The 71,094-nt window shown below is 43.6% G+C and overlaps 5 protein-coding genes and 2 pseudogenes across 8 annotated transcripts in view; 2 read left to right on the top strand and 5 right to left on the bottom strand.

Moving 5' to 3' along the window:
* kiaa1522 (KIAA1522 ortholog) overlaps positions 1-6,361 on the bottom strand; it is a 37,447-nt gene extending 31,086 nt beyond the window's left edge. The window contains 2 exon segments of the mRNA XM_056583480.1: positions 4,518-4,924; positions 6,241-6,361. Of these exon segments, the coding sequence (XP_056439455.1) occupies positions 4,518-4,758 (241 nt within the window). The 5' untranslated portion in view covers positions 4,759-4,924; positions 6,241-6,361.
* A 9,326-nt stretch (positions 6,362-15,687) lies between these two features.
* On the top strand, positions 15,688-20,614 carry sync (syncoilin, intermediate filament protein). Its single transcript, XM_056582551.1, has 6 exons — positions 15,688-15,901; positions 17,108-18,668; positions 18,871-19,085; positions 19,381-19,588; positions 19,822-19,946; positions 20,033-20,614. Exons 2-6 carry the CDS (start codon positions 17,118-17,120, stop codon positions 20,061-20,063), a joined length of 2,130 nt encoding a protein of 709 aa, XP_056438526.1. The 5' UTR covers positions 15,688-15,901; positions 17,108-17,117; the 3' UTR covers positions 20,064-20,614.
* Positions 20,615-21,305: 691 nt separating this feature from the next.
* Positions 21,306-26,328, bottom strand: rbbp4 (retinoblastoma binding protein 4). 2 transcript variants are annotated; one of them, XM_056582552.1, is made up of 12 exons: positions 26,060-26,328; positions 25,210-25,357; positions 24,832-24,977; positions 24,268-24,441; positions 23,852-23,967; positions 23,316-23,476; positions 23,067-23,193; positions 22,804-22,881; positions 22,342-22,439; positions 22,193-22,250; positions 21,965-22,075; positions 21,306-21,459 (listed from the first exon to the last, which is right to left on the bottom strand). In XM_056582552.1, exons 1-12 carry the CDS (start codon positions 26,073-26,075, stop codon positions 21,397-21,399), a joined length of 1,296 nt encoding a protein of 431 aa, XP_056438527.1. In that variant the 5' UTR covers positions 26,076-26,328; the 3' UTR covers positions 21,306-21,396. The 2 variants fall into 2 exon arrangements, with proteins under 2 accessions (XP_056438527.1, XP_056438528.1); XM_056582553.1 differs by having other exon boundaries at positions 22,342-22,418; positions 26,060-26,240.
* tert (telomerase reverse transcriptase) lies at positions 25,844-38,475 on the top strand. Of its 3 annotated transcripts, none has more exons than XM_056582547.1 (16): positions 25,846-26,835; positions 26,922-28,419; positions 28,521-28,710; positions 29,274-29,427; positions 29,764-29,931; positions 30,170-30,331; positions 30,418-30,519; positions 30,922-31,007; positions 31,234-31,350; positions 31,861-31,932; positions 32,787-32,975; positions 33,460-33,586; positions 35,227-35,288; positions 35,977-36,101; positions 36,534-36,671; positions 37,437-38,475. In XM_056582547.1, exons 1-16 carry the CDS (start codon positions 26,620-26,622, stop codon positions 37,538-37,540), a joined length of 3,510 nt encoding a protein of 1,169 aa, XP_056438522.1. In that variant the 5' UTR covers positions 25,846-26,619; the 3' UTR covers positions 37,541-38,475. The 3 variants fall into 3 exon arrangements, with proteins under 3 accessions (XP_056438525.1, XP_056438522.1, XP_056438523.1); XM_056582548.1 differs by having other exon boundaries at positions 25,849-26,835; positions 27,126-28,419; XM_056582550.1 differs by lacking the exon at positions 37,437-38,475 and having other exon boundaries at positions 25,844-26,835; positions 35,977-36,140; positions 36,534-36,594.
* A 3,441-nt stretch (positions 38,476-41,916) lies between these two features.
* LOC130376259 (sodium-dependent neutral amino acid transporter B(0)AT3-like) lies at positions 41,917-50,159 on the bottom strand (annotated as a pseudogene).
* A 6,474-nt stretch (positions 50,160-56,633) lies between these two features.
* LOC130376258 (sodium-dependent neutral amino acid transporter B(0)AT3-like) lies at positions 56,634-64,183 on the bottom strand (annotated as a pseudogene).
* Positions 64,184-70,327: 6,144 nt separating this feature from the next.
* Positions 70,328-71,094, bottom strand: part of LOC130375762 (sodium-dependent neutral amino acid transporter B(0)AT3-like) — a 7,931-nt gene continuing 7,164 nt past the window's right edge. The window contains exon 12 of the mRNA XM_056582834.1: positions 70,328-71,094. This exon is cut by the window's right edge and continues 548 nt beyond it. The gene's annotated coding sequence lies outside the window, so the exon portion shown is untranslated.

Genomic DNA, 71,094 nt, shown 5'->3' with positions numbered 1-71,094 from the left:
TTTTTCATGTACCGATAATCCAGAGAATTTTAGGTCTTATATGTTTGTGTGTGTGTGTGTGTGTGTGTGTGTGTGTGTGTGTGTGTGTGTGTGTGTGTGTGTGTGTGTGTGTGTGTGTGTGTGTGTTTGTGTGCGTGCACTCCATTGTTTTGCACTGGACAGTCAACAGGGTTTATAGGATGGCGAGCGTAATATTACCGTAATAACCAAACTAGTAGGGGGTCACGACCTCCATCCCCCCATTATCCCACTGAGCCCATTCATCTCTGCAACCCAACCCCTCTGCACTCACCCCTTCGTCTTCCATGACATCACGCTCGCACCCCATTGTCACAAAGGCAGCCATCGGCGAGGAAATCGTCGCCCCGGCAACGGGTACCTCTCAAAGGCGGGTTGCCCGGGGAGACCTTCCCAACACAGTGCCTCCGTCGCGGCTCCACGTCCCCATAAACCACGGGCTGTAGCACCTCGATGCTATCCGCTTACCCCCCGGATGAGGTTACCTGGTTCCCCGGGGGAGCGTGCCATCGCCCCAGCGATGCCGCTGTGCGGCCGCATTAAACATTAACAGCCCTCCATCGCTGTTTCCACTGCCCACTGGGCCCCTGGGCCGCTGGTGGTTTGATGTGATGCACTCTGTGTGATTGTTTCGATGGCTGTTGTTGGGCGGAGACGCCCCAGCCCGGGGTGTCTAGTAGCGCGGTGTGTTAAACAGGAGGAAAGCGTTCCGATGGCAGGGATTTTCACAGCCCCTGGTGTCTGTACCGGGTCTGTAATCTGTGCGAGGCGTCAACCCCTCAGACAGCCTTGTGGTGTACAGTCGAGTGGCGTAGAGACGCATGCATGCACGCATGCATGCACGCACACACACATTTACGCACACAAGCCACATGCACGCACACATGCCACATGCACGCACACATGTAGGCAAAGAAAGAAAAGGCTGTTAGACTCAAACACAGAGTTTTACTTCATTGCCTCAGTACAGCACACACACACACACACACACACACACACACACACACACACACACACACACACACACACACACACACACACACACACACACACACACACACACACAAACACACACACACACACACACAATATCTCCACATGGAATCTAAGGGATTGTGTTAAAATTACCTCACTGATGAAACAGCCAGCAGCAAAAGATGGGCTGTTCAAAGCAGGTAGTTCAGGGGTCATTCTGGTGTGTTTGTGCGAGTGTGTGTGTCTGTGTGTGTGTGTGTGTGTGTGTGTGTGTGTGTGTGTGTGTGTGTGTGTGTGTGTGTGTGTGTGTGTGTGTGTGTGTGTGTGTGTGTGTGTGCGTATGTGTGTGCGTGTGTATCGGAGGGTATTTCTGTGTTTGTGTGTTAGCAGCACTTTACTTGGCTTATGGTGGCGCCGACCCACCGCCAGAACTCATTACATCAGCTTCATGCATGCTCGCACACAAACACACACACACACACACACACACACACACACACACACACACACACACACACACACACACACACACACACACACACACACACCAACCACACAAATATGCATGCACATAAGCACACACAAAACAGACACACACATGCATGAACACTATAGACGCCTCAAATCAATCTTATTCTCTTTAACGCCTTGTGGACAAACACATGGTGAAGAGAGAAGATCAAGATAAAGTGTACTGTGACAATGAATAGAAAATAAACAAGAGGGGTGAACTAGAACGAAAGTCGAGTCAGGAAACACACTGGAAGGAGTTAACCTTGAACATGTTACTGTATCTGTGTGTGTGTGTGTGTGTGTGTGTGTGTGTGTGTGTGTGTGTGTGTGTGTGTGTGTGTGTGTGTGTGTGTGTGTGTGTGTGTGTGTGTGTGTGTGTGTGTGTGTGTTTTTCGGGGGGGGGGGGGGTTCTCTAATTAAAGACAGCTTTAAGAAAGAGCTCCCTAAGAGTCATTCAACAGGATGAATGCGGCTTTGTGTTTCACGGAAAGCTTTGGTTTCTATCACATAACTCTATCCCCAATCATACCACATCCACACACACACACACACACACACACACACACACACACACAAACACACACATTCTTAGAGCTTGCACACTGCTCTCAGGAATCCAGTACATCAAACTATTTTTTCATTGCAGAGGAATCTGTGTAAAAGATGGCGGCGTCCTGGTGGGCCAAGCTCTGAATAAACTGCAGCAGGCAGAGCTTAGAGAGCGAAAGGAACGCCCGGACCCATGTAAGCCAACCACGACAATATTAATATTAGCATCCCATAATATCCATGGCTATTTGCTGCAGGCATGGGAATCATTCAATGTTAAGCTCATCTCATCTTCTTCCAGAAAGACACAAGAGAAAATAAATGCCAGAATAAAGGCTGAATCAGAGCAGTGTTTCATTTCATAAATCAGGCCACTATGAAAGACATTTCTAAATTCGTGAAAATGCCAGTTCATTGAATGACACATCAACTCCAGGTTTAGGTTATATTCACAGTCCAGAAGTTGGGCTTGTACAGGCTCTGAAATGAACTGCTATTCACTTTGATCCAACCTGTCCAGCCCTCTGGATAAAGGCAACGGTGTGAATTGTAATTACTCATGTTTGGACAAGTTAACAGTATATTATAATGAACAACACAGACAAGGATACTCTCATAAACAGCCATCACAAACCACCACCCCCACATCACCCTTCACGTGAGCCGTAGTGGCACAGGTTTTGTACCGTCCGGTATAAATAGCTAAAGGGAGAGTTAGATGCTGCTGTAGTGTTTGTGTGTGTGTGTGTGTGTGTGTGTGTGTGTGTGTGTGTGTGTGTGTGTGTGTGTGTGTGTGTGTGTGTGTGTGTGTGTGTGTGTGTGTGTGTGTGTGTGTGTGTGTGTGTGTGTGTGTGTGTATCACAGCTTCCTTTGTTACTTTTTCTCGTCTGGCTTGGTCGACACGAAGGCGCAAAGTCACCCAGCAGGTTTCCAGACTAATTACCACAATTGGAAAGGTAGAGAAGACGACGAACTGTCCCCTATCGGGTGGGAACATGCTCACGCACGCACTCTCTCTCTCCCCCCTCTCTCTCTCTCTCTCTCTCTCTCTCTCTCTCTCTCTCTCTCTCTCTTTCTCTCTCTCTGTCTCTCTCTCTTTCTTTCTCACTCTCTCTCTCTCTCTCGTTCTCTCATTCATTATCTATCTTCTGTTTTATTATCGACTCACAAAGCACAGAGGGAACAGAGAACAGGTAATGTTGGGTAATTGATGATGAATCCGTCTCACTGAAGAAACGACAGCTTTTGTCAGAATCAACGCTGGGGCAGCTGGGAGTCCCACCTTTCAGCTGGTATCCAAAAGGTCAAAGTTTGCCAGAGGTCACCTTATGTAACTTGTTAACACAAACGTGTTGCACGGCTGTAAGGATGACTTCACTGATTACAAAAACGTGAAATAAAAATGTTACTGTTTAAGAAAACTCTTGGGCTTGGTCTCCTCCTATACCTGTGTCTTACTAGAACTAGAACTGTACTAGTTAATCTATAGTGTGGCTGTCAAGGCCTGTTAACCACTATTCATGGTACTCAATAGACCTCCCAGAACCACATGGCCTTAACATGGATCTGTGGAAATCTTTTTTAGGAAGCCGAATGCAAAAAAAAAAAAAAAAAAAAAACGGCATGCCAGAAGTTGCATGGAAAAGGGCATGAGAAAGTGAACTGATGGTTTCTACAATTATTAATGTGGAACAATGTCACACACTCACAAACATACACACATCCAGCCCAACCCCCCCCCCCCCCCATACACACACACACAAACGCAAACATTAGCAGATAGAATGTACCAAGAAAACAATATTTAGGAGATGAAGAAAAAACGAAAATCTGGAATGTTGATAATCCCCAACAAGCAACTGTATCAAAAACAGAACAGGGGATTAGAGCCTTTTTGGTGTTTGTGTGTGTGTCTGTGTGCTTTGTGTCTGTGGCTTACTTTATCAAGATCTAAATGTGAGTCATACGGACACCCTGATAACAGAATCCTCATGGCTTTGAACCTATAAATCACCCTGTGAACTGTCCGTCTCTCTTATCCCTCCTCCAGAAGGTAGGGACAAAAAGACAAGCAGAGGAATGTAAACACGGCCCAGGTGACTGGTTAAGTCCACGTTAACCTTTTGACTCCTTTATACTCATGAAGAACAACAAGTACCTTCTCCCTTGACCACGATGACAGAGCGAGAGAGAAAGAGAATTACTCCCCTCCATGTCCTGACCAATTAATCCAATATAAAAGGGCTAATCTGAACCGAAGCTCATTACCTTCACACACAATGATGCCATGCATTGATCACATCATGGGCTTTGTTCCGTTCTCTCTGAATGACACTGGGGATTGCAGTCCTCCAGTCCGTGAGAGCTGACAGGACCGTCCAGACAGGGTGACAGAACCATCACCAGCAGTGGCCCTGACAAACAGACTCGAGGGGTGGGTGTGATGTGACCGCTCCACTCACCTTTGACCGGTGAGTGGTTCTGACCCTCCACCTTAGCGTCCGCAGTCGTCGCCGTCGTTCCCGCTCCATTCAACCCGTTGCCGTGGCCGGTCTTCTTCTTCCGGCTGCCCTTCAACCAGCAGAAGGCCTGGCCCAGGGAGCCGGCCTGCTTCCGCTGCCCACGGTGGGCCTTCGCCTCCCGGGCTAGAATCTCAGAGATGTCCTTGGGGACCAGCTCGCCCGTGGAGCTTCTTCGGGGCATCCTATACAGATGTGATGTATATATGTACAGGTCCTGGGATCCGATCCTTATGTGGATGATGAGGGACAGTCGTGAGGGGCTGGGGGGCGTTCTTGAACCCCGTGTCGCCACAGGGTCACAACCCCCTACTGTCCAAGTCCGTGCTCCTGGTAGGGCCGTCCAGCAGCTGGGACAGAGAAGAACATCCATAAGATCAGAGACACAGTGGCTAGTGGACATTACTGATGATAGAGTGAGAGGGGAAGTGTGAGATAGATGGAGAGGGCGATAGAGAGAAGGGAAGCAAACATATAGGAGTTATCTGGAACTCAAACACTACGAAAGTTCTACCAGGGAGGGGTTGAGGTACCCACACCAACTTTGTGATCCCTATTTTGAAGCAACTAGCCTACTCGTCGTTGAGTCATGAGCAATACAATGAGGGATGTTGTTTATAAAATGCGGCGTACACCATGGTTTTAAATTTGTGTGTCCGAGAGGCATAACCCTCTCTGTGGTGGAGGTGGCGTTGGTGTCACTTTGTTGTGAAAGGCACTTCAACGTCACGAAAAGAACAGGGATTGAGCTTGGTAGAATTTACAAAAACTTGGAGACACCATTTTTTTCTGAATGATGCTATTCATTTAGCAACAGTGACCAAATGACATGGATTACAATGTTGACAATCATAGAAGACATACTAAGATGTGTAAAACAGAACAAACCAGATTTTGGGTTCACTGGCACTTAAACACTCACTTGAGGGCAAGTGAGTGTGAAGCAGAGATAAATCGAAGAAAAGAGGCAAAGATTGAGGGAGAGATATACAGTGGAGCAATTAAAAGGAGACAAATTAGAATGGAGAGATTAATTAGCAAAGCCAGAATTTATTGAGGATTAGTATGAAAACAAAGATCAAAATCACCAAACTGTCCGGCAGTGCTGAGTCCGCCATGACATGCAGTGTATCAAAACCCACATTCCCACAAAGTCTTCCAAAAAGATTTAGCACTGAAGGACTGATCCTCCCTTTTCTTCTCATTGTGATATGTGTGTGTGTGCATGTGTGTGTGTGTGGGGTGTGTGCGTACGTGGTTGTGTGCAGAGTCCATACCCTGCAGAGAAAAGAGGAAAATCACTCACTGTGTGTGAACGTGCAAATAACTGTGTGCGCGTGTGTGTACATTACACATGGTTGACATAAGCAGAAACATGTGTGTGTGTCTGTGTGTGTACGAGTCTGGTTGGAAAGCTTGAGCACGAAAAAATGTGAATGAATCAAATATTTAAATACAGTAGAAGTTCAAATAATGGCAACATAATGGCAATAAAAAAATCATAACATGCGTTAGTATCCACATGTGGAGAACAGACATGAGGATGCTATCAACTTAGTTTAACAACGGACCGCTGCAAGTTAGGAGTTAAACACATACGCATCCACTCACTACCCAAAGTCCTCAAAGTCCTCTTATTATTATTAAGCGCTCTACAACAACTTACTCAAGAGTGTTTGCTTAGTCCTCTTCTGCGCTCTTCTCCCTTCTCTCCCAGTGTCTGAGCGCAGGCTGCTGTGAGCATGTCTGTATGTCTGTATGTCTGGGTGTGTGTGTGTGTGTGTCTGTGTCTGTGTGCGATCAGCGGTGTGAACGGGGCTCCATGCATCTGTGAACACTCAGTCCCTCCCTCTGTGGGCCAGCCAGCCTCTCCTCCCTTTCCCTCTCTCTGTCTCTCTCTCTCTCCTCTCCCACAGAGCTGACCCAGGAGTTAGTAAGCTAGCAAGCTAGCCTCGCTCATTGAAAAGCCCTGAGAACACCTGAGCGGTTGGCATTAGCCTACACAATCATTTATCAAACAGAAGCAAAGAACAACAAGCAAACATAACATAACAACCACAAAAAAACAAACCTTAGATAAGGTATATTATGAACAAAGTACACCTACTCTATCGGGTCTTTCTCTTTTGCCTTTGTTTTGTCTTTAGTCTTATCCTCCCTTTCGGGGATCAGGTGTGTGCGCCCCAGCCTCCCTGAGGAGGGCAACCCCAGGGTCTGGATACATCTCAGCAGCAGACCTGTAGCAAACACCGACCACGCCTCACGAACACAGTGTATACAGAGCCCGGCCCGCACCGAGCGATCAAACAAACAACAACCCCAAATGGTTTAGCGTGAAAGAGTGTATCGTCTGCATACAGAGCAAGTCTCTGAGGCGAGGACATGCAGACTTCTAATTCTGCAGAGCAAAGGAGTGGCCCCTGCAGCCGAGCGGTAACTTGACACCTGGTCCAACCTGACAGCACACGCACACACGCACACGCACGCACACACACACACACACACACACACACACACACACACACACACACACACACGCACATGTAAACACACACACTGAGATTCAGACAGGTAGGGCTGGTCACAAGAGGCCCCATAACCTGCAGGGCTTACCCAGCATTTCTCTGGGAGAGGAGGCCCTTTCCCCAGGACGCTGGAGCATTTTAGAAAATGGGCTGTTGTGTTTTACGTTCCACAATGGTGCTTCGCGTTTTACGAACAGGAGGAGCTCACATCATAGCCTGTGTGTGCGTGCATATGGGGTTTAATTGGAGAGTTTGGGTGTGATTATACGAATGTGTGTGTGTGTGTGTGTGTGTGGGTGTGTGGGTGTGTGCGCGCGAGTGTGTTGCTGTCTATCTTGGGACTGGCTCATCTGGTTTGGATATGGAAGTGGACTCTCAGGGGTTAGGGCTGGAGAGGAAAAAGGACGGGGGGAGAGGGAGGAGGTCGGGTGAGGAGTCAGACATCAGAGAGGGAGGGGTGGGGATCCTGGGGGAGAGGACTTGGGGCACACCTGCACATCCACAGCTCCTCAATACAATTCAAATCAGTTCTGGCTAGCAGGCAGTCCTGGTTTCCCATTTTAATTGGAAGAATCACTTTGCATATCACAGTTGTTTATTTTCGACAGGGTTGCCTTGGGCAGCATTGTTGGCAAGGCAACAACTTCAAGTCCTACCTGACTGAGGTAGAGGTTCCAACGTCCAACACACACTGGATGAAAAAACGCCACTGTACCATACACTTCTGTTAAAAAGGTTAGATAAACACCAGTATAGGTTAAGTATAGTAGCGGCTTCCAGTTTCAGAAAAGTGGAGTGGTCAGTGGTTGGCTGAAGAAATCTAGCTGGCTACCTGTCTTTTGGGATTATTTGAATAACTGTGTTTACGGTGCCAATGACCGACGCTTCCTCCTTTAATGGGAAACTCCAGGAGGCACACAGATAAACCTTAACTAGTCTACTTCCCCTTCAAAGTATGGGTTACTACAACAATAACAAATACTGCTACAGTACTGTAACAATGCATTCTACAAGAAATACGATAATGCAATATGTTGTGTATAATTGGGAACATTTGGATATTGCAGCTGCTGAACTACAGAGAACGTAATTTACTAGTGAAAAAATAATTAATAATAATAACATTACAAACATTACAAAACTGTAATACTAGGCACAAGACAAGGAATAACTTTCACAGAGATGTTTTCTTTGGTTACAGTTTAACGTTTTCTCAGGACTTTCCTCAGAACTGTATGACAGAGTTTGTTGGGTTATTGTGTATTCTTGAAAGAGTGAGTGTGTGTGTGTGCATGTGTGTGTCTGTGTTTGTGTGTGAGTGTTTGTTTGTGTGTGTGTGTGTGTGTGTGTGTGTGTGTGTGTGTGTGTGTGTGTGTGTGTGTGTGTGTGTGTGTGTGTGTGTGTGTGTGTGTGTGTGTGTGTGTGTGTGTGTGTGTGTGTGTGCACGTGTGCTAGTGTGTGCATCCAGGGAGAGGATGAAATGAGTCATAGTTTAGTTCTCTCAAGCCAAACAGATTGAAATGTTTTAGGGTTTCCATGACGATGGAGAACGGCCACCGTGAGGGAATGAGAAGGGAATGAGAGAGTCCGTCAGGGCAGTTTTGTGTGTGTATGTGTGTGTGTGTAGGAGTGGGTGCCTAAAGCCATGTTGTATGTGTATGTGTACGTGCCATAAATGGTACCAAACATTTTGAATACCAGAACACTGAGGTTTTTTTTGGTTCTTCGAACTCTCCCTCTTTCTATAATGAATCTCTAAAAATCTCAATTCATTACCCTTCCCATTGTTAACAAATCATCTATAATAAAATAACCTACACACACACACACACACACACACACACACACACACACACACACACACACACACACACACACACACACACACACACACACACACACACACACACACACATATATATACATATTACAAACGCATACTAGGCAAGCCTCTACCAGCAGTAACCGTAATGTGTATCCTTTGTTTAGGGGGCGATGGCATTGTAAACTCTGAAGGACACATGTGATTACTTCGTACCTGAACTGTAGTAACACAGGTGAGGGACGCCAAGCACTCACCTGACAGCCTCTCCTGGCATTCCATTCTAGTCTAGCCATTAGTCACCATGGATACCAGCAAAAGCTCCTGGAGTGAACCTCAGCAGGTGCGGGTCAGATATGTTGTAAAAATCAAGAATTGGAAATCGGATTGACTATTTCCCGATTCTAATGCCATCTCCCTGTCTATCACAAACAATCATAATTATGTTTTCGTCTTTCCGTAATGTTCATCGCTACGTCATCCTCCAGCATCTCTCCTGTTGTCCAGCCTGTTCGGAAACAAAACCAGGTCGGGGGCTCAGGCGGTGTTTTGACATCGCTACCAGCCAGCCGGCTCCTTCTGTACTTCACTAAGGTTGTAAAAACCTGTTCCAAATGGCACACACCTATTACAGCTGACGAGCTGTTGTAAGAGATGTTTTGGATGCGGGTGGGTGTTTGTGAGTGTGTTTGTGTGCCTGTGGTTTTCAAGTGTGTATTTATGATTGTGTGTCTCACATATGACTGAAAGGAATGAGGTAACGGCCAGGAAATCCAAACTGGCGGAGGGATAAGCCCCCCTGCTCCCGAACCAGCTTTATCACTCCCACTCTGCTTTTGTCCCCAGATGAACACATTCTTTCTGCACCAATGGCTGCCTCTCGCTCTCTCTGTCTCTCTGTCTCTCTCTGTCTCTCTCTAAAGAAATGTTCTCTTTTTTATTTCCATCTCCAAACATCTGAATCTATCAACTATTTGATTAAGTGAACACTCTTAAACATACATCTTCACATTAACTTTGCACTCTTGCTTCTTACTTCAATTTTCAGTGTTCATTTCTGTGTGTGTGTGTGTGTCTCTGTCTGTTAACAGACTGTGTGCAGAATAACCTCATGTGTACGTATTGTCTATTCTGTGCATGTATGACTCAAGTACTGCAACATGTTGTTTCGAGGATGTAGGGCATCAAAAGCAACTGAAAATATTTGTGCCCTTGCAATGTATTTTATAAATGCGGACACAAATAAAGACATTGAAATGTGTGTGTGTGTGTGTGTGTGTGTGTGTGTGTGTGTGTGTGTGTGTGTGTGTGTGTGTGTGTGTGTGTGTGTGTGTGTGTGTGTGTGTGTGTGTGTGTGTGTGTGTGTGTGTGTGTGTGTGTGTGTGTGTGTGTTCATATATTTGTCCAGTATGAAGCAGTTTACGAGAAAGTCTATAGGTCTAGAGGGCAAAGTTACATTCCATGATCCATTACATTCTGGCTATTAATAACTGCTCCCAACTCGTAGAGGAAGAGAGGGATGGAAAGAGAGAGAGGGATGGGGAGGGAGAGGAAGAGAGGGATGGAAAGAGAGAGAGGGATGGGGAGGGCGGGATAGGGAAGAGTGAGGGAGAGGAAGAGAGGGATGGAAAGAGAGAGAGGGATGGGGAGGGCGGGATAGGGAAGAGTGAGGGAGAGGAAGAGAGGGATGGAAAGAGAGAGAGGGATGGGGAGGGCGGGATAGGGAAGAGTGAGGGAGAGGAAGAGAGGGATGGAAAGAGAGAGAGGGATGGGGAGGGCAGGATAGGGAAGAGTGAGGGAGAGGAAGAGAGGGATGGAAAGAGTAGGGAGGCCCAGGAGAGGACAAATTAAAGAGGGACAGAATGTAAATAAAGGTGTAGATAAAGTAGTCAAGGGTTCAGCTGTTAAATCCATAGGCAGGAGAACACTGCCTCTGATGTCATCATCAACATGATGCAAAAGTGCGCAAATGTCCAAAATGCAAGGACAAATGGTGGTATCCCCCCCTTACATCACACCCCCATACATTGAGGGCTCCACATTGAACATCCCAAAGAGAAGCGGAAATTGAAACCCGGGAGAGTCCATTCGAGAAACGGAGAGGGGTGATGCTGGCCAGAGGGAGGACATGCTGCTGCAAACATACATGGACGTAAAAGCGTGCTTTTTAAGGGTGCCCTTAAGGTAGACTATGGCAAGTATAGGAGAAGTAAATGTCTCATTGATATGTGATCACTGAGGGAACAGCCGAGTCGTCTTTGAAATTATCCTGTGTATTTCGGCAAACCTTGTTGTTTAATTTAAACGGGACCGGTACGTCCTTCATTTCTATTTGCTGGGAATTTGGTTCACACAGATACATGGGATGCCCACATGCACTCACATTCACAGTATTGCACTGTGCATTCTTTTACTCTGCCTTTTAATTTAATTTACAGGAAACCTCCACCTGACCTTCCCTCTTGTCAGGCAGATAATACGTGCTTTCATAACCACAGCTCTTTGTCTACTTCAGTACAGTACTTTGGCAAGAAACCCTAGTGAGGTAAATGAAAAGTAAACATGGAATAAAGAAAGGATCTGTGTTTAGGGAAGGATTTTCATTGAGCTGATGCTATCTGGATATAGACCAAGATACGGGGAAAGGAGGATTTCCCCCTGGCTGTATAAATCCTGCTTGTGATAGGACAGCTGGATGACCTATACGACCTCCCTTCAACCAATCAGAGTACCATGTCGGGGCAAGTTAGGGATATTCCTGCTAATCATGCTACAGCAATTTTGTTGACCCTTGAAGTGAAGAATCGAACCAACTATAAAAAAACACAGGAGAAATAGACAGATAGACAGTAAGTGAGAAATTGATTGATTGAGCTAAAAAGAGAAGGAGAGAGCCAGAAGTCTGTTAAATATAATTTGAAATCATGTTGTGTGTGGCTCATGACCAGCTACAGTGCTCATTGTCCCCCTCAAAAACAACTACATCGAAGACTTCTGTGTATAAGGCTCTCGATCCAACCATTTTTCAACAAAAATACTTCTGAAGTTCTGGTGAAGCGAATCTGGTGAAGGACCATAAACCCAAGTGGACTGCACTCCATGACATTGTTGCATACACACACGCTCAACAACCTAGAACGTTCTCAAATTAAAACCCTTTTAGGAGGAAAGCAATAACAAAGATTCCACTAGTTTTCGAATCCTTGAAATTACTTGCAGAACTGTTGCACAATTGGATCTATAGAGGCTTTGTATGGGGTAGTGTGTTTCTATTATGTACTTCTGAAGGGGAACGGAGGGGGAGGGAGGCATTTAAGGCAAACCGTGAACCTATCACGATGGGGCTCAACTGCTTCTTTCCCAAAAAACATTTGTTATTCCTCTTTTGCAGGAACTTCTGGGTGGGTGTGGCTGCAGCTGGGTTTAGAACAGCACAAAAAACAGAACATTAGCTTTTTTCCAATGCAGCCCTCTTCTATGCTGAACCCCCCGCCAAGCGGCCCCTTCCCCTGCACCCCCTGTGTTTTGGTTCCCTCTGCCTTTTCGCCGCCTCAGTCCAATTAAAAAATAACTGTCGGCCTGTTTTTGGTGCTGCTGTGTTTCATTTGATAATGCCACGTTTACGTCACTGAAAACAAGAGGACAGATAACGGGAACGTTGTCACGTCAATGTTGTTAATAAAACGATGGGATAGGCCATTGGATGGAAAACATGTGACCAAGATAATATATTATGATGAACAGGGTACTTTGGTTTTGTTCCCAGAAAACGGCTGCGGCAGTTTTGAAAAGCTAATGGGATGTAAGAGGCAGGGTAAGAGAACATTATTTTGCTTGTGTTGGGACTAAACCATTTACCAACTCAGTGTTGTTAGAAAGTCAGTTCCTTAAAAGGATGGAATCAGGAATCCTCACATACACATACACACACCCAATGACTCACCGGACACTGTGTTTACCAATTGGGGATTCAGCTGCAGATTCCAAGCTCATCACTAGGGATCGATGTTGTAGCAGAGCATGAATAGGGATGTATAGTGAGGATAGGCCACAGGGATTGGCAGTCCTGTGACTTCTCAATTGTTTGGAAGTACTTGTTTAGTTCTCTCAAGGGAGACCAAGGAAGGAAGACCAAACGGGCAGCTACCAAATATACTCTCTCACAACTTTACTCACATGCTCCGGGTCACAGCTTCCAAAAGCACACATACGCATGTATGTACGCACGCACAACGCAGGTACGCAAGCACACACGCACACACACAGCAGTTCTACAGAACCATTTTAAAACACAAAAGCAGCTCCAATAGGAATCCTATTAAGTAATGACCTAAGATATCTAGCTCAACAGACCTGTTGAGCATGGGCCCAACAATGGGCCCAACGCTTTACATAGTTTCCCATAGAGCGGTATCGGTAATCATGTCAACTCTTCAGATTCTCATCTCCACCAGAATCCTAACACCGCACCACTCCTCCAACACCTGTGGGAGGCTCTCTGAGACCTCTCAATGGTAGCTCAGGAAAGCTTACATAGCAGGGAGGATCACCCAAACAATGTAGCACTATTTACAGTTAGGTCATCCCTATCCCTAAAGACACTTAAAAGCTCTTGTGTAACAAACATACAGTTGGTTGATGACAATAAAAGAAAGATTGAGTGTGTCAATGGCCGGAGAAAGGCACTCACTCTATGAAGCATAAACACACATCAGTGCCACCGCCATTAAAATGCACTTAAATCAGAGTGATTCGGCGATGTACCACTTACAACGTGACAGACATAAGACAACCGTGACTTACACAATACACATGCATGAAGGACATGGGCACATTGGTTTCGGAGTAGGCATAAGCGGTTCTACAGTCAACGAGACATACCGGCAGACAGGTGGTCAGGCTCTGAAACCAGATGTGGTTGCCTAGAGGTTAGGCCTGTGACCGGTGGGTCGCCACATCATCTGCTGGGAAAACGATGCTCAAGGAGCATGCTCACCTCACTTAATAACTACACTTAATATAACATGTAATACTGAACCTCCTACAAGTGCAGCTACACAGTCTAGTTGAACGTAATAGAGGAAAAACAATTATAAGTGTTGGTAGTGCATTGACATTTCTAAGGAACATAATTTTACTGGAGTTAGTTCCAAAGCGATAAATATTCGGCCCCATTGTAGAATATTCACTCTCTTCTCCTCTTCATGGGATATAAGCTGTATCTGAAATGTCACCAACCAAGAACAGGGAATCTTTCACTATGGATACTGGAGCACTACAAAACCTTGTGCGGGGGTGCTTGGGTCATGGCCAGGCCACCTCAAAGCATGGACGTCAACGTGGTGCTAAATCAGGAGACCCCTTGACTTGTGATTATTGCCTCCCTCATAAGGCTTGGCTCGGTCAGAAACGGACACACTGCAAGAGATAAGGATGGACTCCAATTAATAAATAATTCCCTCTGTCGCTGGACAAAGAGAATCCCTAAAATCCCTTTTGTGGTAACATCCAAATGACCGAATCAATGAGCTCACTTTTTTATAGAGGGTGTGAACTATAACACAAAGCATGGGCTATTACTAAGATTGGGTGAAGTTGGGTTTTATGTAGTGTAGGAGGAGCTGTGGTTGAACTTTGTAATTCCCCTTCTTCCCATCGCCGTCCCTCTACCTTTCTTCACAAATGTACGAGCACGCACAGCACACAATGTGGAGAGGCCAGGAGAGTGACACATAGAGAAAAGCGTTCACTGTGTATCTAATTGGCCACAGAGCAGCAGAAATAAAACAGCAAGGAAGAAAAGAGGTTCACAGACTCTTAAACTAAAATAGAGCCAGTCCTATTTTGAGATTCTGCATCAGTGCCATTCTGGAAGATGATATGTATTTCTACCGGTTTATGCATAATGACTAGTTTTGTCATCTGAATCACTGTTTGGACAGAGAAGCAGACAGAAAGTCTGGGCAAAGACTGGTGTGCACACTGATAGTCAACATTAGTTTGTTTCTACTCTCTGAGTCTGAGGGCCTTTACTAAGTCTGTGACGCCATCTAGTGGAAGCTGTTTATACAAGAAGGAGGTAGCCGGGATTCTGAATTGCTATGTTAACTTTTCAATTTCACTCACCATTTTCACCTGTTCTCCACAGTCTTATACTGCAAAGATGTCTTTGTTTTTCTCCATGAGCTATCCTTCCCTACCCACCCACCCACCCACCCCCACACACACACACGCACGCACGCACGCCCGGACGCACGCACGCACGCACGCACGCACGCACACACGCACACACACACACACACACACACACACACACACAGAGAAGTAGACCACATGTGATGTTATGTTGGGGTCAGAAGTCCAAGAGGAAAACCAATCCTCCAGTGTGGTGGCTTTATGATTCTATTTAAAGAGGGCTTGATAATGAGGAGACACGGGCACAATCCAACAGCCGTGTTCTGCCTCAACTTGAACAAACGAGACACGACAGCCCCTACAGGAGCCGTAAAGGCCACTTCAAATGAAGAATGATTGGTGGCATGTTTCCTTAAAGCCACCAAAATGTACCCATCTTGGCATTGGGAACAAGTGGCTATCGTCCTAATTCTCACGCATACGAGCGCTACACACAAAGGAAACATGGTTTATGAGGACCAAGGGCCAGGTGGCTTGGTGGTCCTCCAGGCCACTTGGTAGGCCCCCGTCCCCTGGGTATACAACACCAGGCAGGCTCCTCTTTCCTTCTGCTCCCAGTATTTATTAATAAACCCAAACAGATTCTGTGTAGCCATGGCCACACTTAGCTACACACTGGCTGTTTAGAGTGAGAGTGAGACGACATCTAAGCTCGCTCTGTGTACCCCACTTCTCTCAACTACTCGTCGATTCTTTGTGACCGTCTTTGAGGTTCGGACACTGGCCTATGATTTACCCCTATTTTGGGCATCAAATGACAGAAGAGGAGGAAAACTAGAAAAAGGGTAAGTTCACTTTGTTTAATGTTCACCCAAAATAACAAAAGGGTTAGGCCACTTAAAGTTAGTGAGACAAATAATAAATCATTTCTGATGCAAATTATCCAATATCCTGTCTGCTTAAATTTGAACAGGAAAAATGCAATATCTGCATTTACGGATATCTTTGCGTATACAATTTGGAAACAAGCCCATTGAAGTTCTAATCAAAAGAATGCCAGTGAAGCTCTTTTGAATAGTCCATGTCGTAGGTTTCTGTCTCGTTCCCATGCCAGAATTTCATTCAGACAGCTGGTGTGTCTGCTCTACTCTGAGGGGTCTGCTTTGTCTTGCATAGCTCAAGAAAGTTCAAAGCTATGTGTCTGTAAAAATTATTTCGAAGTTTTCAGGTAAGCTTGCGGGCAAATATATATTTTTGTCTCGATTTTGCTTGGAGACAGCAACACCAACAGTTGCTATTTCTGCATTACATAATTATGTGCTTTGACACTTTTGGGCTAACATGATCAATTAACTGTGTGATAAATTGAGTCAAGTCTTGGTAGAAGCCCAAAGGGAGGAGACGATGCTTCCCAAAGAGATCAAATTAAAACATTGGGACATGTAATGATCCGTTTTGCAATAATGTTAAAATTACAATTCAACTCATCTAAGTTTACAAGAGGCAAGGCCACCGTGCATGTTGATACTTGTTGCATTACCATTGCTAGTGCAGGCATGTTTAAATTAGCAGCGTGAAAGTACTTGAATGCCATAGATTATTGGATGTTCTGTATGGGCACATATGGGAAGGTGTCGTGAGTGTGTTTGTGGGAGTTTGCCAGAGACCACATCCCAGCTGTCCCTCTGTTCCAGGCCAGTGCAGCTGTCAACGGGTAGCATTCTTGCTATTGCCCTGCTCCACATACCCCCATTTGCTAACAACATCTCAATAGCTTACATAAAGGGCCCTTGTGGAGCCGAAACCTAACCCCTGCATTCGCTTCATAACAACGGCTCATCTATTTTGTTAAATGTATGCCAGGTCAATGGTCAAACTCAATACTACTCTTTAGGGGGGAAGAGCTTTTTTCACTGAAAAAGCTTTCATGAAAAATGAAAAAGATTCGTATTTTCAAGAATTCTACAGAAAGTAGTTCATTGCCTGCAGTATTTATGACTCTAGATATTATTCGCCTAACTCTTTGATTATTTGATTACTATATTTTCCAGAGTAAACAACATGGAGAACAATGGGCATAGTTCAACAAGCACAGGGTTTGAGTCTCTCTTCATCCAGGAGGAGGACGAACAACAGGAGAGAGCAAGGGTGGATGAAAGAAGGGGGTTTGACCATCTGGCCCAATCTACAATGGGACACATGGAAACACATTTATCACAGGCAGTTCAAATACATCCATACCTATGGGAGATGGATGAATTGCTGAAGAGTTGCGAGGATCTTGCTGGTGTACCACTGAGCTCCCAATTCTCACCCAGTTACACGGACACATGTCTTAAAGACGTACAATTGAAGGAGTTGAGCGATTGCTCCTCAGACAGATACAGAGACACAAGCACATCTCAACAGACGAGCTCATGCACTACCTACATTGACACGCGAGTAGAGGTAGCTGACACAGGTCAGCTGACACAAGCCTGTCATGAGGCCTCCTCCATCATGAACGCCAGCTGTGAAACAGCGACAGACCTCTCACCAGCAGATGGATCCCTGACCGCGGTGGGCAATGCACTCAGTGACACTATGACAGAGTACCAGGGTCAACTGATGGGGATGCTGGCCATGCTGGATAACTGTATGGAAGACTCGGGAATCGACCAGGGGTCTGGCATGGACTTTGCATCACAGGAGTGTTTCTCTTCGAATACAAACCATGAATACATACAAATAAGTTCTCCGAGGTGTGACGAGTACGCGGCCGTGGAAAAAAGAATGGCCGCTGCATCAGAGATGGCTACACTAAAGTCATGGGGTGGCCATAGTGCCGACCCAGGAATCACAGAAGTTCAATACAGTTCTGTTACACCAGGCAAACCCGTAGTCAGGCATGTTGAGATGGAGAGTACCACAGTGCAAAGACAGGAACATTCGGGTACTGTAATGTCTGAGACTTCAGTTCAGGAAAATCGATTATGTTGCTCGGGTCCAAAGATTCCAACGGCGATGGAAGCACAAAATGGATCCCCCAACTCCGATGAGTCTTGCATACAAAACAACCGTGATGACAAATGGAGTCCCACAGGAGGGGATGATGTCGGGCTTTTGGGTGATGGAGAAGGACTAGAGGTAGGGATCGACTTGACTTGCCAGAGGTCTTCCACAGAGGAACTGGCCACCCTAGGGTGTCAGATGGAGAAGTTAATAGAGGAGGTAGAAGGCCATGAGAGGCTGAGGGGGGCACTGCTGGATGAGGTGCTGGCACTGAGGAGGAAGAGCGAGGAGCAGGGAGACGTAGAGGGTACCACAACGGAGCGCCAGGAGAGAGACGAATCAGAGGAGACCATTGAGAGGAAAGCAGCGGCGCTACTGGAGGAGCTGAAGAATGAAGAGCAGAAGAGAAGGGCAGAGAGCCAGAGGGATACGCTGGCCCTGAGAGAGCAGCGGGCGGAAGTAGAGAGGAGCGTGTGGAAGATGAACCTGGAGAGACAGGGGCTGCAGGAGGAGACCTGGAGGTTGAAGAGGAAGCTGTTCACGGAGGCTAGGAACCGTGCACACAGTGTGGCTGCCCTGACCAACCAGCAACGCGGGGTAGAGCGGTTTAAGATCGAGGAGGTATGAGGGCTTAAAATACTCTGTTAATTGTGTACTTCTAAATTTGTGTTCAGCAGCTGCTTTTTAGGTCATAAGACTGCGAAAAAATGCATAGTTCTAAATTAACTTCAACACCAAAATAATGAACCCGTTGAATGCACAAGAGAAAAAAACATAAAAGCAACGAGGCAGCCACATTTCTTTTCATGCCTCTTGGTTCCAGGAAACGTTGCAGTCCCTTGTGGTTCAGCTGACTGAGGAGTGCAGCCGGCTCCGCCCTGCTCAGCAAGAGAAGCTCTCCACACTACAGGCCACACTGCAAGCACAAAACTGCAGACAGACCTCCAGTACCGTGGAGGAGCTGACTGAGTGCAAGAGGCACTCATGTGGGGACATCCAGCAGTATCTGCAGGGAGGCCAGAAGGCCCTGGAGGAGAGGTGCAAACATGCTACTATCTACTATCTCATTTTCTCTAAACTTGCACCATGTAACATTTTCAATGCAGTTACCACTTTCTTTCAAGATTTGATTTATTCTGTTACCCAACATACTTCATTTGATTTAAACTGAATAAACAAGTTAGATTGAGTCATTGTTAAATTCTTTAGACACTACTTATTGTCTATAGTTCTAGTGCCAGTACTAGTTCAAAAAAGATTGAAAGAAACTGATGTCAGCAGAAGTGAAGTGTATCACTTAGAAAAAGGGTTCTTCCTGCTCTCCAATTGTCAGGTATGAGCCTATGCTGAAGGCACTGTTGAAGAGAAGGGAGACAACAGCCAGTGCCCTCAGTAAAGCCAGAGAGCAGGTCCAGGAGCTCAGGGGCCAGCTGAGGCCCTTGGTGGAAGAGGGCCACAGACTGGGGTTGCAGAAGGTCTGTCTGGAGGAGAGGTTGGAACTGATGCAGAAGCAGAGGCAAGAGGACATCAAGCAGTACAAGGTGATGGAGATGTTGAAGTTGGGGATAGGTAATAAACAAACGAGGAAAGCAAGACCTTTCGCTAGGAGATGATGCCCACCCAAAAGACTTTTGGTACTATCTGGGACCTACGTAGCATTGTGACAACCCTGACAGAGTAGACAAGTAAATCTGTTCCAGATGAAGGTACATTTGCCGCAATCTTTCATGTCTTTTTCATTATGTGATCCTTATAACATCCTTTATTTGCACAGGACATTGTATTGAGCCTTGAGGACAGCAGCTGGAAGATACAGACAGAGCTTAAAATTCAGAAGAGAAAAACCAAAGAAACAGCGGAGATGAAAGAGAACCTTGCCAATAAACTTGTGCTTTACAGGTAAGAACCTGATTGATCATGCAAGATTCAACAGTTGCCTAAAGAGCGGTTTTGTGTAATCCCTGATTAAACATTTTCTGTTACAGAGCTGCTGTGGAGGATCGGAAGAAAACATGAACATTTGTATTCAAGATTTGCAAAAAGATATCTTCGACCATAATATCCTTCTTTCACCAGGGTTGCCAGTTAAGATGATTTTGTGATAAAACTGAATCCATCAACAACCTTACAGATCCCTTTCTAGATGCGACACATCTGGTATGTAGATCACTGGTTTATCAAGCCATAAAGAGTGGATATAGTTAACAGAGCAGTCACTTGAAAGGGTGTTTTTATGAATAGAGTTGTATGCTTTCATTGTAACTAGTGTGGATGAGTTGGGTCCTGAGGAGTAGACTGGAGAGGATGGGGTGCTTAAAGGGCAATGGGCCTGTAATCGACTGTAAACACTTGTATTGACAAATAGATTGTGACTTAATAGGACAGCATCACAAGGCTCAAATTAATACAAAAGGTCAGATGCCCCCAATTGTCTGCCAGAACCTATTTATAGAGCCTTTTGAAGGTTAAAGAGAATTAAAACGTGAAAACATGGAAGAATGATGCAATCAGGCTTAACGTGTTCTGATTAGGAAACTTTACTCTGCAGCCCAAGGATTGATGGAAAAACATTTTATTGAGAATTCACTCACTGTACATTTGCAAAATGTTAAGACATAAAAAAGTTTAACTACAATTAAGATACAACAAAGACTCAAAGACACGACAATGCAAGACAGTATGTACTAAAATGGACACTTCAGGGGCCAATCTGTTCAAAAGGGAGTATATAACAGGGAGCAAGGCTGCCACACTGCTGGGAATGCTGGTACGGAAACCTGAACAACCAGTGCAGACCAAGGCTCTTACCCCTTACAATCTGCGATTTGCAGATTGCTTTTCTATAGTTATAACATGAGCACAGAAATCTGCCAAATCACGGTTGCACTCTCCAACAGTCTCTACAATTATCAATGCTTCTTTTTTTTTTTTTTTACTAGATAATGAATAAAGACTACCCTTTCCCACTTCCTCTCCTCATGAACACCAAAACAATTTAAATGTAACCAATTCCAGGGCATAGTATTAGAATGCACGGTGAGCCAATTTAAATAGAAAAATATATCCTTTCATAACGGCATATAAAAATCAGGCATGAATGAAAATCCCTCAGGCAATAAATTATTAATGTCAACCGACAAGAGTTTTTCAGCATTTTTAAAAACAGACCAGTGGGCAAAAAAAGGACAGCTCATTTCCTGCCCTCATGAGTATTGACTAGACACATGATCTGTTCCACCAATAGAAAGTATGGAGGAGGTAGTTGAGCGGGACTCGTTGCAGTGACCTTCTCAGCAGTTTGAGGTGATGTTGCGGGGGAAGAAGAGGGTATGAGGTGCGGTGGGTTTCGTTAGGCGGTGGGTTCGGGGTCCGCTGAGCTCTCGGGGTCCTCGTCGTTGTAGATGTTCTCCGCCTGCGGGGACAATGTCAGAGTTACGGCTGCTCCATTGTTTTAGTACACAGAAAACTTAATTTCTACATTGATCTAGTCTTGCTATTCTAGCAGAGTTACATTACAGTGCTTGGCTAAAATGCCTGCCAGACAGTGCGTCTTTTCACATTCACTGCATAACAGATATTATGCAACCTGGATTAGTAGACTCACCATTTTCTGAACGCTCAACTTCCTCACGCTGAAGAGATAGCTAGCATTGCCTCCGAGCTTCGTTCAAAATGTACGTCTTTCTCAAATAAGGTGGCTACCATGCAAAGCCATGAGCTCTGACCTTCTCCTTGCTTTGAAATTATGTTGCATTTCTGTCAATTTACTTCGAAAATATACTGACCATTCTTCAAATACAAAAGCTGCATCTGTGTGGCGTATATTCTCCAAATCCATTTAGTATATTCAATATTATAGGGGAGGCCATGGCCTTTCCTGCATGCATGACTACCATGCAGAGATATATCTGGCTCACCATTTGCCAGACTTGCATGATGTTGTCTTCAGACACCGAGCAGATGACCCATGGCTCATTGGGGTTCCAGGAAAAGTCAGAGATCTTGGCTGTGTGACCTCCGTGGATGAACTGGATGAGAGGCAGGGGAATTATATAAATTTGAATGCAGCTTTAATTATTCATCATCATACAGTCAAACATATGGGTCTATCATTTTTGTTTGACATGATCGTCGAAAACACTTACCAGCAGCTCTGGGGGTCCATCTTCTGCATCTTCTGGCGACTGCTCCTCTCCGATTTTACTGCAAAAATAATAGTAATAATCCTTTAAAACACAATTACACCAGCAGAGGATTAACAATGATGTGAAGGGAGGGGTTCGCAGTCAGTCACCTGAGGTCCCAGACGTTGAGCCGGCGGTCGGTTCCACTGGAGGCCAGGATGGTCTCGTTATGGGGGGACCACTGGACCTGTAACAGCCCATCGCAGAGCTCAAATCAGATCCATGTAAATAGCAACAGGGCCAGATACAGGCAGACACACCATGCAACATTGTGGATGAGAATCATTGGATTGCCAATTACAATAGACAAGGTATCAATAGAACATGATGGCTTGTATACAAGGTTAGCGGGGGTTCTGATAAAAGCATTAGCTAAGCCATAAGTCAAACAAATATGTATTTAGTAGCATAAATGCCAAGATTTATTCTTGATTCTATTTTTTTCAATAGCATTAAAAAATGCCATACATAAATAATGCAGCATACATATTTTCTTTGCACCTCTTAAGGTGTAAATCAACAATATTGACATGTTTATTATACAATAATGTATAGTGTGGGAAATCTCTCACCTGGAAGATCTCATCTTTGTGTGACTCAAAGGAGTGCAGTTTGAGTTTCAGGTTCCTCAGGTCCCAGAGGGCCACAGTCTGCAGAGAACAGGAGCGGTTACACACGCAGTCCAACAACACCACCGGTAATGCACAGAGATATAAAAGAAACAAAAAAGGGGTAGCATCTCTCGTTTCAAGCACATCAGCAACATTTACAGGGGAAAAGAGCTGGGGAGGTATAGTGTGTATGTGTATATATATATACATGGGTGTTGCATTACCTTGTCTGCTGAGCCGGTGGCCAGGATGAACTCGCTGTATGGGTTGAAGGACAGGCAATTGACCTCTGCTGTGTGTGCGTCCACAGCGTGGCTGGGCTTGGAGGTGTTGTTGGAGCGTGTGTCCCAGCTACAGAGAAAAAAAAAAAGATTGTTGAAACACACCTGATATCTTGAGTCCTACCTAAACCACCCCATTATGGTAATTGCCACTTGAGTGGCATGCCATCCTTTATATTATTTAACGCTTACATCATGAGCTTCTGGTCGTCAGCCACGGAGCCAAAGAGAGACTCATGCAGCAGGTGCCAGGAGACGTCCTCCACCACTGCGGTGTGACCCGTGAAGATGGTCTTGGCGTCCACCACCTTGCCCTCTTTGGGCACCGCGCTGATGTCCCAAAGACAGATCGTCTGGGGGCCGATGGAAACCCAGATTGTACCCATTAGAACTTTCAAACCGCAACCTCACAGGTATGATAATTGATTTAGTTCTGCACGGCTTTTATTGATGCATTGCTAGGGATTCCAATGATATTAACTATGTGTAAACAGTCATAGAATATCCATTTGATATATTGACTTTCCTCAGCAAACTACACCCCCATTTAACTAGCTTCCCAAACACTCACCCAGCTTAGTTTGAAAGTGAAAAGGTGTCAACAATTAAGAGTTTTGTGCCATGTTTCAGAAAAAAATACTAAATGGAGATTTTCTATTTGTAGGCAATCATTTCCCTGGCCCTGGTTGCCAGAGATGCAGCCAAACAGGTGTGGCGGAAGGTCTTACGTGATCATCTGAAGCACTGAGCAGGCAGCCGGACAGGTTGGGGTTCCAGGAGAGCCCATAACCCTCCTTCTGATGGCCTCTGAGACGCAGGTCTGGACGGCACTCTCCTGACGCGTCTGCAGAGCACACACACACATGCTTGCATTGTCATATCAGTGGCTTGTTTTAAGAAAGCATTAAAAACAATTATATACGATTCAGTTAAAAAAAAAGCCAGTGTTCCCAGCTTCCCCTCAAAGAATAGTGTGCATTAATCTCCCAGGATATAACGTAACATTCTTAGCATTAGCTGAATTCATTGTTGAATCTGAAAATGTAATTACATTCATAAATCACAGCATTCAGCACCTTCTACAGCAACTGCAGAATACAAATACATGCCATCTATAAACCCGCAGGGCTTATGAACTCCGTACCAGGTTTGGAGGGGTGCTTTGTGTAATCGAAGACCAGCACGTCTGAGGTGGGGGTCTTGGTGGCGATGATGCAGGGATTCTGGGGCATGTAGCGGGCCCGGTTCACCTCGCCCTCATGGTTGATCTTGATCTCAATCTCAATCTTACCACTGACTGAGCCAAAGCCACCGAACTCTGCAGAGGAAGAATATATAAATAGTCAGTTGATTAAGACATTCATGAAAGCAACAAAGGGAGCTAATCGTAGACTTCTATTCTGTATGGGTTGCAGCATAGTGACTGACCATCAATTGCATTTCATTCCAGCATACTCATTTGTAGAGCAGGACCGATCCTGGATTTCGTGGCCGATGCCAGTATAAGGGAGGGGCAAAATGACCGATAGGATATATCGTGATGGTCTGATATATCGGTCGGGCTCTACTCTAATGCACATAGCAGCTTTTAATGATTGTTACTTATTCAACATTTGAATCTCTGGGATTGCTGCCGACATCAGCACATTCACAATATTTGCAAAGAAAATCCAATGGCTTCTGTGATCAAATATAATAAATGACTTACCTCCTTTCTCGCTGTCATAGTGTGAGGCATCAAACTGGGCGTCGTCATTGGGCAATTGGACGCTAGCGATGACCAGATGGTTCTGCTCGTCTGACGTATGAGTGCCCAACACCAGCCGGTGGACACTGTAATCCTTGCCCTCTGGTCTATGAACAAATAAAAAACGACAAATAATTTGTCCAGTTGTGAAGAAAGCTGGTTCATAAAGGGAGCAGGAAGTGAATGGTTCCGAAGAATTAATCTTGCTTGTCAAACACAGGGGAGTAAAGGATGGAACACTTCTCAATTTTGGAGAAACGTAGGGCAGAAGGGAGAGGATGTTTTGGGTTGTGTATGTAGTTTAATATTAATAGGACATAAACGTGCTTGCGTCCTTACCTGGAGACATCGGGAAGCCACTGAGCGGTGAGGCTGGGCCATTCCAGAGCGTGGGTCATCACCAGGTCATAAAGGAAGGGAGTGTTTTTCTTCCAGATCTTGTACTCCTCGTTGATAACCCTTTCCTCGACCGCATCGTCAAACGCACCTGCAAATAATACGGGAGAACTCTTAAAATTCAACCAGTAACGCATGACACATAATCATAATACAACTATGTTACAAATCTAGTATTTCTGGAAGACAACCAATTATTGTTTTAATTCCTCAGATATATCTCAATTCGAAATCTGATTCAGAAAATGTTGGGTTGACTGCCAGCTCATATATAAAAGGGATGATCTGCTTTATACGTGCAGGACTGACAGATAACAGTGAGATTGCGGCACAAAGGAGTCAAAAATGACCAACACTTAACATTTTGATTGGTTTTGCTCGCAACAAAGCCGGAACTTACTGCCGGTCAATCAAATGGATAAATGCAGGTTTTCCTTATTGTTTGGGACCCAGCACGTTCTTACTGGGAACTACAACGATTGACGATTCAAATCACTTTAACGCTACACATTTACACATTTCATTAATCTGGCGTTTTTATATATTTAAGCAAGATGCACGTTGACTGCATCTGCCGCATTTGTGCAAAACATTCGACATGAATCCTTACGTCTACGGAAGAGAATCACCGTCGATACAAGCAAGGCCTATTTTGCATATTAAACATGAAATTGGATTAGCTAGCGTGTGTACCAATTGCTACTAGCTAATTGAGCTAGCCAGTTAGCATGAATATTTCGGCAAGTATCCATTTTTGGTAACAAAAACCCGTTGCACGCTTCATAGACGTTACCTTCCTTGTCGGCCATTGTAGCTAACTTCAGCAGATAAAAGTCCACTGATGAAAGTTATACAGACAGTCTCAAGACGGAAAGCTTTGTCTCAGGCTGTCTTGCAGTGCCGTGTTGAGCGACCCGAGCTAACCGGAGCTAAACTCGCTACTTGGCGGAGCGACGTGGGCGCATTCGCGCGCTTGGTACAAAGGAGGGGGTGTCCTGCAACCAATCAGATGACAGAACGCTCCTGTGACCACGGGGTCTCGACGCCTGCCGTTCAACAACTGTGCCACAGGAGGGCAGACGAGGCGTTTACATACCACAACAAACATGGAGTGTAATGTTGTCCTATTGGACCATAAGGACTGGACGAGACAGTAAGCTCTTTCCTCATTGGGCGATTCTGAAGCGGGGTATTTGGAGTTCAAGATGTGCCTCTCCTGAGTCTTGACCATATATTTAATATCCTGACAGCTCAAGACCCGATATTATAACCTCCGAAAACATGTAAAGTACACCCTTCCTTCGCAGTGTCTTATTTTGCATCAAACAATTCACATTAACGTTATTCAACACTATGTCTAGATCAGACACATCAAGGGTACTTGACATTCTGAAGTCACTTTACCAGCATGTGCAAACACTTAATCAGTTTGCAGACACCATCGTATTTAGAGAAGGGCAGAAAGCATCGCTCATTGAAGGATCCGACACAGCACGCTTCAAGTCATTCGTCGGGGGTATTTTTGTGTGCACTGATCAACAGTTGCAACAACTGCCAAGCCGAAACGAGGTAAACTTATATCCCACATGTAATTCGTGCAACTTATGTTGTTGATATCTCTCTGTTAAATTCAAAGGAACATATCTGTTTTACAGGGCATGGATCTCAGGGTTATGAGTATTTCACATCATCTCAATGTGAAAAGAAGTACAACAAATCAGCAAAACGTCAAATCAGATAATAGCAGCGTTACTATTCGAACCTTGGATAGTCCACCTCTAGAGTTATTAGTGTCTGACTCAACGTACCTGACTCAACATTATCTACTATGTGTGTGTTCTCATACGACCCCCCTACAGATCTGCACACTCCCCGAGCTACTGGCTTTTGTTTTGAACACTGTGAAGAGGAAGAAGAAAAGAAATGTGCTGGCGCACGGCTACGGGTTCCTCTCCCTGGCCCAAGAGGACCGTGACGCGGACCAGTTCAAGTTCCAAAGCGACGTCACTCAAAGTGCCGCTTACATCCACGGCAGCGATCTGTGGAAGAAAGTCTCCCACCGTCTCGGCACGGACATGACCCGATACCTGCTGGAGAGCTGCGCCGTGTTCGTGGCGGTGCCCCCCTCCTGCGTGTTCCAGGTGTGTGGCGTGCCCGTGTACGACCGGGTGTCGGTCATGACCAGCCGCGCTGGCGTCTTCCTCCGGACCAAATCCAGGGCTGACCCGGGTAACCGTCAGCGGGATCGCCGCCCCCCGGTGTGCCAGATTAGAAAACGAGGGGCTGGTTATAAAACCAACAGGAATAGGGGCAGGGCTAGGGATGGTAATCAAAGGAAGAGGAAAAGCTCTGGCCGGACGGATGGTATGGGTCGGGCCGCAAAGAGGACAAGAATGGATTGGGCCAAGCAGGAGATACCGCAGAGTGGCGTTGATGCAGGGGGTAATGTTCTTCCTAGCTCAGTGGAAGCATCCAAGGTGCCAGCAGAAGGGTGTAGTGCTGATTCTAAAAGGCAGGTCATAGTGTCGAAAACCTCTCTTCCTTTGGAAGGAGGGCCAAGTTGGAGATCGGGATTCTCTCCAACTCTCCCACCATCCCACTGCTTCATCCGAACCTTGGGAATGCTGTACGGCGGGAAGGGGATGCGTGGATTCCTTCTAAACAGGAAGACGAAGAGCCGTACAGAGGTGAAGCAGAGGCTTCAGGGGCGGGACCTGGTCAGGATTGTGTTCTTTGAGGGCGTGGCCTATCTCAACGGAGTGGAGAAGAAGCCAAGGAAACTGCCCCGGCGCTTCTTCAACATGGTGCCTCTGTTCGACCGGCTGCTGCGGCAGCACAGGGGCTGCCCCTACGGCAGGGTCCTGCAGAGCGCATGCCCCTTGCGCATGGAGGAGCTGGGTGTGGAGGCACAGGGGGACCTGAGCTCCCTCCTGCCCCTCACCTGTTCCCCCCATCAGGTGTTCCTCTTCATCAGAAAGTGCCTCGCCACCGTGGTGCCCATGGAGCTGTGGGGGTCCGAATACAACCGGGGTCGTTTCCTCCTCAGGGTCAGGGGCTTCCTGCGCAGCGGCAAGTTCGAGAGGCTCTCATTGGCCGAGCTGCTGTGGAAGATGAGGGTGAGCGAGTGTGATTGGCTGAAGATCAGCAAGACGGGTAAGGGTAGTTTATGTGATCAACATAAGACAGCCCGTTTTCTAACACCAATTACTGATGAGCTGCATCAGTTTCAGTGAACCTCCTCCTGTGTCCCTCAGGTCATGTCCCCCCCAGCGAGCTGGCCTACCGGACACGCGTGATTGGTCAATTCTTGGCGTGGATGCTGGACGGCTACGTGGTGGGCTTGGTCCGAGCGTGCTTCTACGTCACGGAGAGCATGGGACAGAAGAACACGCTCCGCTTCTACAGACAGGAGGTGTGGGCCAAGCTGAGGGAGCTGGCCTTCAGGTACGCTCTAACTCAACAGACGCACACAGAAACACGTTGAAAACTAGGGATGCACCGAAATGAAAATTCTTGGCCGAAACCGAAACCGAATATACTGAAACAGGTGGCCGAAGGCCGAAACCGAATACCGAATGTGGCTTTTAATGTTTTTCATTCATTTTGCTTTAATTTTTCACCATTGCATAAATCAAACAATTAAGTGTCCTTTATAAACTTTTTTGTCTTGCTTTTCTATAAAAAAAATTCTATTACAAATTTGATACAAAATATTTATTTAATACTGATCGTTTTCTAACATTCCAGCAGACATTATAGCAAGAATTTAAGAACAATGTACCTTTAAATAAATGAGTACAATTTTTTTTTATTTTTTTTTAAATAAATAAAAATGTTCGGTGTATTATGTTCAGCCTTTTTACTCCTTTGGCCGAAACCAAACATTATGTTTTGGGCCATTTTCGGCCGAACATGTTCGGTGGCCGAATATTCGGTGCATCCCTACTGAAAACACACAGAGCCACCTAACGGCAGCCTTCTCGATCCATGCTTAACGTTTCTTTCAGAGGGCACGTCTCCAAGGGCCAGCTGGAAGAGCTGACACCCGCCCAGATGGCCTCCCTGCCGAAAGCCACCGTGGTTTCCCGCCTTCGCTTCATCCCCAAGGCGGACAGCATGCGACCGATCACGCGCGTCGTTAGATCCGACGTCAAATCCAGGGTGCTTTTTATATTATGATACTTTGACGTTATATGATTTTCTCTTTGTTAGGTGTCTATATGTGTCTATAAATAATTTAAGGCAAATATGTGCAGCAACGTCTAGTTTTTATGGTGTTTGACTCCAGATCCGGGTTTGACCCACGAGGATCAGGGTTCAAATCCTAGTGTCCGCCCTCTGGAATGTCGGCATCAATGAACAAGATCTTGTACCTACTCCTTAACCATGTCTAATCCCCACAAAACGTATATTGTTATTTTGGATGAAAACTAGACCTGAAATAATTAAACCAAATGTCTTAAATGTATGATAAAATGTGGGTTATTCTGCGTGCAGGTTCATCAATCAAACATGCGTGAGCTGCTGGACGTGCTGGGGGCGTGTGTGCGCTCTGACCCCCCCTTGCTGGGCTTCACTGTGTGGGGGATGACCGACATTCACAAGAAGCTCCGCCCCCTGGCGTCCGCTCAGAAGGACCAGCCTCAACGCCTCTACTTTGTTAAGGTAAGACGTTTGATATTGGATTAATCGAGTACATCATCTTATATATTGATATTTGTGGTCTTTTCATCTCAATTGGCCTTATGTCGTCTTAGCTCTTCTTAAAGATAAGATTGTCGTGATGAAATAATGTAAGAGATGTGGACAGTTACTTACGTATACATACCTGGGAAATATAATTTTCTTATTTTGGCACAGTCTTGTGTTTTGATTGGTCCGTGCCTGTCCCTGTGCATTCCAGGTGGACGTGAGCGGGGCCTATGAGAGCCTTCCCCATGACAAACTCATTGAGGTGATTGGCCAGGCCCTGACACCGGTCCTGGAAGACACATTCGTCATCCGTCGCTACGCCAAGATCTGGAGGGACGCCCATGAAGGCCTGAAGAAGACGTTTACTCGACAGGTATCTCTTACTTCTTGACTTTAAAATCTTAAGCTCTTTATTGGTATTTCTTGTGTCTATGTTTATTGATCCCATTTGGTTTGAAGGCAGATTTCATGGAAGACAACATTGGATCCACAAACATGAAAGGCTTTGTGATGAACATGCAGCGAGAGGGCAAGCTTCATAACGCTATACTGGTGGAGCAGGTGAGAGAGAGAGAGAGAGAGAGAGATGGTTTCTTCAAGCACTGAAGGATTGATACACACAGGATTTTGCATGCATATATTGCCTTAAATTGCTCAAATATGAACAATACAAATAAAAATAAGACATTCCCTGAATCTCTTCATTGAGTAAGTAGGCTGTGTGCTGATATCTCTTTTATTCAAGTCTTATTGCAAGGAAAAAATAGGTGATTTGTAAGTGGGCTCCCAAGTGAGCTACTATACAAAGAAGAGCTAGCTTTAGCCAGTTCGTATTATTGTTAAGTAAGTTTGCTTCACTCTCCATTGCCTTTGATGCGGGTCAGTTATGAAAAGGAATTTCTGTTTCCTACACAGGGTATTTATCTGGTAAAAAGATGCCTTATTTATGTTCTCTCCGTCCAGCATTTTTCCTCAGACCTGCATGGCCGAGATGCTCTTCAGTTTTTCACTCAAATGCTTACTGGTGGAGTTGTGAAATTTGGGAAAAAGTAAGCTGTGTTCAAACTATCTTAAAAATGCAGTAATATAAACCTCTGTGGCTGCTTTGTTCTCTCTTTTGCTATGATGATTTAAACATCTGTTCGTAACGTTTGATTTAATAAAAGAGAAATCACATGGCTTTGACAGTTTACATGCATCTGTTCCGTGTGTGTGTGTGTGTGTGTGTGTGTGTGTGTGTGTGTGTGTCTGTGTCTGTGTGTGTGTGTCTTCCAGAACTTTCCGGCAGTGTAGAGGCATCCCCCAGGGCTCGGTGGTGTCCAGTCTCATGTGCTGCCTCTGCTACGGTCACATGGAGAACAACTTATTCAAAGATATTAACTTGAATGGAGGGTAAAGGTTGTTTTTGATTGCTTTTGTATCCAAAAAGAGAATAAAATGATTAGCAACATTGCAAGAGTTTTGAGTGTATGTTAAAGGTAAAATGAGAAGGAATTGATTATTAGACATTTTAACTGTCTCAATGAATTTTATTTAAACAGTTGTAGACCTAACTGATTTATCTTTCAATAGATGACTAGATTTTGCATAAGTCAACATGAAACTGAAACTATATTCTGACCTGACTTGCAAATTGGATCAGTTCTAGTCATGCTTAAATAGTAAAAGGTTATCAGTTAAATCTATGACTTGCAGATAGGATAACCAAATGGTTTTAGGGTCAAAGGTGATATAATGCCTGATTTTATTGATGTGTAAATATAATGGAATAGAGTACAGTGTACGTTAGGTTGAAAAGGGTGTAATGTGAATCACATGTTGATGTATTTACACATCTTTACCAGTAGATTGCAGTAGAGTCTTTCACAGCCCAAAGGTCAGACATCTCTCCGTCTCCTGCAGGTGTCTGATGAGGTTGGTAGATGATTTCCTCCTGATAACCCCTGACCTGGGTCAAGCACAGACCTTCTTCAAGTATGATACCCACCACACTGCCTTTTCAGCTTTGCTTTTCCTTTAGCACATTCCTTTTCCGTTTAAAGTAATGCTAAATGCTAAAAAACAACTATGTTGTCTATTGGTGATTTGCAACTCAGCCCAGGTCCTATTTGATCACTTTCTTGTAGTATTTCACTTTGCTGCTGCATATCTCGATTTCATCACATGGAAACTTTGTTGCAGAAGTTAAAATAGGGTTTAGTAGGAGGGTACTTCTTCAAATGGCTGTAGTGGTGTCCTCTGAGGAAGCAAATTATAAAGGACGTCTGCAGGAGCAGGCAAGGGCTGAGAAACGCCAATGTATGTCCTGGGAGCTCTCCTGAAGAGTTTTCAGGACAGCATCCGGGGTAGGGCCAACAAAGTACAAAACTGTTGTTTTTTTTATTGATATGGTCAAAAAGTTAATGGAGGCTGGGATAGTGCCTTGCGGCACTCCCTTCGATACGGCATGGGGTTGTGCCAGCAGATTGTCCGATTTTACAGACTTAAGTGCCCAACCTGGAGTAATCTGTTGCGAGAATAAATCTCTGAATAACTTGGACAGCATCACATTGCCAGGTCATTGCCAAAGCACAGCAGGGAGCTGAAGGGATTTACAGTCTTTATTTTATATGACACTTGATTGGACATTAAATGGCAATATAATCAAACTGCAGATAATTTTTGTCATGTAACATTAGTACAAAGCCGGTGTGCAAAAAATAAAGATAAGGGTCAAGTTGTGTATAATGGAACAGCCAGGTTATGGATTGTGATGCATGTGTAGTAAATGTCAGCTCATTGCCGTCACCATAGAAGATATACCCTTTGACTGCTCTGCTCCCGTGCAGGACTCTGTCAGACGGGGTTCAGGACTATGGGTTGGTGGTAAACCCACAGAAGGTGGTGGTCAACTTCCAGGTATCGGAGGATTCGGGGGCGGGTCCAAACGTGCGCGTGCTGCCTGCTAGCTGCCTCTTCCCCTGGTGCGGACTGCTCCTGGACACGCACACCCTGGATGTCTTTCAGGACTACTCCAGGTGATCATCATCATGTGTTATACACACAGACACACACAGACACAAGCGCAACCCCCCCCCCCCCCCCCCCCCCCCCCCCCTCTTGATTTGGATCGAGAAGGCTGCCGTTAGGTGGCTCTGTGTGTTTCAACGTGTTTCTGTGTGTGTATAGTTTTGGTAAAAGGCCTTGGCCATTGTCCTTATAAAACCACAAAGAGACAAATCCAAACCCAATTACTGGGGAAAGAATGTTATAATATAAAGATATGCAGGACCTAAACAGCTACCATTACTCTTTGGATCCAACCCCCTAACCCTGACAGTGTTAATGCCGTGCTCTTCCATGTTTTGCTACACATTATTAAATTGCACAGATTAAATTTGTGTGTGTGTGTGTGTGTGTGTGTGTGTGTGTGTGTGTGTGTGTGTGTGTGTGTGTGTGTGTGTGTGTGTGTGTGTGTGTGTGTGTGTGTGTGTGTGTGTGTGTGTGTGTGTTCACGCGCAGCTACGCGGGGCTCTCCCTGCGTTACAGCTTCACCCTGGGCTTCTCCCAGCGAGCGGGGTTGCACATGAAGAAGAAGCTGATGGGGCTCCTTCGACTCAAGTGCCACGCCCTCTTTCTGGACCTCACGGTGTGTGTGTTGGGGAAGGCAATCTATTACAGCCCCTTAAGTTCAAACCACATGGAATGTGAAATTTAGCCAGGCTGTATTTTTTAAGGGTCTATTTCATGAAAATTCCCACAAACGTGCATTAACGAGATGTGATTACTTTTAAAGGGACCGCTTGTTCGTTTTTTTCTTTTTTACAAAAATTGACTATATATATGATCAGGCTGTATATTTTACTTAAAAATGTTGACCTTCCCCGGATCTCTGTCCATTAAATTGGAACAGGTCTGTAGTTTCCGGGTAAAAAGGAAGGAACTACAACGTTTGTGTGGGATTATATCTTGCATTATGGTTCTAATAATAATAATAATATCTTCATTTTATAATGCGCTTTTCAGGTACCCAAAGTCGCAGATTACAAAGTCATAGAGGGGGGGGGGGTATTACAGACAGGGGGACAGTACAAGCAGGACACATTTACATTTACAGGCAAAGAAGGGGGGGGGGTATTACAGACAAGGGGGACAACACAAGCATACACAGCACAGGCAGAAAAAGAAAACAGTTATTGAGATGTAACAGGGGGTAGAAGTGTAGGCAGTTGGGTAATGGTGGCTAGGGATAGGGAAGATCATAGGCTTGGGTGAAGAGGTAAGTTTTGAGGCTGGACTTGAATGTTGTGAGTGAGGGAGAGTGGAGAACAGATTGGGGGAGGGAATTCCAGAGTCGGGGTGCTGTGCGTGAGAATGCTCTGTCGCCAAAAGTTTTTAATCGGGATATTGGTGTAGTCAGGGTGAGAGTGGAGGAGGAACGGGTGGCTCGGGAGGGGCGGTGGGGGAGGAGGAGGTCAGACAGGTAGGGGGGGGCTAGGTGGTGAAGAGCTTTGAAGGTGAGGAGGAGTATTTTGAAGATGATGCGCTGCTTGATGGGGAGCCAGTGGAGAGAGTGGAGAACGGGAGTGATGTGTTCACGGGACCGGGTGTGGGTGAGGAGGCGGGCAGCAGAGTTTTGGACCATTTGGAGTCTATGGAGGGAATGGGAGGAGATGCCAGTAGGGAGGGAGTTGCAGTAGGCGAGAGGAGATGAAGGCATGGATGAGGGATTCAGCAGCAGGGGGGGGGAGGCAGTGTCTGATTTTGGCGATGCGGCAGAGGTGGAAATATGAGGTCTTGACGATGTGGCTGACATGGGGAGTGAAGGTAAGGGTGGGGTCCATGATGACACCGAGATTGCGTACCAGGGTGGAGGGGGTGATGGTTGAGGAGTCGATGGTGAGTGAAATGGGACCAGTTTTATTGAGAGTGGATTTGGTGCCAATGAGGAGGAGCTCAGTTTTGTCACTGTTCAGTTTGAGGAAGTTGTGAGTTAGCCAAGTTTTTATTGTAGAGATGCAAGTTTCGATGTGGGTGAGGGGAGGATTTTGGGGGGATTTGGTGGTGACGTATATCTGGGTGTCGTCGGCGTAGCAGTGGAAGTCCAGGGCGAGTTGGCGGAGGATCCTGCTTTGTGGGTAAAAGCAGTTTTTGAGCCTTGTCTTTGGAGGCAGGCCTGAAGGGACGGGTGGGATTTCTCTGGGTTAGATACGTACACAATCCAGCCTTCTCCGGCTGGCTTCTCCAAATTGGCTGACCTAGATCTGACAATGTCTCTCTTCCATGCAGATAAACTCTGTGGAAGCCGTCTACGGCAGCGTGTACAAGCTGGTGTTGCTTCAAGCATGGAGGTACTGAATGACCCCCAGGAACTCTCACAGTCAACCTTCAACCTCCCATTAACACCTGCTGACTGCTACTTTACATACACTAGTTCGGGCGCCTAAGATACTGATTTCCCACGGCACATAATTTAATCCGGGTGTTAATAAGGTATTTTTTGAGTATGTATTTTAATGTGTCATATGTGTGTCTGTATGTTGGATGTGAGTGGACCATCTGAGTCCTTAATAAAGATTTATCAGGGTAACTATTATGTTTTGAACAATAATGAATGAATGAGGAATAAAGAATTTAATGGGATGGAATCAAGATGAAGATAACTGACCAGACTAGTCTGAACTTATAAAGAAGTACATACACGACATGTAAGTAGTGTTTATTCACCATTTTGTCACATTTATCTGTCAATGTTTCACCATTTGTGTATTTCCACTATCCTCTTAACAAAGTAAAGAATGACCCTGGCTGTTGAGTGGTTTTACAACGTAGCCCTTCTTAAACCTGACGGAAATACCTGCAGCATCATCGAATGACTCCGGTCATGAACCCAATCTCGTTTATCGCTTTTTTGTGTGATTTATTTTTTGTTTGGTCATTCTGTGGTCTCCATGTGTGGTCATTATATTTCTGTCGTACATATTGTTGGTGTGCCAGCCTAGCAGTCTGATTTCTCTGTCCTCCCTCGTTGTCTGTCAGGTTCCATGTGTGCGCCCAGAGTTTGCCCTTTGGACAAACGGTTGCCAAGAATCCCAAGTGCTTCCTGCTCATGATCTGGGACATGGCTCACTATGTGAATCGACTCGTCCGACTCTGCAACAAAGGCAAAGATTGACTTTATCGATCTCGAGTGCTTGGTTTTGGTCTGTACCTGAACCTAAATAAGATTTGTCTTTACCTGTTATTCTCAAATGTTATTCTCTTGGGTCTCATACCCCCAATTCATTATTTTTTCAAAAGAGCACTATTGCACTATTGACGTGGAAAATCAATGTTTATATATTCAAAACAGAGTGTAATTCACTCTGTGTCCTCTCCATCCCCCTTACTCTTTCTACCCTTGTTCCTTCCCTTCCAAAGCAGATGAAAAATAAAATACATTATTAATAATAAAAACAAAATATTTTTTATATATATATACATATATAATATCATTATGTACGTCATATCAAATAATTATTAATAAAACGAATGAATAACAGTGCTCTCTCCCGCCCACCCTCCCCTCTCCTCTGTGGTTCCTCACGGTCCCCAAGGGGTGAGCCTTGGCACCAGGCACCAGACAGGCGTCCTGCAGAGCGAGGCAGTGGAGCTGCTCTTCTGCCTGGCCTTCATCCTGGTCATGTCCCGGCACCGGCCCCAGTACAGAGGCCTGCTCCCTGGCCTACACAAACGTATGTACACCCCCATGGCACCACCACACCACTCGAGAGGAAGATTTGGTTGATGTAATGTTAACCTTTTTGGTTGGGTTCTTAAAATTGCTTTACTTTTATCTAGAATATAAAATACTGAAACAATCTTATCTAGTAGCCTATTTTAAGAGCCGTCGGACCATCCCACTACCTCCAAAGACCTTTTAGAAATGACAATTTAGATGATTCACTTTGAAAGGCTCCTTTGTTAGCCAAGTTATGGGTAGTTTAAAATAACCTTTGGTGTGGGCAGGTTTATGATTGACTCAGGCTACTTCATAGCGTCTTTATTGAGTGCTTTTCTTGTTTCCTGTGGCCTCAAGTTGACCCAGGCTATAATCAGACCAATCAAAGGTCTCAGTCATAGGCCCGGTCCATGCAGGTGTCCTCAGCTTAGACGTGTCTGCTGATGCAGAGTCTCAACCCTAATGTGCCCTCTTCATGGAGCAGCCACAGAACAGGAGTTGGGATCAATATATGGGCTTCCCGGTTTCTCCACCCATGCCCTCAGAGTTATCAGATTTCACTTTGTAACTCGGCATAGCTTCTGGTTATCAAAGTCTTTTATTTATTTTAGCTTAATATTTTTGAAAAGCAGCAGACATACCAACCCTTTCTTTCCTCAGATTTGTGGAACCAGCATGTTCCAGATATTGGTTGCCATGAATCCCTGCCTATGTTAAAAATAATTTCCCTCCAGTCCACTGTCACATGTCCTCCTCTGCCTGTCCCCCTGGTTCACAGGGAAGCGGTGTCTGGAGAGGCAGCTGGGGGACATCCGACTGGCCAGGGTCAGACAGGCCACCAAGCCCGGGATCCCGCAAGAGTTCCTGGCCATCCATCCCTAGATGACCCCTGCTACAGCTACACCCCCCAGAAAAAGAAAAGAAAAAGTCCAGGTTTCTGCTCCCCCTCATGCACTCTGAGTCATCTGATTTCATTGCATATAGATTCGGGTTATCAAAAGCTCTGGATTTATTTTTAGCTTAATATTGTGGCACAGTAGCAGAAGTACCAAGCGGATTGTTGTTCTTTGGAGTTTTCCAAAAATGTTCCCCATATAAACATTATTTTGTATTATTGCGTTTCAACATCTGTTGGTGGAGCCCACCACAGCAATAAACTATTTTAACAACCACTCTATGATCAGATGTTCAATGAGTCAACAAAACAATTAACGCATGCATGAGAGGACAAAAAAAATCATTACTTGGTCTTTATAACCTCCAGTTGTGATAGCTATCAGAAAGCAGAAGGAAAGATTTTTCTATCAACTAACCTGCCAATGATTAAGTACACTTTTAATCCTTTCTGTAAATAAGTTCCCTATTGTTTCTTTGACACTATTTTTCGGACCTGTCGTCTTCATAAGAGAAAAAGGTGACATGTTTGTGAACCTACTGGGCGGCAGTGGCTTAGGAGGTACAACAGGTTGACTCATGGCAACCAGTAGTTTCCAGTGAGTGTTGAGGTTTCCCTGAGCAAGACCCCTGACCCTAATTGCTCCAGACGACCTGGCTGTTTTGCATGGTTGACAACGCGCATGTGTGTAATGCGTGTATGAATGGATGAATGGGCAATAATTGCAAAGGACTTTGAGTGGGCACTGGTTATAATAGCGCTACATGAATGCGGCCCATTTACTATTTTTTTTACTTTATCAAAACATTTATAGTACAGGCCATTTTTGTTTTATTTAATAAATGTATAACCTTGCTAAAAAGTTACGAGGAACCGTCTTCCTATGTTCCAAGGTTCAAACTAAATATGGAGGGCTGCCCCTGACTAAAGATATATTTCAATATAAACTAAGCACAAAAAGTAAGGAAATTTGTGTTTGGTTGACTATTTCTCTGTGGTAACAATGCTTTTTGGCAATAAATCTTATACCGTTGGAAAGCCTATTTAGTTCCCTTTCAAATGGTTCAATGATTCAAATGTTGGATGAGCAGCAGCGCTGAGTATGTGGGTTGCGCCCATGAAAATTTGCCAAATCTTTTCTGTCATTGCCAAACAGGTTATTTTGCTGTTGCTATTGACACTTTTTTTGAGCTTCTGGTACGCCCAGGTGCTGCCAATCAGCTGCCTGATTGGCACCTGATTTGGCAACTTCAAGCTGGTGTTCCGCAAAACCAAGTTGCGGCATTATTTGGAGTGAGCCCTAGTACCCTCTCCAAACTGAAGACCAAGTTCCATATAACAGGGGATGTCAAAGACAGGCCCCAAGAAGACGACGCCCCAAGAAGACCGTTTCATCACCCTGTCAGCACTTAAATTAAGTAGGCTGTCTTCTACAGATTTGCATTCAAGGTTTGCAGTACGATATGGCCGGCGGCTCTCTGCCCAGACAATCCGGAACAGACTACACGCAGCCAATCTCCGTTCTCATAGGGCTGCCAGGAGTCCTGCCATGACTGCCCTTCACCGTCAGGCCCGTTTGCGCTGGTGTCGGCAACACGTGCACTGGAACCTGAACATGTGGAGGAACGCTATATTCAGTGATGAGTCCTGATTCTGCCTACGGCAGTTGGATTGCAGGGTCAAAGTGTGGAGAAGACGCGGAGAACGCAATGCTGATTGATGCATCGATAGAATAACATCTTTTGGTGGAGGCAGTGTGATGTTGTTGGGTGGCATCTCCCTCACTGGAAAAACGAGGCTTGTCATCATTGGAGGCAATCTCAATGCAGAGAGATATAGAGATGAGATTCTGCAACATATGTATGTATATATATGTATGTATGTATGTATGTATGTATGTATGTATGTATGTATGTATGTATGTATGTATTTATGTGTATATATATATATATATATACACATATGGGGGCCTATCATGGGCCAGTATAAAATATAAATAAAAAATAAATAAAATAAAAAATAAATAAAGAATAATATATATATATTTTTTTTTATGATAGGCCCCCCGATCGGCGTAGGCCCTGGGGCTTCAGCCCAGGCAAGCCCGTGCATTAAGGCGGCCTTGCACACGCACACGCACGCACACGCACGCACGCACACCCACCCAGTCCTCTGCACAGTGGGCAAGAATACTACTATCGGCACCCCCCCCTCCCTGAGCCCCCTACATGCCACCGGATGTAACTTGTTTCTCAAAACACGAAATATGGGGCATGTGATTAACTACTGATATTAACTGGGTTTTGCAAATACATACATAAGTTAATGTGTCTGTATGCATAAATTAATCCTTTATTTTATTGAGGCATTTCCAACTTCGAGGGCAATATAAGGCAAAATGACCCAAGCCCTGATTCACAGTTCCACTTCTACCAGAATCGGTCACTATCAAAGAGCTTAACAATGTCTCTCCCCTGCAGATCAACTCTGTGGAGGCCGTCAATTACTGCTAACTGACTGCTTCTATATATACACTAGCTTGGGCTTGTGAGGAACTGATTTCCAACAGCACAAAATCTAAATCCAGGTTTAAGGAATGCAAACGATTCCGTTTTACTTCTATTAGTACAATAAATTGAACAATAGGAAAGGGGCACACCAGTATAAATTTAGTTTTATACACATTTTCTTTGATTGCTTCAAGCTTATCCTGATTGTGTAGCATCATCTAAAATATCCCTGCCTATGTTAAAAATAATTTCCCTCCAGTCCACTGTCACATGACCTCCTCCGCCTGTCCCCCTGGTTCACAGGGAAGCGGTGTCTGGAGAGGCAGCTGGGGGACATCCGACTGGCCAGGGTCAGACAATTATAATTTTCAATACTTATAAAAGATTTTAAAAAAAATACCTCTCAAAGGCTACAAACCAATACATCTACATATATTTTAAATGTGTTCATATTATCTGTTAAACTTATTGAGGTGTAGTCACTTTTTCAAAGGTTACATATTATACCATGTGTGAGTGTGATTAGCGGTTAGGTTTAGGCTCATCACACTCACACCTGGAGGTATAATATGTCACCTTTAAACATTGTTTTGCCTTATTGCATTTCACATCTCCTGGTAGAGCCCATGCCAGCAATAAACACAATGTTTACAACCACTCACTAGGATCAGATGTTTGAGTCTACCTCACAAATACAACGCGTCCATGATGGGACGAATCAAAGCATAGCTCGGTCGATATAACCTCCATTTGTGAAAGAAATCAGGAAGCTGCATGAAAGATTAATTATTTTGGATTCAGCACACTTTTAATCCTTTCTGTAAAATGAGCATGATCTTTATTTTAATAATTTTTGACCCACGCCAACCCAGACACCTTTTATATTGGCTTTAAAATGTAGGGTTTTCCAGGAATTGTTGTTGTCGTTGCTCTTGGTTTGTGATACTAGTTTGTTTTGTTTCATTATCATCAAAGAATGGAACACAGAAACTCTGCTGCCTCATCCAATCACATCGAGTGTTGAATTTTTTTTTTTATTCCAAATAAATATGCACAGATGCTAGCTGTTATTATATTATAATATATAAATAAATGCGTACTGTTAAACACTATTAATCTTGTCTCCTTTCATCCAACCTCTGCAAGGAAAAATGTAGCTATCGCCGAACTAATCCATAACTCAAGTCAACACACATATACACACACATATAAATTATCACTATTAGACTATCATCCTAGATTGAAAACCCTTTAAGAAAACCTGATTCAATTAAATGACTCTTTGATTGATGTGCCTGACCCCTCACTAGACTTCAATTACTTTTTCAAACAAGGAAGTCAATTTTAATGAAAAAACTGAATTTTTCAGCGGTAATGCTATTTTACAGAATCACAGCAGGTAGATTATTTAGTAAGTTGTTTTATCGGTAAATTATAATTATAAGTATGTAACTTAATTATGAGACAAGAGAAGGGCAAGATTTTCCTAAAAAGGTCCCTGTATGATCACGTTTTTTATATCCAAAAACTCCTACTGTTATTATTATTTCAAAACATAATTTCAGCTCTTGAATCGTGGCATGATTATTTTTTTATAGAAAGCAGTAGTTGGACACACAAGTGTGAAAATTTAACATTGCAGACCTACTTGTAAACTATTTCCGCTGAAATTCAGAAGTAGTTATCCTCAACACTATAGGCCAAACCCAATACCACCTCATAGAGCCGACACAGCTGAATATATGAGACTATATTGATGAAGTCCACACATCCAAAGAAGCAATGCTAATTGGCCACCTCAAGACATGCATTTCATGTCATAGGCGGAAGTTCTCATAATTCCTGCTGCTGTTATTATGTTTCGATATCATAGCTGTTGTTGATGTAGGGATTGGTGCCAAAGCGTTTGGAGGACTTTCTGTTGAGTCCACAGCGAATGAGTCTGTAAATGGCAACCAGGGGGATGGAGATCACCGGAAACACAGAGAGGATGACAATGATGGCAAACACCCAGCCTGGGTAATCCTTTGCCTCTGTCTCGGGGAAATGGACCTGGGATAGAAACAAGCCAATAAATCAAATCCAATAAGTTGCTTTTACAATGACATTTTACTATGACAGTAACATTTTAAAATAAACGTACAACATTACCTTATTACGTAAATGTTATAAAAGAGTTGATCCTCAAACCACTTCGAAGCAACTGTTTTTGTCATGTCTTTCGTCTCTGATCGGTTCACTCACATAGTCAGGGTTCCATGCAGGATACTGTGGGTGCTCCTGGGTCTGAATAACCACATAGGCCAGAAACACCACCAGCAGGTACAGTGGACTGATAAACCTCCAGCAAACCCTCCAGAAGATGTTGGGTCTTTTCCCAGTCATGAAGAGGATGTCGTCACTAAACCTGCCCAGAGACATAGAACATGAATGTGATTAATAGAGTTCCTTTAGTTTTAACTGTATCCAACATGGGGCATGACCTATGTTTAGGGAATAAATTAATGCAAAAATGACGACTTCATATCTACCACCAAAAACAGACTAAAATAATGACAATCACGATTAATGCTAGAAGGAAATGGTTACTTTTGCATCCCGTAGAAATAGATGACTCCGATCAGCTCGAAGAAGGCGATGATGAGCAGTGGCACTGAGCCCACGTAGGTGTTGAAGATCTCCAGCCAGTAGTTCCCTGAGCCCAGGGTGAACACCAGGGCCACCAGGAAGGAGATCAGGCAAACACCAGCTTTGAGAGTTGAGAGAAGATATGGTGTAATTAAGTCCGGCACGGGTACTCCATTCGCTACATAGTCGGGCAGATTCGATAATAAATTACGGTCCTATGCTCTTTCCCTCTTTCCTCCAACGCACTTTGCTAGTCATTCATTTACTGTTACTTACAACCAATACATGTTAATATTTCACCTTGACTGAGAATTTGTAAGGTTTGATTCATGAACGATTAGTACAAAAATAACAAATCTTAACTATCAAATGTCTAAAATAGCGGGTAGAGTGAACTGCACCATGGGAATAGTAATGAGCCACACACCCTAATACGCATTGCTAGTTTTTTACCCTTGCTTTTCCTAGTTTTCTAAATTAAATCAAAATGAATTTCAATAAACTATTCTTGCGTCAAACATTGGATCAGCTGAATAAGTAAAAACGTACAAATTAAGTTTCTGGAAACGTAATTGAAAATTTCACAGGCAAAACTTTCTGAGTGACACTGAGTGACATCTTGGAGGGATGCCATGGTTTTAAGGGTATTTTTTCAGAAAAATGCACTTGGTCTGGCCAGAAGCATGACCAAAGTCAACCCTGCCTTAGCTGAATCTCTGAAGCTAAGCAGGTGTGGGCTTGGTTAGTACTTGATGGGAGACCAACTGGGAACACTGAGTTGCTGCTGGAAGTGGTATCGGGCCAATAGGTGGCACTCTTCCCTCTAGCCAAAAACATCAATCCCCGATGTCCCAGTGCAGTTACGGGGACTCTGTGCTATGGCGGGTGCCGTCCTTCGGAGGAGACGTAAAACCGAGGTCTTGACTCACTAAGGTCATAAAAGATCCCAGGGCACTGATCGCAAAGAGTAGTTGATTTGCCCCACCAGGCTCATTCAATCTGGCCCCCTAATCACCCCCCTGTATAATTGACTTATTCATTAATTCCCTCACTCTCCACCTCAAGCTTGTGTGTGGTGAGCGTTCTGACGCCGATTGGCTGCCTTGCATCACCCAAGTGGGTGCTACACACTGGGGGTGGTTAGAGAGGTCCCCCCCCCTTCACTGTAAGCGCTTTGAGTTTCCAGAAAAAAAAAAAGCGCTATATAAATTCAATGAATTATTATTATTATTATTTTCTTATCAAATAGCAGTGGTGCACTGCATACCTGTGACCAGCTCACTGGGGATCCACGTTGGCACCAGTTTTAGGTCCCGAATAGGGGTAAGAATGCCCTATATGTTTCCAAACGTGGAGGACAGGCCCAGGCTGAAGAGCATGACAAAGAACAGCACGGCCCAGACCTGAGAGCCCGGCATATTTATCACCGCTTCGGTGAACACAATGAACGCCAGGCCGGTACCAGACGCACTCTGAGAGAGGAGGATGTAAAGTATATGTTTATATCCTTATCACTGAATATTATTATCAGAATTATCTTCTATTGATTGGTCACTTAGTACCTGGTCAAGGAACTTTTGAAGGTCGCAGGACCTCAGTTTCACCTCTGCAACCTCATTTGGCCGTGTGCTGTTCAGATATTCAATCATCTGTTCGTAGTTGGCCAGTGTCATGTTCTGGTCTCCAATCACCAAGTGGTTGGTCAGAGATAAGATGTTGCTACAGATGAAATAACAATTTGTGTTATATCTACAGGCAAAAGAAAATTAAAGAAATTTGAAAGAGTAAACTTGAATTACCTCATGCGACAGGAGTTGTAATTGTTGGTGGCCTTGAAGCCCAGAATGGAGAAGATGGGAATGGCTGCATAAATAGATGTAATACTGTTGATCACACCCACCAGAACAGCATCTCGCTCACAGTTATTCCTGATTGGCATCCGGGAGAGAACACAGATAATTAACTCATTATCACCTTCTAATGTATTTTCTAGATGTCTCATTCACTTAATTACAGACCTGCATGTGTTTCCCAAAGATGGATGACATAGAACTGTTGCATTGCATTGGTTTAAGACCTCATTAATAGTACCATTAATATTAGCATTAACAAGGCAGGAAAGCATTAGAAAGCATAGAGTTAACATGGTTAGCATTAGCACGATTAGAATTATGAACCGGGCACCCACTTCTCAGGATTGTAACTGGAGAAGGCGATGAGACCTCCGAAAGCCAATGAGAGTGAGAAAAAGATTTGAGTGGCGGCGGCCAGCCACACCCGGGGATTCTTCAGCACGTTCCACTGGAGGAAGAGGTTTAGGAAGAACAAAACGACACATACAAAATCAAATCAAACATTCTCCCAAATGTGAGAAAGGCGGAAAGTTGTAATAACTTACATCAGGAGTGAAGAAGTAGATCAGGCCATCAGTGGATCCAGGCAGAGTGAGGCTTTGTATCAGGAATATAGTCAGCACCAGGTAGGGGAAGGTAGCTGTCACATATACTGCCTTGAAGAAATGAGCAACGGGCAACCTACTTCAATCACTTCAAGGATATGTCATTGAACGTAGGGTTCTCAAATCCAAATACTGCATTCCCCCTATAGTATAATAGCCCTGCTTGTGAATCATCACCCACCTTTCCCATGGTCTCGATGCCCCTGATGAAGCAGATATAAATCACACACCAGGCGGTGGCCAAGCAGATGACCAGCGTCCACTGCAGAGAGCCGCTGGTCTCGATGTCCGGGGTTATGTTCAGGGTCTGGCGGTACCAGAAGTAGTTAACCGGCGTGCTGTCCAAACATTCCTTGTTGAAGGCTGTTCATAGAGATCACCGGTTTAAATTTGGAAGAAAGGTTATTTGCTTCAAAATGTGATCAAGTCTTTCGCAAACTGCTGTTAGTAATAGTGCCCTGAGATACCTTGAGAACCTAACCCTAAGCAATGACCCACACATGCGGATGCACTTCCTGTTACCTGTAAAGTTGTCAACAAGTGGGCACTGACTCCAGGGCAGGGGTTCCTGGAATGAGTGGAAGAAGTACCAGAGCACCCAGGCCAGGATGGTATTGTAGTACAGGTTTGTTAGGAACGACACCGCCATGCTGGCTATGCCTGTGTAGCAGGCATGGGTACATTTGTAGCTACTCCTCCTAAATCTTTGGTCCATTTGGTTAAAAGTGTCAATGTGAGAAATGAATCAAGGTATATGTAATGACACGTGGTCAGACGATATATCTTAAGACGACCTACCGACTCCACCCAGGAAGGGGGAGATGTAGTTCCAGACACCGATGGCAGAAATGCGGAACCTCTGTCCGATGGCCAGCTCCAGGTAAAGCAGTGGAAGGCCCTCAAATACCAAGGCTATCAGGTAGGGGATGAGGAATGCACCTGGGTGGGGACATTTTTGAGACATTAGGCAGGAATGTAGAAACAGTAATGGACTCAGTCCTTAATATCTTGCACAAACAATACACACAATACACACAATACTCAGGTGTGCCCCGCCCCAACTTCGGACAGTCGGACCACATCTCCGTGTTCCTCTACCCCTCTTACAGGCAGCTCCTCAAACAGGTCCCTCCAGTAAGTAAAACCGTTAAAGTATGGAGCGAAGAGACTGATCTTGTGCTGCAGGACTGCTTTGACTACTGACTGGGATGTGTTTAAGACTGCTGCTGTGAGAGAGGACTGTACTGTGGACTTAGAGGAATATGCTTCACTGGTTACTGGCTACATCAGCACATGCATAGACATGCATGCATTGTCCCCACCAAGTGCTGCAAAACATACCCTAACCAAAAACCCTGGATTAACTGTGATGTACGGTCCATGCTGCATGCCCGCTCAACTGCATTTGCCTCTGGTGACGCTGAAGGCTACATAAAGGCCAGATATGACCTACGTAGATCCATCAGGGAAGCCAAGAGACAGTATAGAGTGAAGCTGGAGGGATACTACACCACCGCGGATCCACGGCGCATGTGGCAGGGCCCAGGGCTGGACTGGGACCAAAAAATGGCCCTGGCATTTTTGGCCATGGCAGCCCACTATGATTATTTATTCGACATGCGGAGGCACACAACATACCAGAGGATATATCTGCATATTGTGCTGTTTCAACAATTTAAAAAAAGCGCAGTAAAATATATGTATTATTTTATTAAGGCCTACACTAAAGTACGAGAGAGCACCCTAAAGTATGAGAGAGAGAGAAGGAGAGAGAGAGAGAGAGAGAGAGAGAGAGAGAGAGAGAGAGATTCTCCGCGCCTCCTTTACGTTTCTTCTCCATTTTTCTGTCAGTTAGTGACGTGACTGATTGACAGCCGAGGCCCAAGGGGCGGGACCTCGGCCCTCTGCTGTGTGTATAGGGCCAGGGCCAGCCCAGAACCAATCATAATGAGTTATGGCCTGGGCCAAAGTTTTATTGAACTTTCAGGTTAAGTTGACAGCCCGCACGACCGAGAGGGATGGAACGGACCTCGGCCCTCGGCTGTGTGACATGGCTGGGCCGGGCCCTTTAAAAAAAAAAAAAAGTCAACCTCAAGTAAACCTCGTCGGCCCAAAAAGGCCTGCAAGCCCACCGGGCATTGCCCGGTACGCCCGATGGCCAGTCCAGCCCTGGCAGGGCCTGCACCACATCACGGACTACCAGCAGCGGAGCAGGGGGGTCACAACCAGCCAAAGCACATTGCCAGATGAGCTGAATGAGTTCTACGCTCGCTTCGACGACCTCAACACCAACAGAGGGATTCTACCAACAGAGGCAGCAAAGACAAAACAAATCCCTGGAAAGCAGCAAGCCCTGACAATATCCCGGGCCGTGCACTGAGGGTCTGTTCAGCGGAGCTGGCTGAGGTGCTAACAGATATTTACAATCTGTCCCTCTCACAATCTTATGTGCCCACCTGCTTCAAGACCACCACCACTGTGCCCCTACCTAAGAAAAACACCATAACCTGCCTAAATGACTACCGTCCCATCGCACTCACTTCAATTGTGATGAAGTGTTTTGAGGGGATAATCATGTCCCACATTAAAAAGACCGTCCCGGACACCCTGGAACCCCTACAGTTTGCGTACCGTCGGAACCGGTCCACTGATGACGCAGTAAACACCCCCATCCACACAGCTCTCAAGCATCTCGAGAACAAGGATACGTATACATGTTTGAATGCTGTTTATCGACTACAGCTCAGCATTCACCACGGTCCTCCCAACCAGACTGGCTGAGAAGCTCCTCATCCTCGGATTATTATGATTATTGATCCAAGGAAGAGGAGAGACCAGCACAGTCCATTACCCATCGGCGAGACTCAGGTAGAGAGGGTGAATACCTTTGAATTCCTCGGCACCTACATCAGCTAAGGCCTCTCCTGGTCTCACAACACCAAGAAGTCTCAGCAGCGGCTGTACTTCTTAAGAAAGCTGAGGAAATTTGGACTGTCATCCAAACTCCTCAGCAACTTCTACAGATGTACAGTGGAGAACCTCCTGAGCAACTCCATCACAGTGTGGTTTGGAAACTGGACAGTACAGGAAAGGAAGGCTCTCCAACGTTTGATTAAAACTGCACAATACATCACCTTATATTTAACTGTTTTTGTTTAACTAAATTCTGCTCTTTGTACAGATTTTTTTAGTAGTTTAGAATTTCATTGCCCAGTGCAAACTATGTTTCCATTGTGTTTATGACAATAAACTATCTCGTATCTCTTGTATCTTGTATCTAAAATCTATCTATCTGTTTTATCAATAAAATGCCATTTTGTCTTTTTGAGTTTTGAGGGATGGGCAATTAGCATACTGACTGCAGCAATGTCCACCAGACCTGTGACCTGTGTAACCTGTGAATTCAATTTTAATTTCTATGGGACAACCAGAATTAATCGCTGAAGTGAACAGTTCTCCAAGTTAGGGGCCAGTTCAACTTGGTAACAGAAGCGAACTGTAGGCACATCAAGTCCCTGCTGAAGACGACGAGCATGTAGATGACCTTCCACAAGATGGTTTCTGACTGTTACTGCAAAAATGATTTGGTTGTGACAACCAGCTATTGCGTCAGCTGTCAGACGATCTGGCAGGAGAAAAAAGCCTGTTGTGGTGGTTTGGGCCCGGCGTGGTTAAAAGGGGTCTGCAGTTGTGCGGCTGGTTGGATAAACTGTCAAATTCGGAAATGACAATGGAGACGTCTTGTGGTTGAATTTAACATTAAGTTCACTGGTAACAGCTCTGGTGGACTCTCCTGCATTCAGCATGCCAATTGCCGATCCCTCAAAACGTGTGGAATCAAGCGACCTTTTATTGTAACTAGCACATGCACACCTGTGTCTACCTTTACTGTTTAACCAAATATTTTATTTATTTTGTTTCAACTCGTACAAAATAGGAGCGTGCAATATTTTTGGTGGTTAGGTTGGCAAATCAACTACATGGTCAGTTAGGCAACATGTAGTTGATTTGTTCGGTTAAGGGAATATAATTTCTTGGATAGAGTCTCCGAAGAAAACCATTTCTGGCAGCAAGCTCTTTCTGGCAGAAAGCCCTGAAGGCAAACGACTTCTTTATGCTAGTTTCAATTTCTGATGGAAGCAGTGTTTTAAGAAGGAAGGTAATTAACAACAGTCTTGCGGATAAAATTACATTACGTTTGAAATTGTATTACAGACTTCTGTTCATTTTGTTCGTTTTTTGTTGTGTGGTTAATGTGGGCAATGTCTTGTTTTGATCTAGGATACGTCTTACATTAATTTGGGTAATTGCATTTCTGCTTAGGTTGATGTACCGAGTTCAGGCAGATGACTAGTCCCACAACACTACATTTTTTATCAGATCAGCACTGCTTCTATTTTTGTGACAGTAGTAAGTCTGAAAGCTAATTGTGTACTAGTGTTACTTTTTGTAGAATATATCCATTATATATAATGATGTTTTAATGTGTATATAAATTGGAGACTACTGTTACTTGATATTTCTTTGATATACAGATTATTTATATTGTTTATTAAGCCTGAAATCGTACCAAACAATTGAAATCAACCCGTTCCATAATATCTACATTCTCTTTTTAGGAACGATATGGAACAACTGGGTAGAATTTTTAGGATTTAGCATCTTTGAAATATAATGAGTCTGCAACGATGTTGCAGACTCTGCAGACAGCCCCAAAAAAATGTTTTTAGTCATGGTGTTATTAATGATTGCTTTGGAGTATGTTGATTTATGTACGAATATATATACCATCACCCGCACTAACTTAGAGAAGAAAATGCAATGCTGCATGAACTATTCACAGAATTAAAATATAAAAAGTATCACCTTACCACCACCATAGATTTGGCACAGATAGGGAAAACGCCATACATTCCCAAGTCCAACCGCAAAGCCAATGCAGGACAGGAGATACTGGATTTTGTTGTCCCATTTAGGTCTCTCCTTTATCCCATCCACTGTTTTTCCCATGTTGAGATTAGTCCCAAATCCAGCGATGGAGTCCAAGTGGATTTTTAGTCAGACTCCCAGTCCAGTAGAGGGTCTTCTGTCCACTTAAGGCAAAGTAGCTTCAATGATGTTCAGTAGGTTTGTCCCTCTCTCCTCTGTTTGCTCACTGTCTCTTTCTGCCACTATCTCGCTCTCCCCTCTCTCTCTAAGTGGTTGTGCTCATAAGTTTTCGGATTTAAATACACAAGCCCATGTATAAAAGGTGAGGGGGGGATTTTTTGGTTTTATGAGTGTTAGTTATTGGTTGAACTGACCTTGGCAGTGCAAGTGGCATGGTGATGCATAATCAACCACTGGCTGGCTAAATGGCTAAATAGCAGAGGATTGGCTGATTAGCAGACGACTCTTGAAAAAGACTGCATTTCTAGAGTTGGCTGAATACATCTATTTAGCCTATTTAGCCTTTCTCTAATAACAAGGCTGTGGATAGGTGGTCTTTTTTTATCCATTGTAAGGTAGCAATAAATAATAATAATAATAATTTATCAGGTTTTTATAGCGCTTTTCTAAATACTCAAAGACGCTTTACAAATAAGAAAGGAATACATACAGACAGTACAGACAATCCAACAAAAGGGAAAAAAATAAACAACACCACAATATAGGCAACACATTAAGAGAGCGGGAGAGAGTGGAAGATGGCGGAGGATGATTTTTCAAATGTTGTAGGTGGTCCTGAAGAGATAGGTTTTAAGTTGACTTTTGAAGGAATAAAGTGTATCAGAGTTTCGGATGGCCGGAGGAAGGGAGTTCCAGAGGGTAGGGGCGGCGATGGCGAAGGCTCTGTCCCCAGGGTGCGATACTTGGTCTTGGTGATGGAGATGAGAAGGTTGGCATCAGCGGAGCGTAGGCGGCGAGTGGGGGAGTGGCGATGGAGGAGATCTGTTATGTACGAGGGTGCAAAGTTGTTAAGCGCTTTGTAGGTGGTGAGGAGAATCTTGAAATCGATGCGTTGTTTTTTTGGAAGCCAATGAAGTTGATGGAGGATGGGAGCCATGTGTTCTCTGGAGGGGGAGTTAGTAAGCAGTCGGGCAGCAGAGTTTCTTACATATTGTGATAGGACAATTTAACAGAGGGAATCTCTTTATTTTACATTAACTATAAGTTTGCATGCTTGTATGTTTTTTTCCCTCTACCATCGCTTCAAAGTGACGTTTGGACGTGGTTTAAGCAAAGACTGTATTAAGTGGCATTGACACTTAAACATATTCCTTTTAGTTTCGTTTTAAAAAATGTTTGCTTGGTCACGGGTTACAAATCATTATTCCTGTCTATATTCAATATCAAATTGTGTCTTTGGTTCATTATAAGTGAGAAACATGTATAGGGATCGGTTATAATTAGGGAGGACAGTTTCTCGAAAAATGTAGAATGTAGAAAAATCAAGAAAAAACGTCTCTCCCACGTCCCACCTCAATTCACTCCAGGATTTCAGTATCAGTCACTTGGCTACCAAGAAAGACCGGTCAATTTAAAAAATCCAAAAAAGGTCAGCCTGGTTTTGGGGGCCATATGCAACTGTTTAGTCCGCATATAGCAAGAACTGGTCTTTATGAACCTACTTATTCTCTTTTAAATGCTAATCCGAGCTGAGATTTTCCCCTTTTCAGTTTTAAGGACTGAGATATCTCAACTTACATGTCTATCAGCAAATAAGCTTCTGCTGGCATGTTTCTGGGCTTCATGTGAGCTGTTTTTCTCAAACTGCACATTGGTTCTGCCATGGTTCACAGCCGGGTACAACATACAATCAGTTTAACACAGATCCATGTTTGATACATTTGAGCGGCAATATGAATATCAAAATGTGGTTAAATACCATAGTTTTTAATGTAGCATGACAGACAAACATTAAATTATCCAATTGCACTAAAGATATGAACTGGGTTTTGCAATTACAGACTTAAATACATATGTTAGTATACATAAAATAATCCTTTATTTTATTGGGGGCATTTACAACCCCCTATCAACCCACTTCTGATGGCAATACAAGGCTAAATGGTCCAAGCCGCTGTTCATTTCTGAACCTGGTTCACTTCTACCTAAAGGGGTCACCTTCACAGAGCTTAACAATGTCTCTCCCCAGCAGAGCAACTCTGGTGAGGCTGTCCACGGCAATGTCTACAAGCTGGTGTTGCTTCATGCATGGATGAACTGTTAGACCACCAGACACTTTCACAGTCAACCTTCAACCCTCATTACTGCTAACTGACTGCTTCTCTACTAGCTCTGGCTTCTGAGTAACTGATATCCAACAGCACAGAATCTAAATCCAGGTTTAAGGAATGCGAACGATTCAGTTTGACTTATATTTAATATTGATGGAATGACGTGCAGTTTCCTCGAATGACTCTGATCATGACCTGTTAATAAATTGCTTTATTGTTTATTATTCTTGTTTTGTTTTATTATTGTGTATTTCTCAACTCATTAGTGTGGTTGCAAAGATTTTTTTTATTTTTTTGATAAACTGAACTTATTCGGTTTTAGAGTGTTTGTATAGCGTCTTCATAACGTCTAATTGAGTAACTATCTTCATTCCGACTGCCTTAAACTGATTGCGACTGGAAGGTGACCCATCAAAGTTCTCAGTCATAGGCCCTGTCCATTAAGGATACCTCAAATTTAAAGTGTCTGCTGATGCAGAGTGTTGACCTAACATTTCCTCCAAATGGAGGAGCCACATATAAGGAGTTGGGATCATAATGATGTTCAAGGTTCAGAAAAAAAAATCTTCCTTTCTGCTCCAACCATGAACTCTGATTCATCTGATTTCACTCCTTAAATTGGCATAGCTTCTTGGTATGAAAAGCTGTGTATTAATTCAAATGAAATATTATTGCACACCAATTTATATTTCAACCTCTGGTTGGTTGCTCCTTCTCAATTACTAAATAATTTCCTTTTACTTTTGAAACAAGCATGTTCTAGTTATTGGGTGGCATGGATCCTTGCCTTATTTTTCAATCATTTCCCTCAAATCCACTGTCACCTGACCTCCGCCGCTGTCCCTGTGGTTCACAGGGAAGCGGGGTCTGGAGAGGAAGCTGGGGGACATCCGACTGGCCAGGGTCAGACAATAATAGTTTTCAATACTTATTAGACATAGAATTCCCTCTCCAGGCCTACAAACCTCTACATCTACTTAGATATATTTTTTAAATATTGTGTTCATGTTATATGTTCAAACTTTAGAGGTGGAGTTACTTTTTCAACCCTTGTTTTTTCTTATTGCATTTCACGTCTCTTGGTAGAGCCCATGCCAGCAATCAACTATGTGTTTACAACCACTTCCTAGGATAATATGTTTGATGAGTCAACCTCACTAATAACCTGTGTCCATGACGGGATGGAAGTAAAGTATAACTTGGTTGACATAACCTCCATTGGTGAACGATATCAGGTAGCGTAGCTGTATGAGAGGTTAATATTTCTGATTCAGCTAAATTTTAATCCTTTCTGTAAAATGAGCATGATCTTTATTTTGATGCAATTTTTTGAACCACACAAATTCAGGAACCTTATATATTGGCTTTTAAATTCAGGGTTTTTGTTGTTGTTCTTGGTTGGTGATACTAGTTTGTTTGGTTTTATTATCATCCAAACATGGCACACAGTAACTCTGCTGCATCATCCAGTCTACAATTTGTTTTCTTTATTCCAAATAGAATAAAGAAAGAGTTGTTATGTTATTATATAATAATATATTAATAAATGCATTGTGTTAAAACACGATTCATCTTGTCTCCTATTATCCAACCTCTGCAATGAAAAAAATTTCCATCGCCAAACCCAATCAATAATTCAACACTGTAATGGGCGAGAGGTGGGACCCAAGAACAGCACAGACTGAGACCAACATTGGAACAGTTCAACAGTTTACTGTCCAAACCGGAAATCCAAGCCAACTGGAGACAGACAAGGGGCGAGCAGGCAGGGGGGTCAGGGACAAAAGGCTGTTCAGATTACCAGGGCAGGAACGACATGGACGGGTCAGGAACAAGCAGGGTCGAAACCAAGGAAGCAATCCGGGAAATAGTAAAAGAGAGCTTTGCATGCTGCTAAAGACAATCTGGCAGAGACTGAGGCCCCGTCTACACGAAGGGAAAACGCAGATATTTTCACACGGTTTGGCCTCTCATTTACACGAAAACGCCGTTCTTGTCACAGAAAACGATCATTTCTAAAAACTCCGGGCAAAGTGGAGATTTCTGAAAACGCCGGTTACGCGTTGTCGTGTCAACGGGTAGAAACGGGGTTTTAGGTTCTGAAACGTCACATTATGCGCCAGGAAATGCTTAACGTCATATGAGCGCCTTATGTTTACAGTTTGTTTGTTACAGGAAGACCCTCGTGTTATTCGTTGTAGTTGATTCTGAGGATTCTGATTGGCTTGCATGGCTTTATCCTTCTCCCTACACTGCCGCCCATAGGTTTGGGATAGTTATAATGTCCCAACGGCGTATTTATCCGTTTTGATGTAAACGACAACTTTTTTGAAAACGAGGTTGTGTGCACAATGTTATTTTTGAAAACGGAGGGGGGGAAATATTCGTTTCTATAAATAGCCTGCTACGTATAAACGTGGCCTGAGTGGAAAGAGTGGTTTTAAATCAGGTGAGGGAACACAGGTGAAGGTGGTTGCACTGATGAGATGGGAGTTGCAGGCAGATGATCAGGAAGAGTACTGGCAGGGCTGGCAGTGGGATGGAAAGCCCACACACAAATAAATGATCACTATTAGACTATCATAGTACCCATGATCTAAACAAGACTCAATTAAAGTTCTCTTTGATTAATTGTGCATGCCCCCTCTAAAGATTTGAATTACTTTCTCCAACAAGGAAGTACATTTCTGTAGGGACCTACAAAAAGAAGGTTATTTCATATGCAGATAAATACCGTCTAATGAATAAATAGTTAGTTTTATTTAATTTGTGAATAAAGAGAAATAAACTGCATGACCGTTACTCCTTCGTTTTGTGGTGGCTTGTAAGGCATTTTCAATGTGTTTAAGCGAAGTAACATAAGCCAATACGATTTATGTCCTGCTGCACTCTTAGCTAATCAGCGACGGCCTTGTTAAAAGACAGGAACTCGAGCATGAGGTCGAGGAGGTGATGCGTTCAACGAGAGCGTGAGCTTAACAAAAAGAGTGATATTTGTAGACGGAATACTTAGTATTTTATACTAGTATTTTATTTATTTGATTTTAGTATTTGAGTGTTGGCACGGGTATCCTCTGGCAGAGAAACGTTGTGTGTCACTGGAAGTTCGTGACTTTCTACTTCACCGGAGAGGAAAAGACTGGCGCCGTTGGTTAGCTGCTGCGGCTAACCAAGGAGGAACCCTGCTAACGGACCTGCATTGCTGGATCATCATTTTTTTTCGTCTCGCCTTCATCGTTTGGTTGTTAACCAAGGTCGTTGACTCAGCTCGTTGACTCTGCCGTGCTGCTCGTTCATTCCTGTGGATACGTGAGTAACGGAGGACGGAGGGTGTCATTGCTCCTTAAAGCAACTAAGGATTGGTTTTCTCTAAGTGCACCAATTTATGGGCCCCAATGGTTAGAAACCCAAGCGCTTGGTAGTAGATACATTTAAAAAGGTCGAACCGGTTCACCGCAGGCAATTCGTTTCATGTTATTTGTGTTCACATATTATTATGGTTTAAAATACAATTCCATTTTACGTGTATTTGTTATTTTGTTTAAGGGTTTATTAGTACATGAGTACTGACTTCGATATAGCACAAATAAATGTATATTTGTTATATTTTGTTTAAGGGTTTTGTAGCACACGAGTACTGACTTCGATATAGCACAAATAAATGTATATTTGTTATATCTTTATTTGTTTGTCCTGGACATTTAATTTAATAACATCTATTGCTAAACAGGAGATTTAGCTAATTCACCATCTACTGCTAAGCATTCAGGATCCTGTTCGTTAACATATAGTAACCTTTAATAATAATATTACACTTCCAGCGCCAGGAAGGGGTTACATTTTCATGAAAGAACTGCAATAATCAGTGGTAGTGCTATTTTACTGATTCACAGCAGGTAGAACATTTAGTAAGTTATTTTATCAGTAAGTAATTATGAGTATGTAACTTAACTATGAGACAAGAGAATGGCAAGATTTGCTTAAAAAGGTCCCTGTATAGTCGTGTTTTTGATATCTAAAAAACAACAACATTGTATAGAAAGCAGTAGTGGGACAAACAAACATGAAAATGCAACATTGAAGACCTACTTGTAAACTATTTCCACTGAAATTCAAAAGTAGTTATCTTCAGCACTGTAGGCCAACCCTATTCTACCTCATAGAGCCATCACAGTTGAATATATCAGAATATATTGAAGAAGTCCACACATTCAAAGTAGCAATGCCAGTGGGCCACCTCGAGACGTGCATTTCTCATAAATTCTCAAAATTCCTGCTGCTGTTATTATGTTTCAATATCATAACTGTTGTTGATGTAGGGATTGATGCCAAAGCGTTTGGAGGACTTTCTGTTGAGTCCACAGCGAATGAGTCTGTAAATGGCGACCAGGGGGATGGAGATCAACGGAAACACACAGAGGATGAATATAATGGCAAACACCCAACCTGGGTAATCCTTTGCTTCTGTCTCTGGGAAGTTGACCTGGGATAAAAACAAGCCAATAAATCAAATTTCCAGAGTTGCTTTTACAATGACATTTTACAATGACAATAACATTGAAAAATAAACATACAAGATTAACTTCTTACGTAATAAAAAATTATAAAGGAGATGATCCTCAAACCACTTCGAAGCAACTGTTTTTGTCATGTCTTTCGTCTCTGATCGGTTCACTCACATAGTCAGGGTTCCATGCAGGATACTGTGGGTGCTGCTGGGTCTGAATAACCACATAGGCCAGAAACACCACCAGCAGGTACAGTGGACTGATAAACCTCCAGCAAACCCTCCAGAAGATGTTGGGTCTTTTCCCAGTCATGAAGAGGATGTCGTCACTAAACCTGCCCATAGACATAGAACATGAATGTGATTAATAGAGTTCCTTTAGGTTTAACTGTATCCAACATGGAACAGAACCTACGTTTTGGGAATATATTAATGCAAAAATTACGACTTCATATCTACCACCAAAAACACAGTTAAATAATGACGATCACGATTCCTGCTAGAAGGAAATGGTTACTTTTGCATCCCGTAGAAATAGATGACTCCGATCAGTTCGCAGAAGGCGATGATGAGCAGTGGCACTGAGCCCACATAGCTGTTGAAGATCTCCAGCCAGTAGTTCCCTGAGCCCAGGGTGAACACCAGGGCCATCAGGAAGGAGATCAGGCAAACACCAGCTTTGAGAGTTGAGAGAAAATATGGTGTAATTAAGGCCCCGGTTAAAAGAGGACGCTTGCGGGCAAAAACGACAAAATACTTATCGGAAGTGCCTTTTGTTAAGACGGTGACAGCGTTTTTGGGGCTTAAAAAACGCAAAAATCTGAAACCACCCTCCAGAGTGGAAAACTTGCTCCGAATTCGCTCCGCCTTAGCATTTCCGTCAAGACTGCCAAAACGCAAAACTCTGCTCAGATCAGTTCTCGTCGCATACACGTTTACGTCACATACATGCACCAGTACAGGGAAATAAACAAACATGTTGGATTATTTCCATGCGTCGGACCATCAAGCTGCTCTGGCAGCTCTAATAAACTTACAGGAGTCTTTCCACGAAATGTACAGGACATGTACAGATAGTATTACTTAACAGAGAAGGATCTGTAATTATGTTTTGGTTTTCGCGGCGCAGATAAGAGAAGAAGGAAGATTCTACGCATGGGCTCAGACATGCCGGTGTTGTGTAATAGTGTAACACAGCACCACCTAGCCGCCTGACATGCATACCCAATCGAATTCCACACACTTTTTGCGTCACCGTATGCACCCGAAAAAACTCAATGCGGAATAAAAAGTGAAGACGCAACGCCACTTTTGCGTCTTCTGTTCAGACCGTCATCATGTAAACGTAGCCTAAACCCGGCACAAGTACTCCATGCGCTACAAAGTCGTCCAGATTTGATAATAAACTACGGTCCTTTGCTCTTTTCCTCTTTCCTCCAACGCACTTCGCTGGTCATCAGTAGCGGTTTTAAGCACGGGCGAACCGGGCAGCCCGTGGGGGGTCGGCAAATTACGTATAGGGCGCCACGAGCAGAAAAAAAAAAGAAATAATCATCTCCGCTGCGAAGAGGTTTCTTTTGGAAGTACAATAACCTTGTGTGGGGAATTGGCATACTGGCGCCCCCTCTGGCTGCAGGCGCCCCTGCTCGTTAAGAAGGTGCCATGCACAGATGGATTGACACCCCCACCGAAGTCTGTAGGGTCATGATACAATCTGTCATGACCCTTAAAATGTCTAATTGTGTGGAGGAACAACAAATAGCATTGGTGCACTGCACACCTGGGACCAGCTCACTGGGGATCCACTTTGGCACCAGTTTTAGGTCCCGAATAGGCGTAAAAATTCCCTCCATGGCTCCAAACATGGTTGACAGGCCCAGGCTGAAGAGCATGACAAAGAACAGCACGGCCCAGACCTGAGAGCCCGACATCTTCAACACCGCTTCGCTGAACACAATGAACGCCAAGCCGGTACCAGAAGCACTCTGAGAAAAGAGGATGGAAAGTATATGTTTATATTCTATCATTTAATATTATTACCAGAATTATCTATCCATTGATCGGTCCCTTGGTCAAGTACCTGGTCAAGGAACTTTTGAAGGTCGCAGGACCTCAGTTCCACCTGTGCAACCTCATTTGGCCGTGTGCTGGTCAGATATTCAAGCATCTGTTCGTAGTTTTCTAAGGTCATGTTCTGGTCTCCGATCTCCAAGTAGTTGGTCAGAGATAAGATGTTGCTGCAGATTAAATACATTATGTGTATTATATCTACAGGCAATTTAAAGAAAATTGAAAGAGTAAACTTGAATTACCTCATGCGGCAGGAGTTGTAGTTGTTGGTGGCCTTGAAGCCCAGAATGGAGAAGATGGTAATGGCTGCATAAATAGATGTAATACAGTTGATCACACCCACCAGAACAGCATCTCGCTCACAGTTATTCCTGATGGGCATCCGGGAGAGAACACAGATCATTAACACTTCAGCGTCTGTCATTGCTTAATGACAGTCCTGCATGTGCTAGAAAGGTAAGCATTAGAAAGCTCAGCTTTAGCATGATTAGCATTAGAAAGTTAAGCATTATGAACAGGCCACCCACTTCTCAGGATTATAACTGGAGAAGGCGATGAGACCTCCGAGACCCAATGAGAGTGAGAAGAAGATTTGAGTGGCGGCGTCTAGCCACACCTGGGGATTCTTCAGAATGTTCCACTGGAGAAGGAACAAAACACATACAAAATCCCATCAAACCTGCTCCCAAATGTGAGAAAGGAGGTCAGCCTGCAAGTTGTGATAACTTACATCTGGTGTGAAGAGGTATATCAGGCCGTCAGTGGATCCAGGCAGAGTGAGGCTTTGTAGCAGGAATATAGTCAGCACCAGGTAGGGGAAGGTAGCTGTCACATATACTGCCTTGAAGACAAAAGGTACGTTAGGCCAAACTCCTGCATTTACCCTGTGGTAGAATATCCCTCCTTGTATATCCTTACAAAATCAATGACAACCAAAGTCAACCCGGTGCACCCACCTTCCCTATGGTCTCGATGCCCCTGATGATGCAGATGTAGACCACAGACCAGGTGGTGGCCAAGCAGATGACCATCGTCCACTGCAGAGTGCCGCTAATCTCGATGTCCGGGGTTATGTTCAGGGTCTGGCGGTACCAGAAGTAGTTTACCGGCGTGCTGTCCACACACTCTTGGTTGTAGGCTGTTCAAGGAGATCACCGGTTCAAGGAAGGGTATTTGCCTCAAAATGTTATCGTTGCTCATTTAATATCAGATAACTTATGTGATCAAGTACAGTCAAACTTTTAGCAATCCTGCCCTGACAAACCTTGGAAACCTAACCCAGACACCGAGCCATGACCAAGACATGCGGATGTACTTCCTGTTACCTGTAGAGTTGTCATTAAGCGGGCACTGACTCCAGGGCAGGGGATCCTGGAAAGAGTGGAAGAAGTACCAGAGCACCCAGGCCAGGATGGTGTTGTAGTACAGGCTCACCAGGAACGACACCGCCATGCTGGCTATGCCTGGGCAACAGATTTTTTGTGATTAATGTAGATTCTCATTTAAGGTCCTCCTAATTGTGATCGATTGTCAACTCCATTGTTTAATCCACCATGTTTCTGAACCCAAACTGCTCTTTATCAGCAGGAAGCCTCACCATTTGTATGTTACATGTGTTTTTTGCTGCACTTCTTCTTCTTTTTACTAAGACACATCTCTTTTTTGTTGCTACTCAAACCATGTCTCAAAGCTTACATGCCCATTCAAATTACTCAATGCTAATGTTATCAGGGATCAGACACTGTCTTCAAATCGATTCGCTTAAGGCGACCTACCAACTCCACCCAGGAAAGGGGCGATGGAGGTCCAGACGCCGATGCTGCCCATGCGCAGCCTCTGTCCGATGGCCATCTCCAGGTAGAGCAGTGGAAGGCCCTCAAATACAAAGGCTATCAGGTAGGGGATGAGGAATGCACCTGGGTGGGGAAATACTTGAGACGTCAGGCAGGAATGTAGAAACAATCTGAGACTTTGTCCATGATGTCTGTGCTCCTCGTCAGACAAACTAATTGTTAAAAATCTGTCGTCTATTTGGCCTAATTTCTAATCTCAACTCCCATCTAGTGGCTAGAACACAATCAAAACACGACATACACCTACACAGAGCTTCTTCATCCCCATTTTCTGTAAAGACTGTGACGGTGGACAAGCTGTCATCCAGCCATTAGTTGAACCCTTTACATTGGATTTGACATAAAGCTGAATGTTCCTTTTCAGAAGATACAAGGATGCGACTAATGGTTCACTAAAGGATAGTCAAACATATGTTTACTTAAATACGAGAGCTTACTTGACTTTAATGATCTCTGAGTATATAAGATGGATAACGCTCATCCTTTATTTTTTAATAATTCTAGTATATGATGCGTACTCAATGACATGACACTAGCTATTGCCATTTCATATGGACAAACAATATTTTATTCAAAAGGAAAAACTATTTTTATGTATATATCTCGATCACGGACAAAAATTTAGTTTTCAGAGTTTAGTCTTTTTCCTTAATTTTCTAGAAAAAATAAGCAGCCAACTGATTGTTGAATATTTAGGGGTCCAAGCAGAGATGCTCCTTTGCCCCTATTGTTTCTGTTACGTTTTTATTTTTTCTCAAAAAAAGTATACCGTAAGTCAAAAACTCTTGACATTTTCAGGTATGGTTACCAATAACCCCCTCTTCCCATGAACCCAAATGTGGTACTGCACCTAATGGTGGCGCTATTGTAAAAAATCAGGAATTAGGCTTTTTTTCTCCGCCTTCAGATTGACCTGGACTCCAAATTCTTTCAGAATATTAATCTTTAGAATCTGAATTCAATAAAATCCTTTCATATTAAAGCTAAACATGATAAAAAGATTCACAGGCTACAAAAATGATAAAAAATTCCCCAAAATCGCCACATAAAATCTTTAGACCAAGGCTGCATCCGAATACTCGTACTTGCATACTATATAGTATGCATTTTGTAGTATGCGAAAAATCTAGCGCGTCCGAATACTCTAGTATGCATTCTGTGGTACGGAAGTCGTTTCCGAATGCATACTACCGCCAAAGTGAACCACGGACCACACTACGCTATCCCACAATGCAACCGGAGTCTGGTAACAAACGAAGAAGAGATGGCTGACCCGACACCACCAACAGCGGCTTTTTATTTGTGTGTGTGTGTGTGTGTGTGTTCAATAAAAAAGGAAAAATTAACTTCAATCGTCTTTTTCACGGAGTAACAAATAACTGTAAATGTATTATTATTATTCCAAAAAAATGACTTACCAAATGTCCACATATATACAACATAACCTGCCGGTAAGTCGCTCTACGAGATGACCGACGACGACGCCTTCTAGCAGAGATATCCATTTCAAGAGCCATTCGCGTAGAAAGAGACATTTTTTTATTTAATAGCAACGATAACAAGACGGAAAACAGGTACATTTTGCCGCCATCTGGGGGGAGATACGTCATCTCCAAACATCCGGTGGAGTTTCGGCGGCGTTCGGAGGCGTTCTACGCATGTCTGTAGACCGTACTACACAGTCAAGTGTAGTATGGTCAAGTAGTAGACACTAGACAGAAATAGTATGTACTAGGTATTCGGATGCAGCCCAAGCCTCACAAATATCATCGAACAGAATTTGTTTTACTTAGTTCTATTTGAGAAATTTTGGCCAATAAAGTTTGAGCAGTAAGCCCATTTTTCTTGTGACCATTTTGTTATCGTATAAAAAAACATAAGACTATTCTTAGGTGGATACCAATACCCCCCACTACTAATAAACCCAAATTGTGGTACTGCACCCAAAGGTGGCGCTATTTAAAAAAAATATGAACTAGCCTCATTTCTCCTTACGTGATTGACCCGGACTCAAAATTCTCATGATATTAATATCTAAAATCAGATGCATCTTTTTCACCATGGTCACCATGGTCTAAAAATGTTTACTTTTCCCACAATTTCATAGAAAAGCCAAACGTCCACAGTCTCAACTCATTTTGCCTATATGACCATTTTGTTATTGTATAACTATCATACGGCTATCATTAGGTGGATACCATTAACAGTGCAAATGTTCTGATATGTACTCTTTTAAGAAAGCCCTTTAATTCTCTTGTGAAATGTGTGCTTGGAGTTTTCTTGATGTTGTGTGCTTATCAATCGACTATTTGACAATGTGAATGAGGCTTCATGCAGTTCAGGAATGTCATTGGCTCAACGGGATAATGCTGTGTACTGGTGGTCCTTAGGTTGAGGGTTTGAATCCTGATTAGAGCATTATGAACAAGCTGAACATGACATTCTGTCATTGCCACTCATTTAGGAAACACAACATTGAACAGCACCGGAAATTCATCAGGCAATCAATATTCCGGCTCATTAGTTTCCAAGAGTCGGTCTGCCAAGACACAGTATGGCATTAAGGGGAACATCTCCGTTAACCATTTTTCCTTCATAATTAGCTCATATTTATATTTATATTTCCTCCGTTAGTGTTCTTGACTACAAATGTTTAATTTCCCCAGAATTTAAAAGATTTTTCAGGTATATGCTTTGAAGAGAGCCCTTAATTTGAATTTTCTGGATGTTGTGTCGTTATCAATATACATTTTGACCATGTGAATGAGGCTGCAGTTCAGGTTTATAAGTGGAACATCTTTCCTTAAATATGACAATTATATGTAACATGTATCTTCAATTAGTGTGTTCTTGACTTTTAATTTTGCTCGGACTTCGTTAATCACCGCTTGCAGTTATATTTAACCTTGAATCTTTCTACCCTTCATATTGTCAAACCTATCAACCAATGGCTGGTGGCAAGTGTTATTTCCTGACCGTGCTCTCAAATTACTCTTTTTGTAAATGAATAAGCATGAAATCATTCAAAAAACTACAGCATATAATCCTTGTATCCAACATCCCCCATACCAAGTTGGACATGAATGATGCACTATCACAAAGTATTCATAGAGGATAAATATATATTCAAAAGTAGTACCTTACCACCGCCATAGATTTGGCACAGATAGGGAAAACGCCATACATTCCCCAGTCCCACAGCAAAGCCAACGCTGGTCAGGAGATACTGGACTTTGTTGTCCCATTTAGGTCTCTCCTCCTTCCCATTGGAGTCCACTGTTTTCCCCATGTTGCAGAGACAGCTCTTCAAACAACAAGGTTAGATCCCAAATCCAGCGATGGAGAACTTTCAAAGCTGATATCCAAGACAACCCCTTTGTTATATTTTGGGGAGTCTGACCTGGACTCACAATCCAGTCGCAGGGTCTGTCGACCGAAGGCAAAGTATGATGTCCAGTTGGTTATGCCCTCGCTTCTCTTTTGACTCGCTTGCTCTTTATCTCTCTCTCGCTCTCAGTGGGTCTATTCTCGGTTTTAAATGCACAAGCCCTTGTATGCAGGCTAGAGGTGGTGGTGGTGGTGGTGGTGGTGGGGGGGGGTGGGGGGGTTATAGGTACGATGAGTGCTAGTTAAAGTGGACAGGATGATCTAATGCCTATGACAGGGTTTTTTGGTTTGGGCCGGCACAAAAAAAATTAATGGTTGATCATGGTGATACTGCCTGTGTGTGCTGCCCAGATCACAGGCACTTGGGCACATCTTACTACTATAATAGCAGGCCTGTCGCACCAGTTACTCAAGTTAGTCGTGTGCGCATGTGCCAAGCAGAAGGCAGCTCATACACACACACAGCAGGCGCGAACGCATCCATACACCGCAAGCACGCACATACACACCGCGCACACCCACGCAGGCGCACACACCGCACGTCAAGAAAAATGCAGCGACACATACACGGAAGCGCACACGCTCCCGCACACACACACAAGCACACGCACACAGCGCACGTCAGGACAAAGGCAGCGACGCACTCGCCGAGGTAAGACGTTATGTTTTTAAACATAACGGCTCCGCCATCGACACACGCGCAGTTAAGAACACACACGCATGCGCACACACTGCAGCGACACTCGCCCTTAAACATAACGTCCCTGCTATCGACACACGCGCAGGTAGGAACACACACGCATGCGCACACACAGCAGCGACACAGGCCCAGGTAAGACTTTATGTTTTTAAACATAACGGCTCCGCCATCTACACATGCGCCCAGGTAAAAAACACGCACTGCAGCGACACACTCGCCCAGGTAAGACGTTATGTTTTTAAACATAACGGCTCCGCCGTTGACAAACTCTCCCAGGTAAGAAGTTCTGCATATAGACTGTAGAAATTGCGATAAAAGAAGGGAAGAGACAATTTCTCACCTCTACAAGCAACGGCAGGTCGTTCATTTTGTCACATGACAAAACCGTTCAATTCAAACATTGCGCCGACCGGCAAATCAACACACAAGTCAAGTGATCTTACTGTAAAAAAAGTCAGTGTCCCTATAAGTCAACGAAAACATGTCAATAACAGAATAATGTGAATTAGGTCTTCAGAGTTGTCGTGGAAATATCAATCATAACTAAAATATATAATCATGCAAATTATATTAACCTTGTTTACATAATTACTATTCACATTAAAAGGAACTGTATACATTCTCCCTGTATCTTAAGATACATCCCTTCCTCTCTCTAACTGAGAAGGGTTAAGAAAGATTTGCATTCCCACTGGAGCCACAATGTCTGATACTAAGGCCAGGCCAATCGACTGACTTCTTTGTTATGTAGATTCCTTTAACCTTCTTGCAGCCATGCTTGCAGACTCGCAGACATTGTCCACTTCTCCCATAGTGTATTGCAGTTAACTTGGCCTCTCCTGCCAATCCTAACTTTCCACTATGGTCACTCCCACTAACCAGTGTATTCCCTACCCACAATGCAAACGTTTCCCTATAAGAATCTTGATAACCCATTTTCTCACTGAATGTATCCTTGGTGAATGTATCCTCCTATAATATCAAATCAAATAATTCGCTGGCCGACGTGTCTGAAAATTAAGTTTCTCTTCATCAAGAGTCCACCATAAGACTACACTTTGATGCTCAAATTTAATATAACCCGCCTCCTTGAGCCTCCCGAAATGTCTTTACACTTTGTTGCTCAAACTTAATATTACTCTCCTCCTTGAGCCTCCCAAAATGTCTTGCGATATTGATATCCCTTCTCCACTGTTTTAGTGTGTGCTATGTGTGACTGCCTGCCTTGGCCAGGACACTGGAAGAGATGTTTAATCTCATTGATGATTATTATTTTCAACTAACCAATAGTAGTGGCCTTTCATTTAAAAAATATCAATGCACTTTTCAGCCCTGAATAACAGTAAAAGCTATTTAATAATTGATTTGCATGCATAGTATACTACACTTTCCAATGAATAATTACCCCTGTTACCATAAATGTACTAATTTTATAATCGAATCAAAAGCTCACACACTAGCTGCTTTCAGACGGACGTGTAAGTTCTGATATTCTCCTGATGGGCCGTATGTGTAACCAATATATCCTGACATTTGTACCTTGAAAATCTACTGAATAATACTATCCCTGAGGTAGTATTTTCTCCGTAGGAAATTAAAATAACCTTATATGTGAATGAGGAATAGAAAGTCTGTATTTCTCACACCACTTCAGTGGGCGTGCCGATGACGCTTCTGAATGTCATTGAGTGGCCCCCTGAATGATAATCAGCCTTTTATTCGCTGAATAGTTAAAAAATATTTAAATGTTGGCACTGCTTTTAAGGGTCATTTGTGGTGAACGAATGTTATACTTTGTAACATTATAGGCAAAATGTTATTATATTATGCGCTCAGAAATTGGTTACATTATCGACTGGGGGTTTCCACAATATTGCTATTGGTTTAAATTACAACTAGAGGATGAGCACGCGCAAAAACTAGTTTGTTTAAAACATGATGATGTGACATATAGTTTGGCTCTGTCATAAAATTATTTTATATGAAATGATAAATCAGTCATTGATCAAGGAAATCAAAGGTTGCGTTGCAGTGGATGGATTCTGGAAGATGTGATGTGCCTGTGATAAACACGGGATTGTACATTTTCAAAAAGAAGAATTTCATTGCTGTTTTGAACACATCAAATAATTGCTTGTCATAAATTATTACTTACTCAGCGACGCAGGGGCTGGGCTGAGGCTCTGAGGGTAGACTCCTTCGACCTTTCAACCCGCAGCAGATCAGCGTGTACAGCGCCACCAGTGGGATGGGGGCCACGGGCAACCCAGAGAGGAGAACGATGATGGCGAACACCCAGTCCGGGTACGGTATCACATTCGTCTGGGGGAAATCCACTTGAGGGGGGACAAAAACCCCCATGAGTAATAGTAACGTAATAGTAACGTCTGACTTTGGATTCTATCTCGGACTGACTGAACGTGTGCGGCCGCCTTACGTGGCTGGGGTCCCATGCGGGTCCCATTCAATTTGGAATAGCCCCACCAAATATTTTGTCATGGTGTTATTAATGATTGATTTGGGGAATTTCGTTTTATGTACACATTTATAAACCATCACCCACAATAAGTTAGAGAAGAAAATGCACTGCTGCATGAATTATTCCCAGAATCAAAATAAAAAAATTCGTCACCTTACCACCACCGTAGATTTGGCACAGATAGGAAAAACGCCATACATTCCTCAGTCGAACAGCAAATCCAATGAAGGACAGGAGATACTGGTCTTTGTTGTCCCATTTAGGTCTCTCTCCCTTCCCCACCACCGTTTTTCCCATGTTGCGATGACAGGTTTTCAAAATATAACGTTGAGATAGTCCCAAATCCAGTGATGGAGATCACTTAATGCATATATCAAACACAACCCTGCGTTTTATTTTTGTGGAGTCTTCCTGGATTTTTAGTCAGACTCCCAGTCAAGTAGAGGCTCTACTGTCAACCAAAGGCAAAGTAGCTTCAATGATGTTCAGTTGGTTTGTCCCTCTCTCCTCTGTTAGCTCACTGTCTCTCTCTACCACTATCGCTCTCCCCTTTATCTCTAAGTGGTTGTGCTCAGAGGTTTTCTGATTTAAATACACAAACCCATGTATGCATGGGGAGGGGGGGATTTAGTTGGTCTTATTAGTGTTAGTTATTGGTTTAACTGACCTTGTCAGTGCAAGTGGCATGAGCAGGGTGCTACATAGTCAACCACTGGCTGGCTAAATGGCTAAATAGCAGATGACTGGCTGATTAGCAGATGACTCTCGCAAAAGACTGCATTTCTAGAGTTGGCTGAATTTATTTAGCCTATTTAGCCTTTCTTTAATAACGAGGCTGTGAATATGTAGTCATTTTTGTCCATTATAACATGGCAATAAGACAATGTAACTGAGGGAATCTCTTTATTTTACATTAACTACAAGTTTGTTTTTATAGTTTTTTTTCCCTCTACCATCGCTTCGAAGTGACGTTTGGACGTGGTTTAAGCATAGACTGTGAAGTGGTGTTGACACTTTTAGTTTCATTTAAAAAAAATCTGCTTGGTTAGGAGTTAAAAATCATTATTCCTGTCTATATTCAATATCCCATTGTGTCTTTGGTTCATCACAAGTGAGAAACATGTACAAGATGTATGAGAAAGGATCGGTTAGGGTTAGGGAGGACAGTTTCTAGAAATAATGTAGAATGTAGAAAAAATAAGAAAAAACGTCTATCCCACCTCGATTCACTCCGGGATTTCAGCATAAGAATGACATGGCTCTTCAAGATTGCCCATCTTTGTGGTGCTGCAAAGAACAGGTTGTACTTCACTACCGTTAGCCTCCTCGTTCAAGTCACTGATTTGTGGACGCTTTTGGCTGACAGTCAACTCACATCTTTCATCTGGGTCATCGGTCACCAATGTCTGTACTACGTCATTCATTGCATGATAGTCTACTGATGACTTTGAAGTTGATTTGCTCGTAACCTTCAATGATCCAATTGCACTAAAGATCTGAACTGGGTTTTGCAAATCCAGACGTTAATACATAAGTTATTCCTTTAGTTCATTGGGGCATTTACAACCCCCTGTCACCCCAATTTCGAGAGCAATACAAGGCAAAATGGTCCAAGCCCCTGTTCCTTTCTGAACCTGGTGCACAATTAACTTCTACCTGAAGGGGTCACCTTCACAGAGCTTAACAATGAAGAGCAACACTGAAGAGCAACTCTGTGGAGGCTGTCTACGGCAATGTGTACAAGCTGGTGTTGCTTCATGCATGGATGAACTGTTAGACCACCAGACACTCTCACAGTCAACCTTCAAACCCCATTACTGCTAACTGACTGCTTCTATCTTGGGCTTGTGAGTAATTGATTTCCAACAGCACAAAATCTAAATCCAGGTTTAAGGAATTCAGGCAATTCAGTTTTATTTCTATTCAATGAATGATGGAATGACGTGCTTCGAATGACCCTGGTCATGACCTGTGTTTATTGCTTTATTGTTGGGATTTTGCTTTGTTTTGTTTCGTCATTATGTATTCCTCCACTCATTAGTGTGGTTGCAAAGCAACAAAATACATTTTGAGTTAACTGAACTTCGGTTTTAGAGTGTTTGTATAGTGTCTTCATAACGTCTAATTGAGTAAGTATCTTCATTCCTACTGCCTTCAACTGATTGTGGCTGAAGGCTGACCTATCAAAGGTCTCAGTCATAGGCCATTCCATCAAGGAAACCTCAACTTTAAAGTGTTTGCTGATGCAGAGTATTGACCTAACATTTCTCCATATGGAGGAGCCACATAACAGGAGTTTGGATCATAATGATGTTCAAGGTTCAGAAAAAAAAATCTTCCTGGTTTCTGCTCCAACCATGCACTCTGAGTCACCTCATTTCACTCCTTAAGTTGGCATAGCTTCTGGGTATAAAAAGAGGTGTATTAATATAAGTTAAATATTATTGCACAGCAACAGAAGGACCAACCTCTGGGTGGTTGCTACTTCTCAATTACTAAATAATTTCCTTTAACTTTTGGATTGAGGATGTTCCAGTTATTGGTTGGCATGAATCCCTGCCTTATTTTTCAATCATTTCCCTCCAGTCCACTGTCACGTGACATCCTCTGCCTGTCTCCCTGGTTCACAGGGAAGCGGTTTCTGGAGAGGCAGTTGGGGGACATCCGACTGCCCAGGGTCAGACATTTATAGTTTTCAATACTTAATGCATAAAATTCCCTCTCAAAGGCTGCAAACCACTACATCTACTTAGATATATTTTTAAAATATTGTGTTCATGTTATATGTTCAACCTTTAGAGGTTTTGTTACTTTTTCAACCCTTGTTTTTTCTTTTGCATTTCACGTCTCTTGTAGAGCCCATGCCAGCAATCAACTATGTGTTTACAACCACTCCCTAGGATAAGATGTTTGATGAGTCAACCTCACTAATAACCCGTGTCCATGACGGGATGGAACAAAGCATAACTTGGTCGATATAACCTCCATTGGGGAAAGATGTCAGGAAGCTGTATGAAATGTTAATTATTTCTGTTGCAGCTCACTTTTAATCCTTTCTGTAAAATGAGCATGATCTTTATTTTGATCCAATTTTTTGAACCACACAAATTCAGGCACCTTTTATATTTGCTTTTGAATTCAGGGTTTTCCAGGAAGTCTTGTTGTTGTTGTTGTTCTTGGTTGGTGATACTAGTTAGTTTGGTTTTATTATCATCAAAATATGGCACACAGTAACTCTGCTGCATCATCCAATCACATCGAGTCTCTAAAACTTTTTTGCATTGTTCCAAATAAATAGAACAGATGTAAGTTGCTAAGTTATTACATAATAATATATTAATAAATGCAGTGTGAAAACACTATTAATCTTGTCTCCTATTATCCAATCTCTGCAAGGAAAAACTTTGCCATCGCCAAACCCAATCAATAATTCAACACACATATGCACGCATATAATTTATCACTATTAGACTATCATTCTAGATTCAATACCCTTGAAGTAAACAAGACTCAATTCAATTTCTCTTCTCTCCACTAAAGATTTGAATTACATTCTCCAACAAGGAAGTACATTTTTATGAAAGAACTGCAATATCCAGTGGTAATGCTATTTTACTGATTCACAGTAGAATATTTAGTAAGTTGTTTTATCAGTAAGTTATAATTATGAGTATGTAACTTAACTATGAGACAAGAGAATGGCAAGTTTTGCTTAAAAAGGTCCCTGTA

Source organism: Gadus chalcogrammus, chromosome 22, assembly GCF_026213295.1.
Source record: "Gadus chalcogrammus isolate NIFS_2021 chromosome 22, NIFS_Gcha_1.0, whole genome shotgun sequence".
In the NCBI taxonomy this organism is placed as follows: Eukaryota; Metazoa; Chordata; class Actinopteri; order Gadiformes; family Gadidae; genus Gadus; species Gadus chalcogrammus.
The sequence above is the reverse complement of the archived record's forward strand: the minus strand, read 5'-3'. Positions and strand labels throughout refer to the sequence as shown.

Bases quoted from the DNA above. Each gene is read 5' to 3' on its own strand.
- rbbp4 (XM_056582552.1), bottom strand. The intron at 24,978-25,209 runs GTAAGGACGCAA...ATTTGTTCATAG, and splicing joins TGGCTTCCCGATGTCTCCAG to ACCAGAGGGCAAGGATTACA. The intron at 21,460-21,964 runs GTGAGCCAGATA...TTGTCCCCGCAG, and splicing joins TCATGCAAGTCTGGCAAATG to GCGGAGAACATCTACAACGA.
- tert (XM_056582547.1), top strand. From the start codon at position 26,620: ATGTCTAGATCAGACACATCAAGGGTACTTGACATTCTGAAGTCACTT. The intron at 35,289-35,976 runs GTACTGAATGAC...GTTGTCTGTCAG, and splicing joins GTGTTGCTTCAAGCATGGAG to GTTCCATGTGTGCGCCCAGA. The intron at 36,102-36,533 runs GCAAAGATTGAC...ACGGTCCCCAAG, and splicing joins CGTCCGACTCTGCAACAAAG to GGGTGAGCCTTGGCACCAGG.
- sync (XM_056582551.1), top strand. From the start codon at position 17,118: ATGGAGAACAATGGGCATAGTTCAACAAGCACAGGGTTTGAGTCTCTC. The intron at 19,589-19,821 runs GTGATGGAGATG...TTATTTGCACAG, and splicing joins AGGACATCAAGCAGTACAAG to GACATTGTATTGAGCCTTGA. The intron at 19,947-20,032 runs GTAAGAACCTGA...TTTCTGTTACAG, and splicing joins AATAAACTTGTGCTTTACAG to AGCTGCTGTGGAGGATCGGA.